The sequence below is a fragment of the Peromyscus eremicus genome, chromosome 10, assembly GCF_949786415.1.
Source record: "Peromyscus eremicus chromosome 10, PerEre_H2_v1, whole genome shotgun sequence".
Lineage (NCBI taxonomy): Eukaryota > Metazoa > Chordata > Mammalia > Rodentia > Cricetidae > Peromyscus > Peromyscus eremicus.
In genome coordinates, this window is record NC_081426.1 from 4,606,365 (window position 1) to 4,678,453 (window position 72,089).

The following is a 72,089-nucleotide window of genomic DNA, read 5'->3' on the forward strand; positions in this document are numbered from 1 at the left end:
TGTTCTTAAATATCAGGACATAATTTTCTCTGTTATTTATTTTCAGCTAGACAAAACATGTTCCATCAACTCCTGTTTTAATAATAGATCAAATTGATGTTGTAACTATATTTTTAGAAAAACTCATTAAGTGATAGAATGTACCTATTTTAGTCAGTGCTCTATTTCTGAGAAGAGACACCATGACCATGGCAGCTCTCATAAAGGAAAGCATTTAATTGGAGTTTGCTTACAGTTTCAGAGGTTTAGTCTACTGTCACCAAGATGGGGAGAATGGTGGCACACAGACAAACAGTGCTGAGAATTCTACATCTGGATTACCAGGCAGAGCAGGAAGAGAGAGAGAGAGACACTGGGCTTGGCTTGAGCATTTGAAACCCCAAAGGCCACCCCCAGTGACACACTTCCTCTATCAAGGCCGTATCCATTCCAACAACGCCATACCTCCTAATCCCTCTAAGTAGTGCTGATCCTTGATGACCAAGCATTTCAATACATGAGATCATTCTCATCTAAACCACCACATACTTGTAGCAGTAATGTTAATCAAGTAAGTAAACAAAGTTTACTGACATACACATTCAGGTATACTTGGTTGTTTAGGGTAACTTAGTTAAGAGACGATTCGTGTGAAAGGATTTTTGGAGAAGAACCAATTTCTGGTACTTTCCTCAAATCTATCATCTGATTCACCACACAGTGGACACGGAATGATACCTTGTGTCATTTAAAGTGTTTAATTGGTCCAATTCAGTTGTAAATATGCTCATATTCCAATACAGAAATAAATTCCAATATCCTAGCTTCAATCTTCATCATATATTTTACAGCACACAGTCATATTTCCAGTACAGTATCTTGCTTTTTCCTTTCACCAATCTCTTTCTGCTTACTATCACATCTTGGGCATAAGTCTTCGGCAACTTGTGTACATTCTTTCAATTTGATGTCCATATTTTTTGTTACATTAGTTGGCATCCTTTAAAAACATAGACTATAGTTTGATAACTAGAAAGTAAATTGATGCTTTACTCTGTATGTTCTTATGCAGGTAGTTTTTATTGCTCAATGTTCTCTTCGAGATGTCTGTAATGATTTGTGGCTGTATTTACATATGTGTGTGTATATTCACTCATACCAGTTGGAAAGACAACCAATTTTAGAGCAGTCAAAATTTATACAGCTGAGTATGGTGTTGTGTAATGATAACCACAGGCTGATAAATTCAGATATAGTCTGTTTAGGTCAAACAGTTGTTTGTTGATGTAACTTTTGTCTCAATTGAGTGGTTGTTGAGACCATTTTGAAAGGTCTAGCATGTTGTTCCATCTTTGTTGCGTAGTAAAAAGTCTGTCAGGATAATGACTTGATATTTAGCTGGAAGTTGTTAGTCGTCCTAGAATCTTCTTACAATGCTCATAGTGTTTTTATTAATATTTATAACATCACTATTTAAAGGATAACACTTCCAGCCCACAAAGGACAGAGACCTTGAGGCTGTGCTGTATCCTACGAAGCAGAGCAGGTGGCAGTGATGCAAGCCATAGTTCCCACAGTGTCAGTGCCAACTGTCCTGCTGTGGGAACCCTTGCCTCTAAGCACCCCACTCTCTGTAAGTTTACACCTTCTAATGACAAGGGTTTCCTTTAAGCAAAAACAGTAAGTCAGCTTTTTTTTTTCATAATGATTATTTTACTTTTAGTCTACAAAATGAAGCCTTCTTTTGTAAGTACTGGTGACATTAAAAAAACATGATACAATTTTTCTAAATAAATAGTAGATTTGTTAATTTAAAAAACAAGTGTGCTAATGATTAATCTTTTTTAATTCCAAGCAAGTCTTTTGTGAGACTTGCGAATAAGAGATTTTTTTTTCTTTTTTTTTAGTGCTTGTTTGTGAGTAGGTACCTTTGTTTTCTTTAGCGAAGAACTTAAACATGGGGTAAAGACTCTGTGTAGGCACCAGCTTGATATCTCATGTTCAATGAGTTGTGTAGGTGTTGTCTTCAGCAATGGGGCCTTGCTGTCAGTTTGTGGAGAGCGATCTATAGTGTTGGCAACAGCCTGGGTTATTTGGGGATTTCCATGGGGCTCCTTTGGCCAATAACTCAATTAAATGTAACCCATTTCCAGTACTGGAAGCTTTGTGTGGTGACAATGGATTGCTAATTAGGTCCTCTGCATATATATTGCAGCTTCCAGTTTAGTGTTTCATGGTATACCTGAGTGTGCCAATAAGTGGGGCTCTCATTTTTTTATATTTATTTTTATTTATTGTGTATACAGTGTTCTGTCTGCATGTGTTTTTGCAGGCCAGAAGAGGGCACCAGATCTCATTATAGATTATTACGAGCCACCATGTGGTTGCTGGGAATTGAACTCAGGACCTCTGGAAGAGCAGTAAGTGCTCTTAACCACTGAGCCATCTCTCCAGCCCCAGGGGCTCTCATTTTTGTGCCTTTTCTTGGGCTCTTTTCTTCTGTTGGTTTATCCTGTCCAACTTTGATATGTTAGTTTTTTTGTTTTATTTTATATTTTATTTTGTTATATTTTAAAAAAAATGAATGAATGGTGAAAACCTAGCCACTAGGGTAAAGGTTAACAACTGAAATGCCATTTATACCTGCTGAGAGATGGAAAAATCAGTTTTCTACAATGGAGTGACACTGAATATATCAATTACTTAGGACAGGAGGACAGGTCTCATGTTCAGGAGTAGTTGACCAGCATATAGTAGACTCCAGGATCATGATGGGGAAACCTGTAGAGATAATCAAACCCAACTAGTAGGAACTCATGAAAGTTGGATCAATGGCTGTGGAGCCTGCATGGAACTGGACTAGACCCTATGCATGGTAAGACAATTGTGTAGCTTGATTTGCTTGGGGGACCCTCTGGCGGTAGGATCAGAATCCATCCCTGGTGCATGAGGGGGTTTTTTGGAGCCCACTACCTATGATAGGACACCTCATGCAGACTTGAGGCAGAGGGAAGGACTTGAACTTGCCTCTACTGGTTGTGCCTCCCCTTGAGAGGCCTTGCCTTCTTGGAGGAGAAATGGGGGTTAGTTTGGGGGGAAGGCTGGCAGGGCAAGAGGAGGAAAGAGGGGGATCTCTAAGGTGGTTAAATGAAAAAAATTTTCTTAATAAATATTGAAAAAAATAAAACAAAAAATAAAAAATAAATGAATCACACAAAAATCCTTTAAAAAAAAAGCTGCAGGATGTCAATGGGAATGGCATCTAGTTCACACATATACTAGGCTCACAATCATAATACAATGTTTATCCATCTTTCTTCTTAAAGATAATCTTCTAAATTTATCCAGTTTTACAGGTATGAGGGGGCATTATAAAAGTTAAAACCAATAACGTACTGTCTGTAAATATCTAATACAAATAGTTAAAATCCAAATAAAATACCTATACTGTTCCTTATACATTTTCAACATGAATCAAAACATTTCTCCAGCTGTAAATTCATTGAGTTTTATAAAAATGGTACCTAGCTGACTTTAAAACTGAGATTTGGAGGTAAAATAATTCTGTGTTTTAGGTTTTAATTATGTTTACATTTTTAAATTTCCATTATACCATTTAGACTGTGGAACTCCTGCATAGCTTTTTGTGTTCTGTATCTACATACTACAAAGGTACTGTTTTATGTTTAAAAATAATTAAAGAATTTGTGATGACTTCTATCAGGTTTCCATATCAAAGTGAATTAAAGAACTAGATATGACCAAAATCCTATAGACTGCAGTTAAAATAAAGCTGTGTGACAAAAGGTTCCAACCTTCAGAACACATAAGCAGTCAGTGCCAAACCAAATACTGCAAAACTTTCTGGAAATCTTTTCCAGTGGAGGATGAAGAGGAAGAAACTAATGAAGTTACCCTTCAGTGAAGATGTAAGTATCACAGCCCAAAATAACTGGGGAGTATTCCTTTGATGCTCAGTGGGCCATCCAGGGAACAGCAGAACGGAGGTTACCTGACCCAAAAGCAAGAGAGTCTAACATCCAGCTTCCAGCTGTGAACATAGAAAGGCATCCTGTGAGCAGTAGAAACCCAGCACACATAGTGTCTTTGTGGGAGTAGGAGAGCAGGAAGCAGGACAGGGCACTGCCTGAGGCCTTGGGTTAGTAAAATTACATTGCATTAGGGGTTTTTATAAGTTAGACTTAGCTGCTTTTGTTATGAAAGCATGTGAGATAATACTTACCTGCATTGTGGCAGCCATTTTATTATCTACACATATGCACAACATCATGCTGTAAACTTCAAATGTGTACTTTTTAAAATGTATTTTTAAAATGAATTGTTTAGATGAAAGCAGAGGGAGGGTGCTGGAGAACTGTTAAGAAGTCTCAGTGAGCATGTGGCCCGTTTTTCAGCACTACACCAGGCAAGGTGGAAGGCTTTTTCCAACCTCATCTGCTCCCAAAGATATGGTTAGATTAATTTCATGTGATATTTATCTTTAATGTCACAAAAGTAAAAGGTGGAAATTATATTTAATAATATTATGAGATTATAAAGAAGGGCCAAAATGGCATTCCTACAAATATTGAAAGCATTCTAGAAAGACACTGAAGCAACAGACTGAACTGTGAAACCAAGTACAAGGAATTCATAAAATATTTAAAGACATAGAAAAATCACATAAACCACAATTAGGAAACAAAAAAAATTGGAGATAGCACTTGGGAAACAATCAGAAACAGTACTTACAGCAGAATAGCTTACTAAACATCAAAAATGCTTTAAGAATAGAAGGTAAAAGGGAAATTATTTTTATTTAAAATATAGGAATAAAAGAGGAAAGCAACTGATATTAAAGACAGAGAACAAAGACTACAGGGGAAAAATTATAATAAAGATGGAATAGATCAATGTGTTTCTCAACCCTCACCTGAGAAGCTTCTATTTGCAAGAGATGGAGATCAACAGAGAGACTCATGACTGGCCAAGTGCAGAGAATAACTAACTGTGGAATGCTCATTCCTAAATGGAACACATATACTACACCTTTGTCCCCAAGGCTCAGGGGCCATTTCAGAGAGAGGGCAAAAAGTGTAAATGCCAGAGGTAATGGATGATTACAAAGATGCATTTTTTGGACACAGCAGGGCAGCTGTATATAAGAACTCACAAAGGTTGTGATGGTGTGAACAAAACCTTTGCAAACCCAAACCAGACCAAATCCCACCACAGAGAGAGGATTTAGGGGTTAAGGGATTTAGGCACCAATTCCCTTAGCCATGAAATTACAAGCAGTTATTAGCTGTTGGAAAAGGGAGACAGTTTTCTTCAAGAGTATAGTGCCTGGTAAGTTGCCACTCTCCAGTGGAAGACCACACAGTGAAGAATATTTGAGCAGTACAAGTTGGTATTGAAAGATTTTATAAATTAAAGGACACAAACTCTATGGAAAGGGGTGAGTAGACCTAGGAAGAGGTAACAGGGTGAATATGACCAAAGCACCTTGTATAAAATGTTCAAAGAACTGATAAATAGTTGTTTTTTTTTTTTTTAAAGAGAAAGCAACCACCATTAGAGACAAAGGAGACTGTGAGAAGATTTCCTAAAGCAGTTATCTGCTTTTCAAGAAAACATCCTTTACATACAGGGTTTTAGGATTGTACTTGAAACTAGATGTGAAAGACTAGTTACAGTGTATCTGTCTCTCAAGTCTATATGCTCAGAGTCAAGACAGCTTGTAGTAAACTTTAAATATATATAATATATAAATATATTATAAAATACTATATATTTTAAATTATATTACATATAATAAAAATTGAGACAAATTAGTGCATTTTAGCAAAAGAAGGAACCTCTTCCCCGGACTTCATATTACTGCTCACAATTTCAGCAGAAGACTTCTGCTTTACCAGAGGCCACACTTGTACTAGAGATTCCAGGTAAGACACTGTCCACTGCCTGCTAACACTCCTTAAAGCCCACCCAATGACCCCCAACTGTACATCATCCCTGGGGCTCTATATCCCAGCCCATAACTTAGGCAGAAGACTTCTGCTTTACCAGAGGCCATGCCATACTAGGAAACAAAGAGACCAAGCAGATATCCAGAACCCCAGAGACAACATTGGCACCCAAAACCCCAGAGAACACACAGGCCTCAAAACCCACTAGATATGAGGACTCACTGGTCACCAGAGGACACACAGGCCTCAGAACCCTACTAGACCTAAAGACTCACTGGTCACCAGAACCACAGGTCACTCAGGCCAGAAAACCAGAGAGGAAACAGAAACCAAGGGCAAAAACATTCAAAAAAACATCCATCTAAGAAAGATAAACTCAGAAATCAACAACTAAACCTATTATAACCCCAAACCCAGATGCCTAGACATTGGTGTAAGAACACAATCAACAACAGCCAGGGCAATATGGCACCACCAGAGCCCAGCCATTCTACTACAGCAAGCCCTGGATATTCCAACACAGTTGAAGCATAAGAAAATGATCTTAAATCCAATCTAATGATGATGATGAAGGCCTTTAAAGAGGAAATGAATAAATCCCTTAAAGAAAGCCAGGAAAACACAAACAAACAGGTGAAGGAAGTGATTAAACTGTTCAAGACCTAGAAATGGAAATAGAAGCAATAAAGAAAACACAAACTGAGGGAATTCTGGAAATGGAGAATCTAGGTAAACAAACAGAACTACAGTCACACAGCATTACCAACATAATACAAGAGATGGAAGAGAGAATCTCAGGCATAGAAGTTACAATGGAAGAAATTAATACATTGGTCAAAGAAAATGCTAAATCTAAAAAGTTCCTAACACAAAATATCCAGGAAATCTAGGACACTATGAAAAGACCAAACCTAAGAATAGTAAGAATAGAAGGAGAAGATTCCCAGCTCAAATGCTCAGAAAGTATTTTTAACATAATCATAGAAGAAAATTTCTAAAACCTAAAGAAAGAGATGCCTATAAACATACAAGGAGCTTACAGAACACCAAATAAATTGGACCAGAAAATAAACTTACCCCTGCCACATAATAATCAAATCTCTAATCATACATAACAACAAATATTAAAAGCTGCAAAGGAAAAAGGCCAAGTAACATATAAAGGCAGACCTACTAGAATTATGCCTTACTTACAAACAGTACTTTAAAAACCAGAAGGGCCTAGACAGATGTGTTACAGACTCTAAGAGACTACAGATGCTACCCAGACTACTATATTTGGGCAAACTTTCAATTACAACAGAAGGAGAAAACAAGATATTCAGTGATAAAGTCAAATTTAAACAATATTTGTCCACAAATATAGCCCTACAGAAGGTAATAGAAGGAAAACTCCAACCCAAGGAGGTTAACTACACCCTAGAAAACACAGGAAACTCAGGAAATAAATGCTTTTACACCAGCAAAATAAAAAGAAGGGAAGTACACACACACACACACACACACACACACACACACACACACGTTACCAACACCACCACCAACAAAACAACAGAAATTAATAATCATTGATCATTTATCTCTCAGTATCAATGGAGTCAATTTCCCAATAAAGGGACACAGGCTAACAGAATGGATACAAAACAGGATCCAACCTTCAGGTGCATACAAAACACACCTCAACATCAAAGATAGATGCTACCTCAGTTTAAAGGGTTAGAAAAGATTTTCCAAGCAAATGGTGCCAAGAAGCAAGATGGTATAACCATTCTAATATCTAACAAAATAGACTTCCAACAAAAATTACTCAAAAAGAAGGGAACGAACACTTCATACCTACTCATCAAAGGAAAATCCACCAAGAAGTTCAATTCTGAGGTCTATGCCCCAAATGCAAGGATGCTCAAATTTGTGAAACTACTAAATCTTAAATCAAACCCTACACATTAATAGTGGGAGATATCAACATTCTCACCAATGGACAGGTCATCCAGACAGAAACTAAGCAGAGAAATAATGGAACTAGCAGACATTATAACTCAAATGGACATAACATATATCTACAGAATGTTTCATCCAGACAGAAAAGAATATACCTTCTTCCCAGCACCTCATGGAACATTCCCCAAAATTGATCATGTACTCAGCCACAAAGCAAATCTCATCAAATGTAAGCATATTGAAATAACCCCCTGAACATTATCAGACTACCAAAGTATTGGCATCTGGGGGACTAGCCTCCAGACAGCCCAGGGATCAAAAGAAATCTATGGCATTGGTGTATACTAAGACTGTTTTATCTGAAGAGGTTAGGGAAAAAGACACTTTGAAGCATGAACCTAATCAGTCTTATCAATAAAAACCAGGAGTCAGATATCAGGGTAATAACCTAAAAGTTCAGAGAAGCAGAGGAGCAGCCACCACTGACTTCTTACTTCTCTGGTTCCTCCAACCAAAAAGACCAAGATCCTGCCTCTTTGACATGAGACCCTGAAGAATGAGACTTCAAAGTGCTGGGATTAAAAGCATGAGCCATGACTGCCCAGACTGCATGGTTAACTAGTGGCTAACTCCACCCTCTGATCACCTGGGAAGTTTTATTTGTCAGAACACAAACAAAATATCACACATTTTCCCCTTTTTGTCTAAATAAAAAGCAAAGGTTTTAACTATCATAGTAAAACTATATACAATGAGTACAATAACTATATACAAATATATACATGTAATAGTTACTTTAAAAATGTCTAGTCCATAGCATTTGACAAATTCAGAGACAATATTCCACTATCTATCCTATCTTGATGAGTCCAAAGTGTTGAACCTAATTCACTTTCTCTCCTAACTTGCATTACCAACCCAAAACTACCTTTTTGTGTCTCTCAACCTTATACACTTTATACCTCTTTGGTGAGTTTCTTTTTTGATTCTTGTAACAAGGAAAACTATAACTATAACTATCTAGTCTTCAACTCTATCAGAGACCTGAGAAAGATATATTACCTGAGTAAACAGGAAGTGCAGAGCTAACAACTTCCAAAATTAAGAAATGACAAAAACAGCTGGGTGCCTGGACAGTCACCCAAGGTACCTCTGCAATGTTGAGGTACCATCTTCAGCCTGCAGGATTATAATATCTGACAGACTTATCTGTGATGCAGGATTTTTGAAGGACTGTCCTGCTTTGTCTTGGCAAAGTTCAGCAGTAACTTACTTTTGTGTCCTGCTTGTCCAATTTGGACAGCATACTGTCAGTAGTTAAGGCAATGGCAGTTTCTTTCCCAGTGGTTAATTTTTGCCACAAAGAAAGTAAATGCTATGTGGAGTTTCTTCGGTGCCCATCATCTTCTCTGAAGTAGATCAGTACGGCCACGAGCAGGCATGACTCATTGTCATAAAAAAAAAAAACAACCTTATATTATTAAAACATCTTAAATGCTATATTCTGTAGAACACTGAAGTTTTCAAAGACCACTTGTCTATCTAAAATATATCTCTGTTTAATCTTGAAAACATACCTAATATGACTACAAGTTGGATTATAATAGGTGACTAATTATTAACTGGCATTTTATAATAATAATTCTTAATTATCCTAAATATGTTGTAATAATAACTTTCAATGACTAGAAATTTACATCACACTGTTAGATGAGTTGTATAGATACAATACCTTGAACAAGAGTAAAAACATATACAATAGTATGTTCTAACAAAAAATAACCTCAACTTTGTATCAATATACAAAAATCCAAGCCAATGTAAAATATTTAAAACTAGTAGTTGCTTTTTTGGTTTAAAAGCAGATTTAATAATGTATCCTCTTATCATATTTCTATATTCTTCCTATTTCTTTTTAGAACAAGATCCCTGAATCTAATCTCCTTTATTCAGATTTTTTCCTGACCCTACCAATAATACCTTGTAACCAATCTCCCTAACCAATGACAAATATCCATAACCCACTAAATAACCAAAAATTGCTCACCCCACCTCTTGGGAATATGAGCATTATGTTCTTAAATTTAATTCCTGCTGTCTGAGGGTAATAGCATCTTTAGGGGACCCTGACAAAAACCTGCAATAATTGTCAAGTCCTGGTAGAGCTAGCTGAATCATTTGTTATCCAGTTTCTGTTTAATGGGAAAGTGCAGGGTTGTCTCAAATCCTGGCTAGAGTAGTCTATGAGGCTGGACCATCTCAGCTAGCCACCTTGAAATTGTCCTGAGCAGTTTGTAGTCCAAACCCAATCTTTGGGTGGTGTTTGTCAGACTAGTGGCATTACCACAATCCAGGTGGAATCATCATTGTGGGGTCCCATCCTCCTTTTGCAGACTTCAAAGGTCACTGTTAGGCATGGTCATAGTTCACTGCAAAAACTTAAACATTTTAAAAGTCATATGCAGCAGATCTCAAAGAGGCTAAAGGAACATAATTTGTTATATACATCCAGAGCACAAAAACGTAATTCCTAGTTACCTGATAGATACTCAAACCCAAAATCATGTATAGGAAGCTAGATAAAGCCTTTTTCTAGAATTAGTCAGTACTCTATATGACCATTAATATCATGACAAAATGTTATATATCTTATAAATTTTGATATAATATTTATACCTCAAGAAAAATTTTAAAGATTCAAAAGTAAACCAATGGATTATGAGATTAGTAATAATAGAATAGTCCCTTAATTTTGATTTTTCTTCTGTCTCATATCAGGTGGCTCTTCTGACATGAGACAGAGATTTTGGATTTTCCTTTAACAAGCATGCTTGGGTTTAGAGAAGGAGAGAGTCATACTCCAACTCCAAAGGCAACTTAAATTTTTAATTAGACTGGGACTATAAAAAGACCATTTGCATTATGTGTCTGTAGAGAACAGCAGAAACAAACATTTGGGAAAATGTATAAAATTTTATTCTGTTGGAAATATGATATACCAATAGGCCAAATTACTCTTTTTCTTGGGACATTTTTTTTTCTGGATGATTTGTCCTGTTTCTTCACATGTCTCATTTGTACAGTAGTCTTCAGATTCCTTCATTATTCTGGAAAGACAAAAAACAAAACCCTGCCCCAACCCTAACTTTGGGGAGTTTCCCTTTTGGCAAGTTATATCTGATCAAATGAAAAGCATTTGCTAGTCTTATCAGTTAGTTTAGATTGAATGGTCATGCTGTTTGATGAACTATCACCTCTTCTAATCAAGAGGTCTCTCTTGTTCAAATCTAATCTTTATTAATTTTGATGGTATCCATAGCTTTTCTTCTCCTGTGGAAACAAAAGCAAAACCTCTTCCCCAGTGTAACAAATATCCTGGTTTCCATTCAGAGGTCAACACATCTTTAAAGTATACAAGCTGGTTTAGTTCAGTAGTTCTTTCTATTATCCAGTTTCTCTTTGTAGTTGTCATTCTCTTCTCATTAGCATTTAGAAAATTTAAAATTAATAAAGCATTGTGCGATCTATCTCTGGAGGTCTTTATTATTCCTTTATGTTTATTAAGCATATCTTTTAGAGTTCAAATAGACCTTTCAATAACTGCTTGCCCTGTAAGATTGTGTAGTATACCTGTAATATGCTTTATATTGTAATAAGCAAAAAACTGTTTCATTTTACAAAAGGCATATGTTGGAGCATTGTCAGTCTTAATTTGTACAGGTATACCCATGATGGCCATAACTTCTAAAAATTTGTGATTACAGAATAAGCCTTTTCAAAACTCAAAGAAGTTGCCTATTGAAATCTATGGATTGGTGTACATATTTTAATTTTCCAAACTCTGCAAAACAAAACACATCTATTTGTCAAATTTCATTTCTTTGAATACACTTTGGGTTACTTTTGAAAGGTAGTGGAGTTGGGTTATACAAGGAACAAGTAGTACATTTTCCTTATAATTTTCTTGGCTTGTTGCCAAGTACTGGAAAACATCTTTTTTTTCCAAACTTTTTATATTGACATGGTTTTTTTTTAATGAGATTCTGAGGTTTCTGGTATATTTCCTACCAAGAGTTGATCAATTGCATCATTAACTTGTGCTAGAGGGCCTTGTAGACCCATGAGGAAATTTTAGCATTTAGTAAAAGGTACTATAATTTCTGCTGGGACTATTCCTGTTAATTAACAGTCTCAATTTTCCTTTTAGTATCAACTTGGAAACATTTTCTACATAGGTCTTTAATTTTTTACTCTGTTTGTGCAGTAAAAAATATCCATTTTAAGATATTATCTTGAATGTGTAGAAGGTAAAATAACCAGAATGCAATCAAGCTCTGGATCCAAATGATCAACATGTGCATCCTGTAATTTCTTTTCTACCAAAGTCAATTCTCTCTCACCTTCAGCTGATAATTTTCCTTGGACTGTTTAAGTCCTTGTCACATTGTTAGGTTTGAAACAAGTTACTCAATTCTTGAATTGTTAATCCAATTGTGGGCCATAGCCATTTAATGTCTCCCAGTAATTTTTGAAATTCATTAAGAGTCTGCAATTGATAATCTCCCAATTTGTACCTTTTGAGGTTAAATATTTTGTAAGCCTATTATATATCCTAGGTAATTAATAGAATCTCCTCTTCATATTTTTTTCAGGGACAATTTATAATCCCCAACAAGGTTAATTTTTCTTTCCTTCTTCAAACATTTCTCTAAAGTATCTACGTTTGAATCAGCTAGTAAGATATCACCCATATAATGGTAAATTATAGATTGAGGAAACTGTGCATAAATCATTTCCACTGGCTGCCATACAAAGTATTAGCACAGGGTGAGGCTGTTTAACATCCCTTGTCAGGGAACCTTCCACTGATATCTTTTAACAGGCTGAAAATTCTTATAAGTAGGCACTGTGAAGGCAAATTTTTCTTTATCTTTTTCTTGTAAACACATACTGAAGAAGCAGTCTTTTCAATCAATAACTGTAATGGACCAGTAATAAAGAAGGCAGGGGAGTTCTAGGCTGTAAAGAGTCAATTGGCTGAATCACCTTACTAATAGCTCTTAGGTCTGTTACCATTCTCTATTTTTCCAGATTTCTTTTTAATAACAAATACAGAATTCCAAGGACTGTTTGATTCCTCAATATGTTGAGCATTTAGCTGCTCCTATACTAGCTGTTCTAAGGCCTATAATTTTTCTGATGTCAAAGGCCATTGTTCCACCCAGACAGGTTTGTCAGTTAACCAACTTAAAGGTAGGGCTGTTGTTACCTTTGAAAGATAAGCAGCTGTTGTGCTGTTTTTCTACAACCTGAATGGTTGGTGACTGTTCTTTATAATAGTTTATAATATTTTTTGCAGAAAAATGGTTTGTTTCTGATATTGGAGGAATGTTAATCTGAGTATTGCATTGCTATAACAAATTATGTCCCCATAAATTCATTGCTATATTAGCCACATATGGCTTAGTTTTCCTCTCTGTCCTTCTGGCCCTATACATTACACCTACCTTACACTTTGTTTTACCTGAGATAAAATTCCAGTCCCTAAATTTGGATGCCAAGATTTGGGCGCAATTATTGTTATATCTGCCCCTGTGTCAACAAAACCTTCAATTATACTGCTATTTATTCATACCTTTAGCTTTGGCCTTTGATCATTTATAGACGTCTGTCAAAATATCTACTTCATGGTTTCTCCTCAAATTTGTTTTATCTTCGAAAGCTGTTGTTTCATCCAGAGCAGTATGGTGTTGTTGTTGTTGTTGTTGTTGTTGTTGTTGTTGTTTGTACAATAGGCGTTATGTCCTTTAATTGCACTGGGGAGGATTTTCAACCTTGGTGAAACAAATTTGACATAAGGGTCTGCAAGAAGCCCCTCAAAGTGTTTCCTTAAGGCAAAGGGTTACCTTGACTGACTCTTGTTGACCTGCATTTGTTGGTCCAATGTCAGTCTTTGCCCCACCTTCTGCATACTGCAGAAGGCAGGGGCCTTATGTTTATGTTTGGATTATTCCTAGAAAAAAAAACACTGTTTCTAAGAATGCCTTGTTTACAGTCCCTTTTAGGTGACCTTGTTTACCACAATTGAGACATTTGACATTTTGATTTTTCTTCAAACCTTGGAAAATTACTTCTCCTATCCAAGCATCATTATGGTTATGTGATTCAATATTGACTGTGTCTTGGATTCATTCCTCCAAGGGTGTTGATTTTGCCTTTAAAGGCCTAACTACCCTTTTGTATTGTGAATCAGCATTTTCAAAAGCCAGAGATGTGATTATTATTTGTCTAGCTTCTGAATTTGGTATCATTCAATTTACAGTTGAAGTCAATCTTTGTAAGAAACCAGTGAGTTTCTTTTGAGCCCTGTATAACTTTAGAAAGTGACTCAGTTCTCTTTTTGACTTCTATAATTCTGTCCCAAGCATTCAAAGCTGCTGCATGGCATAAAGCCAGGGTGTGGTCATTATATAGAAACTGTTTTTATACACCTGAATAATCACCCTCTCCAGTAGCTGGTCTTGGGAGATTTAATTACCTCTAGCCTTACTTCATTGTTCAACAATCCTATCCTCACCTTTCTACCAGGTCCTCACTATAATTGAGGAGCAGGTTCCAATACTGCTGTAACCAATTTTTTTCCAGTCTTATGGGACAAATCTGCTACTAGTTGACCACGAATTTAACATTTGCTTCACAAAAGATGAATGTATACTATATGAGGCTATAGCTTCCTTAAATCTCCTCAAATCTAACATTTCCATAGGAGTCCAGTGATTGCTTCCATAGCTTTGGGGATACCTCTCATTTGGCAGTTGTTCCTATATGGTGACTGGATAAATTAAGATTGGCTGTTTGATAACCTTGGGCTGTAATGGTGAGGTTGGTTCTCCTTTAAATTCCCCTGTCTGTGTCTGAATATCTCTATCATCTGTTTTAATAAGTTTTTCTAAGGCTTGTAACTTTTGAATAGTAAGTTTTTCTAAGGTTTTTGTCTTACCAGTCACATTTTTGCTCTCTTCAGCAGTAAATATTTCTAGATCTTTTATCTTACTGATTAAAATTGTATTAATCTCCTTAGCAATTATTTGTAAGGCTTGCATATTATTACTAGTAACATTTTCTAAGACTTGTATCTTTTGAATAGTAACTTTTTCTAAGGTTTGCATATTATCCGTCACCTTTTTGCTCCTTTTGTCAGTAAATATTTCTAAAACTTACTATTCACCTTAGTAATTATTTGTAAGACTTGCATATTTTCAGAGGTAGCCTTTTTGAAGGCCTGTATCTTGGCACTCATATCAACCAACTATTTTAGAAATAAAACAAGAATTATAAAACCAATAATGTTTATAATTGACATTATGCAAATCCCACCTAAGCTAATTATCCCCTCATTTAATTGTTTCATTTTTAAACTATCCAGTGTGTAATCATGCAGAGACCTAACTCTTCCATTGCAATATTGTTTCCCACTTTTTAGTGTGGGAAAAATCTCTCTTTCTTTTAGTCTAATTCCTTCTTTTAAGAATTCTCAACTGTCTCACCAAATCTGCTGACAATGACAGTGAAATGTGAGGTATAGCACATCTAAGTGGAGAACACAGGGGGTACACAGCCTGGCTGAGGACAGCTGCCACTGAGCACCTGTAAGTAGCCTGAGGAGGGGGTGCAGAGAAAGTCCACAACCCACGGGGCGGGGGGAGCCAAAGAGCCAGCCATCTGCATGGGGGAATGTGTGAAAGTGGCTAACTCTGGCAGCATTTGGAGCCCAAGCACCTGTAGCATTTGCTATGGAGAGGCTGCAACAGAAAAATCCCAGATTCACTCAGAGGGCTTGGGTAAAAAAAGGAAAACCTAGCCAGCATGACTATGACTCTGGCAGTAGCCCCAGAGTGTAGCTCCAGCCTGTGCTGGTGACTACAAAGCCATGACAAGAAGCATTTTCTTGTTTGCACCCCAAAGTTTGATGTGAGATGAAGTGTGAACCTAATTGGTCTTATCAATTAAAAACCAGGAGTCAGATATTGGGGAAATACATTGAAAGATCAGAGAAGCAGAGCAGCAGCCACTAGTGACTTCTTACCTCTCTGGATTATCTGATGAAAAAGGCTGAGATTCCCTCTGCCTCTGAAGTGCTGGGATTAAAGGTATGAGCCTCCTAAGTGCTTAAAGGCACAAGCCACTACCACATGGACTCTGTGGTTGACTAGTGGCTAGCTCTGCCCTCTGATCTCCAGGCAAGCTTTATTTCTCAGAACACAAACAAAATATCACACAACACTCACTTTCTTTTTTATTATTATTGAGATTTTCTATTCATTTTACATACCAATCACAGATTTCCCTCACCTTCCTCCTCCCACCCCCCAGCCTTTCCCCTCAACCCTACCCATTCCCACCTCCTCCAAGGCTAGGTCTCCCATGGGGAGTCAGCAGAGCCTGGCACACTCAGATGAGGCAGGTCCAATCCCCTCTGCCTTGCACCAAGGCTGCACAAAGTGTCCCACCATAGGCACTAGGCTCCAAAAATCTGGCTTATGTACCAGGGATGAGTCCCAATCCCAATGCCTGGGGGAATCTCTAAACAGTTCAAGCTAAATGACTGTCTCATCTATCCAGAGGGTCTAGTCCAGTACTATGGGGGCTCCTCAGCTACTGGTCCACAGTTCATGCATTTCCACTAGTTTGGTTGGCCATCTCTGTATATTTTCCCATCATGATCTCTATATCTCTTGCTCATAGAATCCCTCCTCTCATTAATTGGACTCCTGGAGCTCAGCCTGGTGCCTGGCCATGGATCTCTGCATCTGTTTCCATCAGTAATTGGATGAGGGCTCTATGATGACAGTTAGGTTATTCAGTCATCTGATCACTGGAGTAGGCCAGTTCAGGCACTCTCTCAACTATCGCCAGTAGTCTAAGGTGGAGTCATCCTTGTGGATTCCTGGGAACTTCTCTAGCACCTTGTTTCTCCTTATTCCTATGATGTCTTCATTTATCATAGTATCTCTTTCCTTGCTTTCCCACTCTGTCCCTGTTCCAGCTCAAACCTCCCATTCCTCTATGTTCTCATCCCCCATCCCTTGCCCTCCATTACCCCCCTCACCCCCAGTTTGCTCATGTAGATCTCATCCATTTCTTCTTTGCTGAGTGATCCATGTGAAGGTGGGTCCTTCCTAGGGTCCTCCCTGCTAGTTAGCCACCTTGGAGCTGTAGGTTGAAGTCTGGTTATCTTTTGCTTTACATCTAGTATCTAGACCTAGGAGAGAATCCAACATGATTAGCAAAAAAAGTCAATGAAATGATGCCTAATGGTATCCTGCTATACTCATAGGTCATTGCCTAGCCCAATTATCATCAAAAAAGCTTCTCTCAACAACTGATGGAAACAGATGCAGAGACCCACAGCCAAACATTAGGCAGAGCTTGGAAAATCCTGTGGAAGAAGGGGAGGAAAGATTGTAGGAGCCAGAGGGGTCAAGGACACCACAAGAGAACCCACAGAATCAACTAACTTGGACTCATAGTGGCTGACAGAGACTGAACCAACAACCAGGGAGCCTTCACATATGTTACTGTTGTGTAGCTTGGTCTTTATGTGGGACTCCTAACAGTGGGAATAGGGGATGTCTCTGACTCTCTTGTTGGTTTTTGGGACCACTTTTCTCATATTGGGTTTCCTTGTCTCTCATACTGTGTTTCCTTGTCCAACTTTAATATGAGGGCATATGTATGCTGTAACTTGATATGACATGTTTTGTTGATATCCATGGGAGTCCTGCCCTTTTTAAAGAGAAATGGAGGAGAGGAAGATGGAGAGTAGGTGAGTGTTGGGACTGAACTGAGTCCATTGATACTGAGAGATAAATGAACAATGATTGTTAATTTCTGTTGTTTTGTTGGTGGTGGTGTTGGTAGTGTGTGTGTGTGTGTGTGTGTGTGTGTGTGTGTGTGTATACTTGCCTTCTTTTTATTTTGCTGGTGTAAAAGTATTTATTTCCTGTGTTTCATGTGTTTTCTAGGGTGTAGTTAACCTCCCTGGGTTGGAGTTTTCCTTCTATTACCTTCTGTAGGGCTGTATTTGTGGACAAATATTGTTTAAATTTGACTTTATCACTGAATATCTTGTTTTCTCCTTCTGTTGTGATTGAAAGTTTGCCTGGATATAGTAGTCTGGGTGCCTTCTGTAGTCTCTTAGAGTCTGTAACACATCTGTCTAGGCCCTTCTGGTTTTTAAAGTACTGTTGGTAAGTCAGGCAGGATGTAATACATAAATAACAAATAATTGAAGCAATAAATAGAAGGAGGAGAAGGAAAAAGGGAAGATGGAGAAGGAGGAGAAAGAAGAAGAAGAAGGAGGAGGAGGAGAAGGAAAAGAAGAAACATCTTATCAGGAATGTCACAGACTCATTGGGTTTAACTTTTCAGCCTAGAAATGCAGTTGGATATTTATGGTACTCAGAATCAGATATTTCACATTCAGGAAAGCCTGGTACTATGTGAGGTGGCCATATCTGGAGATTTCATTGCAGCTGGTGGCCATCCTACACTGTCACAATCAGAACCTAACCTTCCCTTGGTGAGACAAGAGCAGAAATGAATCATGCCAAGGAGGCCAATGCTGTGGAAACCATTCCATCCTTCTGGTCACTTTGCCAGGGAAATTGTCACCATGAGCAGAAGGTCAATGCCCCACAGTGATGACTTACTGTAGAAAGTGGCTTGGGGACAGATTTACTGTTGCCTTGCTCACACCACTCTGTTTCTGTCTCCAAAAGACATCTTTCCCATAAAAAGCAATGTTAGGAAAGGACATATGCATCCCAGCATGCTAATAAGGCCTTTTCTCATCCTTTTTGATGAAATGGACACTTAAGAAAGAGAGAGGAACAATGTGTACTGAAAGACTATAACACTGAGTACTTCCAAAATTGTATAAAGCATTCAACAAGCCTTCCCAAACACTTATCATGAGGAACAGTACTTAAATCTCAATTATAATTCTGTGATTATGTCCCAAATTCTTGTGAGATTTTCCAGCAGCCAGATCTGGTGGCATAGAAGGGTGGCATGAATTTGAAACTGGCCTGGGCTACATGGTGAGAGCTTGTCTCAAAAAATACAATCAATCAGGGCTAACAAATTGGCGTACTGGATAATGGCTCTTGTTGCCAAGTCTGACAGGCTAAGTTCAATATCTTTTTTTTTTTTTTTTTTTTTTTTTTGGTTTTTCGAGACAGGGTTTCTCTGTGTAGCTTTGCGCCTCTCTCCTGGAACTCACTTGGTAGCCCAGGCTGGCCTCGAACTCACAGAGATCCACCTGGCTCTGCCTCCCGAGTGCTGGGATTAAAGGCGTGCGCCACCACCGCCCGGCCCTAAGTTCAATATCTTTAACTCACATGTTGTAAGCAGAGAACAAATTCCTATGAATTGTCCTCTGACCACTACACATGCACTTTGGCAACCCTTCCCACAAAAGTAAATACATGTAAAAAAACTTACATTAAAAAAAATCAGTCAATCCATATGCACATTCATAAGCACAAAAAAATGGAGGCTTGGAGACCTAATTCAATGGTACAACTCTTGCCTGGTGTGTATAAGTTCCTAGATTTCACCTCTAATGTGAAAAAGAAAAATATTCATGAAAACAAATCTCCACTGTAGTGACATTAGAAGGTTGAGAGACTTTAGAACATGGAGCTTCTGAAAGCATGGAGGCAGCAAAAAGGGGCCTTCTCTGAAAAAAGGGGTGAGGCCTCACAAGACACAGAGTCTGCTGTTGCCCTGGATCTTGCGCTTCATAGTCTCCAGAGCTTGTAATTCACATTATTTGGTCTAAGTCATTTTATATAGCAATCTGAATGGACTGAGACCTAAGTATTCAAAACATGGATCTTAATCTCTCATACATAGGTATGTGAATGGGTGATTCTTCTGTATAATGCAGGACTTTTATGAGAGGATTCACAATGCTTCCCTTAAGTCTAGTTGAATATCACCTGGAAAGAACTACTAGAGAAGATAGGGTTGTGAGTGAGTGGATTCCTAGAGTAAAATAGGAAGTTACAAAGCCAAAATAGAGATTTATTTCACATTTCCAACTCAATTCTGAGGGAAAAGTACTGAAAAGGAAGAGAGCTCCCATGGAAGCCATGAGGATCCTGGAGTGAGGAACACAGTGAGTTGCTCCAATCTGAAAGGTGCAACCTGTGATACTTTCAGCCCAATAGGGTGCAAAAAAAATCTTTGTAGTAATATATTGTGTACCCTAATAAACTTGCCTGAGGATCAGAGGATAGAGCCAGCCACTGTATTAGACATAGAGGTCAGGCAGTGGTGGCACACACCCTTAATCTTATCACTTGGGAGGCAGAGATCCATCTGGATCTCTATGAGTTCAAGGCCACTGTGGTGATATTGTGTTCCCCAAAATATTGTGCACCCTAATAAACATATCTGTGGTCAGAGAAACAGAACAGCCATAATATTAAATATAGAGGTTAGGCAGTGGTAGCACACGCCTTTAATCCTAATACTTGGGAGGGAGAGATCCATCTGGAACTCTGTGAGTTTAAAGCCACACTGGAAACAGCCAGGCATGGTGACTCACACCTTTAATCCCAGAAAGTGAGCCTTTAATCCCAGGAAGTAATGGCAAAAGCAGAAAGGTATATAAGGCGTGAAAACCAGGAACTAGAGCTGGTTAAGCTTCAGGCTTTTGAGCAGCAGTTCAGCTGAGATCCATTTGGATGAGGACTCAGAAGCTTCCAGTCTGAGGAAACGGGATCAGCTGAGGAATTGGCAAGGTGAGGTGTCTGTGGCTTGTTCTGCTTCTCTGATCTTCCGGCTTTAACCCAATACCTGGCTCTGAGTTTGTTCTTATTAATAAGACCATTTAAGATTCATGCTACAGGCCACACTGGAAACAGAGGCAGGCAGTGGTGGCACACACCCTTAATCCCAGTACTGAGAAGCACACATGCCTTTAACCCCAGGAAGGGATGTCTAGGCAGAGAAAGGTATACAAGGCATGAGGAAACAGGAACTTACTTTCTTTAGGCTGAGGATTTTGTAGAGGTAAGAACTAGTGGCTGGCTGCTCTGCTTCTCTGACCTTTCAGCTTTCACTCTGATATCTGGCTCTGGGTTTTTTAAGATTCAAATAACAAGTCTTTTTTTTTTGTCCCACCAGCCAGCTCCTAAATTAATGACACAAAGACATAATTAATAATCCTTATTAATTATGAAAGCTCAGTGTGTAGCTTAGGCTTGTTTCTAACTAGTTCTTATAATTTAAATTAACTCATTTATATTAATCTATATTCTGCCTCATGACTCATGGCTGTTACCTCTCCTCTTGCACATCCTGCTTGATCATCATCTCCTGGTATGTCTGCCCTTCTTCTTCCCAGAGTCCTCTCTGTCCCCTGAAGTCCTGCCTATACTTCCTGCCTAGCTATTGACCAATCAGCTATTTATTATACCAATCACAGCTATATATCTTCATACAGTGTATAAATATCCCACAACAAAAGAGCATGGCCTGTTTTTGTTCATCTCATCTCACTGGCCCCAAGTGTTTGGAAACCACTATAGTGGAGGAAATACAGGAGCTTAGAAAGAGCAAGAGATAAGCTACTCTTCTGCAGCCATGGAAATATTGCCCATTGTTAGGGGAACACAGGACTAAATGTCAAATTATATATGGGTTTTATATATTACTTATGTTGAACATGTTAATTACTGAACTGAGTATGTTTTCTTTTTTGTGAAAAGGGCTATATGTTATCAACTATAAGATACTTTATAATTTCTGTCCAAGGACAAATGTCCTGGGGCCTGCTGTTAGCAGAATCAAGTTGTTTTATGATCACATATCTGAGCCATTTGCAAGAATCACTTAGCCATTGTGCTCCTGGCCATATGTGGTGTCTATGAGCAGTCACTGGAATAGTCAATTTTGCCGTCTTTAGTTGTCCTGTGTGCCTCATCTACTCACACATTCACGGAAGCTGCTTTGACATCATCATTCACACAACAAAAGAGTCTTAAGGATACTGACTTAGCTCTTACTGTAAGGAAAATAGGTTTATTGTGAAGGACAGTCCACAAAAGTCCCCCTCTCACCATTCAGGTAGCCTCTTACAACTTTGATTACATGAGTATTCTTTTCCTTATCTACATGCCTTTCAGTTTAACTTACATTTTACTGGAGGGCAATTACTTCCACACATTCTTTTCTAAATCAGTCCATAGTGTCTGACAGACTTTTGTCAAGTACTCAAGAAACAGGCAAAGTCTGGAAACAGAAATTATAAGATGGTAAATCATGGTTCATTTTATGATCCCAGACGCTTGCTTCTGCTTCTACATCTGCTTGATTCAGAACCAATCAGGGTTTCCCTCTCTGCTACCCAAAGCTGCACTGTGTACTTTAAACATTTGCCATCAGTAAATTGCATGTATATGTACAAGATGCTGAAATATGCATACATTGTAGACTGACTAAATGAACAAATTTATATATGTGTGTATACATATGCATATATATAATTTGTGTGTTTATATATATTTCCCATACCTTTAGAATATACTCTGTTAAGGACTTTCAATAATTATTACCAATTACATTCATTGTTTACTATAAAACAAAAAAATCTATTGAACTTACTCCTCTTTACTAGCAGAAATTTTGTATGTTTGACCAACCATTTCACACACACTCACCCAGCCTCTGGTAATCATGATTCTATTCTCTATTTGTCTCCATCCAAGATGGCATTGTCAATCTGTTACTCACTTATTTCACTTAACATAATGTCTTCTGGGTTCTTCTACATTATTACAAATGAAAACACTTCTTTAATTAAGGCTGAATAAATGCTGTATTTTCCTTATCCATTCAACAATTGGGAGAGACTTAAATTGATTACATATCTGGCCCCTGTGAGTGATGCTGCTGCAGTGAACATAGGTTTGCAGATTTCTCCCCAGCACAAGGAGCTGTGCTCCGATGATTTTCCATGTGAATGGTTTGGAATATGGAAAGGATGGGGGCAGAACAACACTGGAGAAGAAATCTGGTTCCCACGTGAAAAAATTGTTGGCTAATAGGGCTTTTTCCCCCCTTTAGAGGAAGGCAGATGGTCATATTTATGTATTACGTGTAGGTTTCCATTGTGGAAGAAAAAATACTACTCGCACATTTATTTTTAATTTTGTTCAGTGAACATGCACTTCATACTGTTAGAAGAAGGTGCAAGCTTGCCTTGTTACCAAGTTTTTTGTCCCATCTTCTCTGAGATGCCCAATCCACTGAAAAACAAAACCCCACAAAGTTTATTTATTCATTCCGGTTTTTCCCCCAATTATTTATTCAATAGATACAACTGAGCACACACTAGCTTCCAGGATTGTAACTTTAAAATTCTAGCACTTCATTTGCCAGTACCTTCACACAACATTCTCAGATCAGTCTTAGCTTTTCTAAGAGAATCAGCATCAAGGAATTTGATTTGAATGAGCATAGCGGGCCCTTACACCTCCCCATATGATCTGCTATCTCATTGCTTTTCATGTGGTTTTAGCTCAATAGTCTATCCTAAATTCAGTAAATGCTTCAACAGACAAAGTTGCAGTTCCGGAAATCCCTGGAAGGCCAACTATACCTTGTTATTAGTTGCTCTGGTCAAAAGGCCTTAGAACTGGGGGCAGTATCACCATATATACAACACTGCTGAACGCAGAGGAGGTTAAGGAAGCACACGGGAGATGAGACAGCCAATCCGGAACAGCTGGAAATAATCCTCATCTATTTACAGACACTCCTAGTCAAGGATTTGAAATTTCAATTATTTAATTTTGAAACGTGATTTAATTTCCAGTCTATCTCAGCTAAGTGAATATTATCCTTTAAAAGAAATTTACAGTAAAACGTGTGTATCAAGTAACTAAATATGAAGAAACAAGTGATTTGGGGTGGGTGAAAAGATACAATATAGTGCATCTTAGGTTTTAATGGAAGCAATAAAATATGCAACATTAAATACTATACAATTAATATGATTAAGAAGAGAGAATCATAGTATGATTATGAAATGAAGGTAAAACTAAAGTGGGCATGTCTTGAGTACTAGAAAGGAGAATTTGACAGTTGGTTCTCAAAAGAAGTAATGGGTATGAATTGGAAAAGGTACCCTTGTGATGCCAGTGAGCCTATGACTGACACTGAGTGTGAGCAGCTGCCTGGCAGCTGGCCAGGATGAAACATAGTTTTGCTAGAGGAATCCGGATGTTTCATGGAGCTAGTGAATATTGGATTTCTGCTAAGGCCAACTGAATGTTAACATGCAGGTAGCAAAGGACACATGCTTATTTTAAAAGTTTTACCCATGAGTGTGTGTGTATGTGAGTATGAGTGTGTGTGTGTGTGTGTGTCTATGTGTGCATGCATGCAAGTATGTATGTGTGTGTGTGTGTGTGTGTGTGTGTGTGTGTGTCTGTGTCTGTGTCTGTGTCTGTGTCTGTGTCTATGTCTATGTCTATGCCTCCAGTTGAGGCAGCTGATGATTCACAAGTTCATTCCAATCTTTTCTTTTTCCAAAATCCTCCATAACAGATGTGAAACGAAAAAAGTAAAGGGAAGGTAATTTTTGCTTTGAAAAAATTGAGTCTGTATCCTTATAAAGTAAACTAAAAATTTTATCTCATCTAACATTATCAGTTCATTTCCATAAAGTGACCATATAAAAAAATATCTTTATGTTAAAATATGACACAACAGGCTAGGGAGATAGTACAATGCATAAAACACTTGGTGCCCAAGTATGAGGACCTTGAATTGCCCCCCCCCCCCCCCGCCAAAACAATATGAATACTTCTATGGCAAGACAAGAGGTAGAGATCTGAGAGTCCTAAGAAACTTGGGATCCAGTTTACCTGGCATACCCAGTGGCAAACAAGAAGGAGATGTTGCCATAGACAAAGTATAAAGTGAAGACGGACACGCAAGGTTGACCTCTGATTTCCATACTTGGGCAGTGACTAACACATGTGTACACACAGCCTTAGTTTCTTTCCCAATTTCTGTGGCAAAATGTTCTGACATAAGCAACTGAGTGGGGAGAGGTTTATTCTGCATCACAGTTCAGGTTACTCTATCATAGAAAGGAAATCACCGCTGCAGGCCCTTGGGAGGTGGTCACATTGCATCTACATCAAAAAACAAAACCAATGAATGCACATGCACTAGTGCTCAGCTTGCTTTCTCCATTTTACACATCCAAGGGGATGGTCCTACCCGCAATTAAGATGGCTCTTCCAGTGTCAAGTAACAAGCAAGACACAAACATGCCAGATTCCTACCTCCCAGGTAATCATAGATCCTGTCTAGCTGACAATTAAGATTAAACATCACACACACATGGACACGGAAACACACACACACACACACACACACACACACACACACACACACACACACACACAGCATGGACCAAAGAATAATTGCTACAATAAACAGAAATAGCAATTGTATCACTCCCGGTACTACTGTAGTGATTACCTAAAATTCTCTTGTCCATAGTAGAAACATCCAGGCTTTAAGCTCCACAGTCAGGAAAGGCTTTCTATAGCAGTGTCTGTTTCCACTGCTAATAGCAATCACAGAAAATAGCTACTGATTTAATCCAAGAGAAAACTAGGTTAGAGTCTATAAATTCCCAGCTGTGTTTACTGGTTAAACATGTATAGTGAATTGACTCCTTAGAGATTACTATTGCAATCATTAAACTAGAAAATAAAAGCTATGCACAAAATGCACAAAGCATGTCACTGAGTCATGGCACAGGCTCACCAGCTAGATGTTTCCTGAAAGTTGAAAACAAATGGCACTTTAGGTTTATTTCAGATAACTAACACTGCAGAACCTCACTATGAATAAAAATGAGCACTAACAAAGCAGTGTTCCACCACAAGTGTATTTGTGTCATAAGAGGTTAAGATGTACCCTGGACCAAACTGAGCAGTAAGGGCACATTTTAGAAGTGAAATTCATTGATGATGGATAAATTATTTCTTAGTTTCCTTGTGTTATGGCTTAGGCTAGATTCCTCTGAGAAAAGTCATCCAGGTAGAACTCTGCATACAGGGTTCAGAATATGAAGATGGCCTTCGAACAGCAAGTTGGTGGATGACAATGAAACCATTAGATAAAAATTGTCAGCCAGCTTAATGGGAGTAAATAAGATATTCAAGGCTTAGAAAATTAATTCCACATCTTTTTTGAAAAAAACTTACTGAAAAAATGTTCCAGGATAAAGAAAGGAAGATTCCAGGTCCAAAGGAAATTCACAGAAGACAGATGAGCCACAGAAGGTGCCTACGTACCCATGGTTTCTCCAAGGCTACTGTAACAAAATCATATCACTGTCTATCACCAGGAAAACTAATGAAAACTAATGTAAACCGTGAATAAAATAGTTACTACTTGTAAATACTTTAAAAAAATTTTAATAAGTACCTTATTTGTCAATTAGAAATAGAATAAGTACTGAATTTAATTATGACCTTTTAATACAGATTTCATTATTATTTATCCCCCTTTCCTACTCCTCTTCTCCATTTCACTACATTCCTTCCTGTTACTTTCCTCCTATATCCAGACAACCTTCACCTGTTTTCATATAATATCAAAACAGAGACGTATTCCATTGCATCTCTGTTATTTTCTGAACTCTCCATCTGGTCTGTTAAGATCACTTCTTCACCTTTTGTGGTCCCCTTTCTAATTTCATGGGCTACTCAAGTGTGTGCATGTGCACTTATATACTCAGTAGTTAAATTTAGATTTAAATTTAGTTAAAATTAGATTTTGCATATGAGTAAGAACATGCAATGTCTGTCTTCTGAGCCCAGCTTGTTTCTCTTAACATAATGATGTCCAATTCCATTCATTTTCCTGCAAACATCATCATTCCATTTGTTTAACAGTGTAGTGAAACTCCACTGAATAGATGGACTTTTTCTTTATCTATTCATCGGCCAGAGAACATTTAATCTAATTCCAGAGACAAACACAGATGTGCAAGTATCTTTGTGGTAGGACTAGGGGTCCTTTGGTATATACCTATCATAATAAACTGGATTATACGAAAGTCCTATAAATTCCTATATTCAGTTTTGAGAAATTTCCATACAGACTAGCACAGTGGCTGCATAGACTTACACTCCCATCCGCAGTTATAGAACAGCTTTCTCTGGGTCCCCATAAGCACTTACAGTCATTTGTTTTCTGACTAGGGTGAGATGAAATGTTAAAGCAGCTTTCATTTGTATTTCTCTGGTGGGTAAGGATTTTAAGTACCTTCAAATATTTTTGACCATTGGCATTTCTTCTTTGGAAAATCATCTCTTCAGTTCATAAGCTCATTTACTGATCAGAAGCTCCTTTATTTTTAATTTATTTCTCTGTAGAGTTTAGGTATTAACCAACTATCTGATGGATAGCTGGAAAAGACATTTTTGCCCAGTCTACAGATGCTCTACAAGCTGATGGTTATTCCCTCTGCTGTGCAGAGCCATTGTATTCACATGATCTCATCTGTCAGTTCTCACAATTCTGTCCTGTCCTGTCCCTGTCCTTTTAAGAAAACCTTTGCCTGTCAACATCATTAGCTCTTCCCTTAGTTTTCCTTCCTTAGCTTTACTCTTTCAGATCTTACACTGTCTTGAATTGTTTTTTTGTGCAGGATGAGAGATGGGGATCTAACTCTCTTCCTTTATGTGTGGAAAGCACCACTTGTTGAGCAGATCTTTTTTCCAATGTATATTTTTGACACCTTTGTCAAAGGTAAGTGTCTGTAGATATGTGTGTTTTTCTGATCTATTTATCTGTTTTCATATTAGTATCATGCTGTGTTTGTTGCTATACATGACTCTATAGCATAACTTGAGATCACATATTGTGATGCCTTTAGAACTGTACTTTCTGCACTTGAATATTTTGTCTGTGCCTGTCTTTTGTGTTTCCATATGAATTTTAATGTTGTTTTAGTTCTGAAAGAATATAATTAGAATTATGATGAGCATGGTACTAAAGCCATCTATAGGCTTCCTTCAGCATTGCAGACATTTATACAATATTATTTCTGTCAGACTCTAAATGTAGGAAGTCTTTCTGTATTCTACTGCTTTTTAATTTCTTTCTTTAGCATTTTAAAGTTTTCATTGCAGAGGTTTTTCGTGTTCTTCATTAGGCTATTTTCAAGCTATTGTGAATGAGAATTTTTCCAACTTTTTTTCTCAGCAAGTTGATTATTGATATTCAGAAAAGTTACTGATTTTTCTGTTAATTATGTATCTATAGGATCAAGTAATTTATAAATATGAATAATTTGACTTCTTCCTTTCTTCATTTTTAGTTATTTCACTTGTCTTACTATTCTAGATAACATTCCAACCACTATTGAATAAGAGTAGAAAGAGAAGACACAGTTGTCTTAGTTCAGATTTTTGAGCGATACGTTATTAGTTTTTCCCACTTAATATAATGTAGGCTATGGGTTCATTGTATGTAACCTTTATTGGGTCAGAATATGTTCTTTCTATTCCTTGTTTTTCATTAATTTTATCAGAAGAATGTTGACCTTTATCAAATGCCTTTTCTGTGTCTGTTAAATCAGATGTCTTTGCTGCTTTTCTGTTGCTGTGATAACATGCTTTGACAACGGACACTTACAGGAGAAAGGGTTTGCTTTGGTGACAGTTCCCGAGGAGACACAGTCCATCACTGCAGGGAGGTCAAGGTGGAAGAAACTTGAAGCAGCAGACCACATCATACACACAGTAGAGCAGAAAGGAACAAGTTAATGTGTGCATGTTTTTCCTGGGCTCAGTTTCTCATGGTCTCCCTTATGCTGTCTAGGATCCAAGCCCAAAGAATGGTGTGCCTATTTCAAGGCTTGGTTTTTGTTTTTCATATCAATTAATGTAATCATGATAATTTCCTACAAATGTACTCAGAGCCCAATCTGATATAGACAATCCCCTATTGAGACTCCCATCCAGGTGATCCTAGATTGTGCCAGGCTGATGATCAAAAATAATCATCATAACTCTACCCCTCATTAATTTGACAACAAAATACATTACTTCTAAGACATAACCTTCTATCCCTTGGCCCCCGTGATCTTTATTTTCTAATGTGAAACATTCCTATTTGAAAGTTTCCATAGTCCTTAAGATCTAGCACTTGAAAACTGTAAATTGTGAGCTCTGATAAAATTTAAAAAAAAAAAGTTATGTGCTTCCAATACATAATGGTAAGAATAAGCATTAACATTTCAAAGTGAAAGAACTAGAGTATGAAACAGTCACAAATCTGGCAAAGCCCAAATCTAGCAAGATAATACACCAAATCCGGCAGCTTTGTGCCCAGCATCTAAGATTTGTAATGCCCTTGGTTGAACTCCAGAGAACTTAAACAGCCCTCACCTCCAGTCTGTCACCTACAGTACACACAGCTTCTCTCTCAGGCTGAGGCTGACACCACTACATACCTGCATCTCCCCTTGTCAAATATGCCATGGTCCTGGGTGTAGCAGAAGTTTCTCTGGTCCTACCCGGCCCTGCGATTCCATAGCCACTTATAAAATAATCATTCAGAGGCTTATATTAATTACCAGCTGTATGGCCTATGGCAGGCTTCTTGCTAGCTAGCTCTTTCATCTTAAATCAACCCATTTCTACTTATCTATGTATTGCCACGTGTTCTGTGGCTTTACCTACATTCATTACATGTTGCTCCCTGGATGGCAGTTCGGCGTCTCCCCCACTCTCCTTTCTCCTCTTATTATCTCTCTCGGATTTTCCCGCCTGGCTCCATCCTGCCCTGCCACAGGCCCATGCAGCTTCATTTACTAACCAATGGGAATAGTATATATTCACAATGTACAGAAAGACATCCCATAGCACCTGTGATCTCCAGTATCCTGGATTCTCCTCCTATTCAACTGAGGCTTCACCTTCCCAATATCAGACAATTGCCTTTCAGGGCTTTTCTGCACAGACTCCAACCCTGCCACAAATTGGAAATTTCTCTGGTATAATTTCACTGAAAAAAAAAAAACACTTTATTTTTGCTTTTTCTTAGTTCTTTAGTTTGCTCTAAGGGGACATTTAGGTTTGGTGTTCAGAACATCTCACTGAGTTCTTGGAATTTTGATCACACACACACACACACACACACACACACACACACACACACACATGCAAGCCTGCACACATACATATACACATTTTAGTTGTGTCCTTCTCAGGTGGAATTTGTCCTTCTTTTACGCCTTGGTGATGCTTTCCTCTGTGGTTTTTACCTAATTTGTTGACTAATTCCTTTGCTGATTTTTCCCACTTTTTTTTTATTTCAAGTTACTGTTTCAGTTACTTTGATAACTTTCTTATCTAGGTCCTGGATTGATTTCCTTAATGAATATGTGTATGTCCGCTGTGATATGAGGTCACTGATCCTTTTTAAAGTAGGACTCTAATCTCTAATCCCTTTTATCCCCCCTGGCATATTGACTACTTCATTATCTTTGGTTTCCAGCACTGAGGAAGTGTGAAGTTGTGGAGGTATCACAGTGGTTTAATTTCTGTGGATGTGTTGTGGGGGTAGTCTTTCTCTGTGGGTGAACATTTGTTGTGCCTTTTTTTTTTTGCATCTGTTAGAATGGGTAGGTTCTCCAGTTTTAATTTTTATTTTATTCCTCTATCCCACTTTTTCTTCTTCTTCTTCTTCTTCTTCTTCTTCTTATTATTATTATTATTATTATTATTATTTGGTTTTTCGAGACAGGATTTCTCTGTGTTTGGTGCCTGTCCTGGATCTCGCTCTGAAGACCGGCTGGCCTCGAACTCACAGAGATCATTCTGACTCTGCCTCTAGAATGCTGGGATTAAAGGCGTGCGCCACCACTGCCATTTTTTATGTGAGTCTTCAATTGAAGTCTGTGTTATTCAGCAGTGTGTATGGAGTAAGGAAACTAACTACAGTAACAGGTACAATTATCTGCCAGCCTTCTTGGTGTTAGCCCACAGCAGAAAACACTGTGTTTCAGAACCCTCCATTAAGATTCAAAGAGAGTGGCCCTGGGGTACAGATTGGGGAAAATCTATAATTTATAGATTTTTGCAACTAAAGGTTATTAATAATTAAAAGGGGGTAGGAATGGGAAATAGGAGATAGTAAAGTGTGAATAAGAGGGTGTGCTGTCAGTTTTTGTCAACTTGACCCAAACCTAGACATATGTGGAAAGAGAGACTCTCGATGGAGGAATTGCCTCCATTGGATTGTCTTCTCTTGATTAACAACATATATGAGAGGCCCAGTTCACTGTGGGTGCCACTACCCCTGAGTTGGGCAGTTGGGCCTCGCTGTATAGGAAAGCAAACTGAGCAAGCCATGGAAAGCCAGCCAATAAGCTGCATTCCGCCATGGTTCCAGCCTGTACTGCAAGAGCTCCCTCCCTAACGTACCTCAATAATGGACTACAGTCAGGATGTTTAAGCAAAATAAACCCTTTCCTAACCAAGTTGCTTTTAGTTATGGTGTTTACCACAGCAACAGAACTCAAACCAATAGGGTGTTGGGGGTTGGGGGGGAGTATATAGATTAGAGGAATGATAGGCAAATTATCATAGAATAGACTCAGGAAGAGACAGGACAGTCATAATAGTCTACCTAAGTGAGATACAATTTAAAGTAAAACAACTAAATATTCAAAAGACAAAAATATAAGCCAAAGATTAAAATATAAAAGAAGAAATAAAAGACAGTACAGCCTAGTCAGTCTTTCCTTCTGCTGGGAGTTCTCTTTTATGCCCGGGTGTGCACGTACCCTGGCATACATGGTCATGAAATCACACAATCCCTATAAGAAAGCAGGGCCAGTATTCATCACAGACAGGGGAGGGTGGGTTTTTCATGTCTCCTTGGCACTCAGTCAAATTCTAGATGAAGGAAAGCCGAGCGCAGCCCAAGGAGTTCTATCATGCTGTCGAGTACCTTTGACCTTGATACCGAAGAGGAAGATTGGTCTGCTCTCAATAAATAGAACAAGGCACCTTTCAAAACCTGAGAGTTCTATATCCCACCACAGATACAGCACACCGTATTGATGGGATGACTGACGATGTCCAAGAATCCTCAGGGCTTCCACAAACATAGTATAGAAACAATACTTCCCAGGTTCTTCAGAACCCGATGCCAGGCCCAAAGTCTGAAGTCTTCCCTGCAGTAATTTGTGATCCCACCCGGAAGAGCTAGAAAATGGAGTTCTTATTCATATGAATGCACATTTCTGAAGCACTACTATACAGTCTTATGATTTCCTCTCACCAGCAAAAAAAAAAAAAAAAAAAAAAAAAAAAAAAAAAATCTGCAAAATCTGTCTTAAAAAAAAATGAAAAGACTTCTTTGTATCCATTTTACCTTTGTATGCTTTTTAGCTCCCTGTGTCCTCTTAGCTCTGTTCTGGAAGAAGGGTGGAAGTTTTAGCTTTTCATTTGTAGGAGGAAAACCCCCACAGGCTAAAGCGTTCACTCGATACTTAAATTGATATCCTCATCTCAATTATATTAAGCCATGCAAATCTTTCCATAATGCAACATGAAAATGTATGTAAAAAGCATATGCCAATATATGTAGAGCTGTGGTTTTTACTCATAATGGTCCTAACAGCTGGTCACGTTTAGTTGGAATTTGAACATTCCATTGCCTTGCGTTTATAGTTTTGATAATGGTTCTGGTATTTCAGAAGGCAGGTAAAAGCCTTACCTTTTTCTGCCAAATAATGATATAGAAATCCAAAAGTGATACAGATTCTACTTAAATCACTATGGAAACTTGATAGTTTCTGAGAAAGAAAAACTTACTAAAAGTGAAGAAAGAGGTATTATACCTATAGGAAAAGTTGGTAAATTAGTTTAAAGACTCAATGCTTATTTTTAGCTCCATGAATAATTCTTCTTTGATTCTTAAGCATGTCGACCATACTTTAGTCCATCTTAGTGGTTTCAATAGCTATCAGAATATGTGATTGCTAGGTATTTGATAAGAGATGTAAGTGTGGAAGCAAGGATATGAAAGAGAGGAGGAGGCAGAGTCAGGGGAAAGAAGAGAATGGGGAGAGAGAACAGGCATGGCATGGGGGTTTTGTTGGTTTCTGTTTTGCTTTTTCTGTTTTTTCTTTAGATAGGTTTATAATAAGCAATGGCATATACATGTGAATCCCATGTATCAAAGTTTACAGTATGGGAGACCATTTGTGTTTCTTTCCTCTCCCTCATCCTGTGAAGAAATGTAAAAATACATTTTAAAAAAGGGTTCCAGTTGGGCAACCCACCAGCTTTCTCAAGCCCAGGGATATAAATGAATGTCAAAGTAAGCATTTAACACATGTCTCAGCTAATAAATGAACACCATCCCAAATGCCCCAAGTATGGCAGTGTCTAGTATAAGAACAGATTGAAACACAGCTCATTGGTAGACCATTTGCCAGGTTGTGCAAGGTGCTATTTCCATCCCTAGCAATGTTAAACAAGTGAACATTAGTCAGAAAGTCTAAATCAAGTGCAATTCAGTCAAAGAATAGAGGCAAAGGAAGGTAAGGGAGACGAGAGTCATGGTCCCTTCCGAAACATTTAAAATAGGACCTACCTTTGAATATAACCTTGACAGTCATAAGAAACTATAATTTAAACAGTTCGATATTGTTTGAGACCATGTGTGTTGATTTTGTTGTTGTAGGAAAATACACCAAACGAAATGTTCCTTCTTCATAAGAGAAATTCTGACCTTGAGACTTTATGATGTTTTATAGAAGTCCATGAAAGCTGATGGAGTTGAAATATACTATACATAGATTTTTAGAGCCTCGAGAACGATTGTTCCTTGGGGAACAGTGTCTCCTAAATGAACCACCATTTAATTGGAAACAGAAAATGCCATTGCAGAAGTTCCAGCCGACACTTGCTCAGCATGCATGCTCAGGCGCCGCTGGCATGTTTGCAGCCTGCTCTCTGGTGTGGTCATGTACCTGCCTGCTTCCTCCCCTGCCATGTGCTGGAGCTATAAACTCATCACTGAAAATGAGCAGCCACGAGTATGATGGTCACAACAATAGCTTCTTTGTTTTCAGGCTTACTGGGCCATCGAAAGCAGTGAGACCAAAAGCTGTTACTGTTTACTTAACATGCAAACATGGTTGTTTTCATTTCAAGGAAAATCTACATGTGCTACAAAGAAAGTCCTTCAGAGCTTGGTGACCTCTGGGTCTCCAAAAGATAATTACAGAAAGGGAAAGATTTTTAAGTGACAGCAAACCAAGAGTGGGTGGGGTTTTGTTTGTTTTGTTTTCAGTGAGAAGCTACAGAGAGAAAAGACCCAGTCTTCAACACTAGAGTGAGGCTCTGATCTTTACACACCATGCTTTTTGCTCCAATTCCAGATATTTACAGCAGGATAGCAACCACTCTGAATTCAGTGAGTTACAGTCACTTTATAATGCTCACAACTGGAGGAGGGGTGCAGATTTGAGTAAGGCACAGTGCCCTGGGTTTCAGTTACAGTGACTTAAAAGGGTGAAGAAGGCCAGGTCGTCTCACCTGTGTTGTATGTTGGGGTTGTGGTTCTGTCTCATGAACACTTTCCTTAGTTTCTCTATTCCATATTAGCTGGCAATGGAATACCCAAGATGGCTTCTTCTCTCTCCCATCGGACAGCTAGGTTGTGTTGTTAGAAAAGCTGAGTGCTATCTTTCTCTCCCTCTCTGTCTCGCTCACCTCCTTCCTCTCCCAGTCCCTGGTGGTCTGTCCACATGGCCAGTTTTATCTGCTGCATAGCATGGAAGTCTCAAAGCGAGAGACTTCTTCCACAGAGGTTGGCTTCCTCTAAGTCACCTATGTGTTAGCCGACATAACCTTGAAATGGAAAATTACAGCTGTCAGCCTGTCAGTCATCCAAGTCATTAACCAATTCAAGAGTCTCAACATCTCAAAAGGAAGAGTGACTTATGAAGCCGTTTTATCTAACATACTCCTGGTAGAATATCCCATAGACTTTAGAAAGGTTTATAATGTTCTTTATTGTAATGTTTTTAAAAACTGAAGTTTAAAAAAGTGCAAAAAAAAATCAAACTAAAATCTGTTGTTTTCCTTTTGGGTGCTGTATTGCCCCTGTAGTCTCCACTAAGATGGCTGTCAATAATATGTTTACTTTATGATAATTATAAAACCATACCATTCAAAACTAGAAATATAAATCACATTTTAATCCATAAAAAAGTGAAGACTTTCCCATATGTAGTTGTAACCTTCCAGCGTGGTGTTTTCTCTCATTCTCACTTTGGGCTTAGGCAGGAAAGGCTCAGAAATTCTTCCATTAGGATATCGCTAATCACACTGTGATTGAAGGGGATGACTCAGATGAGTTCAATTCAACTAGAGCTGTGGATTTAGGAATTTGGCTCACATAAATCTTGACAATATGTAAAAGCCTCCACAGAAATTAACTTATTGAGCTTTAGTCATGCCAGGAAACATTTTAAGCACTTAGTGCCCATTAACTCATTTAAGTCTGAAAATGACACTGGGTGGGGGTGAATAGCATTGTCATCATTGAACAGATATGACAACCAACATGAAAATCTCACTGAAACCCACAAGGCCAAGAAAAATAGTGCTGGTATACAAGCTCTATCTGATGTTCCAGCTGCTGCTGCCAAAGGTGTAAGCAGCCTTTCCTCCCAAGGTAACAACTTGAGTCAAGGACCTTTATCTAATCTACCTGTGATATGGTTTGTTTGTATCTGAAAATCCCTGAGGACAAGCTAGATGGCTTACTGAGTAAAAGACCTGAGTAGAACTGTGAAAGTGCTATATAAACCTAATGACCTGTGTTCAGTCCCCCAAACCCATGTGGTAGGAGAGAACCAAACCTATTCCAGCAAGTTGTCCTCTGACTTCTACATGACACTTCCCTTGAGACATGTGTGTGAAACACACATACACATACAAGATGTAATTTTTAAATTAAATATATATATGCACATATGTATACATGTATGTATATTTAAATCTCTGAGAACCAAATATTTTCTTTCAATTCTTTAACCTAAAATCCTATCAAGCACATACAGGATCTATATGCAGGAGAAACAAATGAAATATGTGGTATACTTTTGTATTTTCTAGAGTAGACTAAGGCATATAAGAATACATTTTGGATGCCTATAATTTGAACCAATTGACTCAGACTCTGTCTTAAAATCTTGCTGAGCCTTAGGACCAACAGGACCTAAACACCAAATGTCATTTCCTCAAGATATGGTTTTCTAATAGAGAACATACATTAGTGTCAAGAACTTTAAAAACCTATTTTTTCTGTTGAAACACACCCTCAACTGCATGTTCAGGTCACTGTGTGGCAATAACAATATAAGCTTATGTCTTACACCCCTGTATGAATAACAGTTCTTGTCAATATCCTGCTTATGCAAAGGGCAACTGGTGCATGAGAGACTTTTGTAGACAAGCCAGTAGCATTCAGTCAAGAGTAGCTGTACAGAGTATGGTCGGACGACATGATCTGCAGTCACTCCAGAGCTGAGCAGAAGACAAAGAGAAAAGAAAAAAGTGAAAAATAAGAAATTTCCCCAAGTAGGTACCCTATCAGAGGCAAAACATAAAGCAGGGCCATGTGTCTGCAGGTCATGGAGCTCAGTGAGTGTGAATAACTCAGATGGGAATAGCGAGAGCTCCAGCAGGTGCTTGTCTTAGACTATCTTTTATGGTAGTAACTGGATACTGCAGACTGATAAACCTACAAAAAGATGATTTGTAAATGGCTCCCAGGTCTGGGACTTTAAGAGCACACCATTAGTGCTAGCCTGGCACCTATTAAGGCCATGTTGCTGAGTGGTGGTGTGGAATAGGTGAGAAATGGTGAGACAGAGTATGCTTGCTAGCCTTTGAGTGTCTGACTCCTACTCAAAACACATCAAGGTATCAGAGACTCTATCAGGCTTCCCTGATAACAAAAGGTTGTGCTGTTTTAGAGGCACACTATCTCCTGTTTTGAAGCATGTTTTGTTTTGTTTTAAGATTGGGTCTCACTACATAGCTCAGCGTGGCCTCAAAGCCATAATCCTGTCCTGTGTCAGCTTCCTAAGTGCTGGGGTAGCAGGTCTAAGTCCCACTGTTCCTAGCTAGGAATATGTCTTGGTTTTTTTCCTAGTTTTTGTGATAAATACAGTCAAGAAGTAACTGCAGAGAGAAATGGTGTATTTCAGCTCACAGTTCAAGGTTATAATAAATGGTTAAGGTTACAGTAAATACTGCTGGGAAAGCCACAGCAGTGGGAGCCTAAAGAGGCCACAGGTCACAGTGTATCCAGTGAAGAGCAGAGTAAGATGAGTGAATGCTCAGCTCCATCCGCCTCTTTCCTTCATCCCAGTACCCAGCCAATGAAACGGTGCTGCCCACACCTAGAGCGGGTCTTCCTACCATAACTAACCCAATGAAGACCATCCCAAAAGGCATGCTCACAATCAAATGTACACAACCCTCCCCGACAATCCCTCACCAAGTGACTCTAGCACTAGATCTAGAGAACTGAAATTAGCCATCCCTGAATACTAAGCTGAATCATTCTTAAATTGGGAATTTTCATTCACAGGGATTTGTTTTCCTTAGGCAGAGAAATTAATCTAAATGCATAAGATGGAGAAATTCAGGAAAAAATAACTCTGTCACTCCCTTCTGAAGTGGGGAGTCTCTTCTCTCAAACCTTCCTGGGCTTGAACTTGCTTTCTGTGTAGTTCCCCCTGGCAGCCCTGCACCTTCCCACCCACATCTTAGCCTACTCATGGTCGAAGCCTGAACAAGAGTTTAAATTTTTCCATTACAAATGCAGTGCACACTGGTATCCTAAAAGCTAGTGCCTCCTTTGGGAACAGAAGTGGGCAGATTGCATATATTTTACTGCATGCCTTTTATTTTCTGTGTGGAAAAATATACTTTTTATACTGCCTCACATAGTCTCTCTAAGATAACTTGGACCATTTTCTTTGCCCTTTTATTGAAGTCAATGGGTCACTGCAAATTATCATTGTACCACTGAGTCAGTAACAGCCAGAGTTTTAGGAGGCATTAATAAAGGAGCGTCATGTACTTTTCTCATTTGACTGATACAGCCATGTAATTTTTAAACTGCTTTGAAAACATTAAGTTAAAATTATAGCTCCATTAAATTCCATTCACGAGGTTTTAATGTGTTGCAGGGTTTTGTCTTGTTTTTCCAGCAAGGATTTATTTAGTGATTTTTAAAATGCTTCCAAAACAAATTTCACAAGAAAATGATTAATAAAGAAATTCCTAATAAGGTTTTTATTCTATGTGCTGATTAAATTTCTTAAAATTTGTATATTTCAAAGTATTTTAGTTTCCCATGAAATCCAACAGGCATATAAAGAGAAACGCAAGCAGTCCTCCTGTTACTGCAACACTCCTGACTGCTGGTTGTCAGGGCCTGGCGTTTTATAACTCAGTGTAGGAAGGGACACTGAGGCATTCCTTAAGTTGCTTCACCCAGAAGCTGCACATTCCACCGCTTCCTACTCATCACTGCTATGATATTCCAATCCCCTGGACAGCCCTTAAATGCCAAGATGAAGTTTCAACTCAGTTCTGGAAACACAGTTTGGTAGTGGATAATTTGATATTTGTACTCATCAAATTGGATCTGTCCTTAATGGATACAAGTCTGGTAATCAATATAGCTGCATTTTCAAAGACGACGCTTGCTGCCTGGAATACCATGATGGAGATTAGAAAAGACACAAAGGCCTGTAGTCTTCATCTTATCTGAAAACTGGGGGGTCTGTCTCTGCCACAAAGGGAGTATTTTACAAAAGTCCTAAGTAATGGCAGCTGGGCCAAGACCTGCCAAAAAGCCACATGTACCCTCTTTTATGAACTATGTCAGAAGTCAAAAATATGGTCAGCCCAAATTTTTGTTGCCTATAGATTTATTCTCATGCAAAAAAGATAACTTTGGTAAAGCCAACAGTAGAATGTAGATTGCCGTGGCTTGTTTGGCGTATGCTCTTACTTCTTAGCTATACTATAAATTATGGACCAGGACCAAGCCCACACCATGGTCTTCTCAGCTTCCCTCTTTATAGGAACTTCGTTAATGTTCATTTATGAAAGAAGAAGCAAAGGTCTAGCTTACACTCAAAAATTACATTGAATTCCATTAACATATAGGGTGAAAATAAGTATCAAACAACAGTAGTTCCAGAGCCAAAGCCCTTTGTGACCAGCATAGAGTAACAGTCAGCCTTAAAAAATTAATTCCCTATCTATTTTTATCTCTGCTATGATTGGTATTTTTAAAGTCAGGCTTATTAGCATGCTGGTTTGCAGCTGTGCTCTGAGCTCTGAGCCTTCAAATGTCCTGTTTTCACCTCAGGGGATTTACATCTGATTCTTGTTACATTAGGAAGTGCCCGTGGGACAGAATGACAAAGCTATTTGTATTTTGTCAGCACATGATGGTGATGATATTGTTTCTACAATCAATTTGGTGATGGTTCTTTGAACTTAATCATGTCTAATAGAGGAACAGAGTACAGGAATTAATAGTTGAAAATTCTGTATTATGTTTAGCAATATTGTGTTTAGCTGCTTTTACGGTAAGTGATCTGACATTTAAGTGAGTCCTCATTTACAAGATTACCACCATAATCTCCTCACTTTATAATTGCTTTTGGACACTTATGAGGTTTAATTTCTGATATTGCTACTCAATAACAAAGTAAAAAACACATGTGTGAGATTTAAGGATAATTATCCTGGGGACTTTAGACTGTTGCTCTAATGTTAGATCTTGGACAGCAACAGGACCTGTTGTCAGTTTCTGTAGCCCATACAAGTTATACACGTTTCTTAAGCTCAACAACCATGGGAGCTAAGTAGACTATGGAGACAGCAACTGCTGTCTTTGACTAGAATAAATGAATAATAAAGCATTCAGAAAGATGAGTATATCTGGCTACTCCTATGAGACCCACAGACTTTGGAATAGGTACAACGAGTCTGCCTAGCATGTTTTCCTCTTTCTGAGGCCTGACAGAGAAGTCCAATCAAGTGTGGGATTTTGACTGGCTGGTGTGCTGTCAGTCACCTAGGGAATCCAGCTAAGAGAGTAGCAGAGCACGACACTGATGTCTGACAGCTCTGCTTCCCTGAGATGGACTGGTCAGGGGATGGAGTAGGAGAGATTCCACATGCTCTAGACATTCAGCAGTAGGACTTGGTGTGTAGAAAGTGCGGATGTTTCTTCTGCTTGGCCCATCTTCTGCTTGCCCTGAACTTGGTACAGAGACAGACATCCAATGACAATCTTAAATCAACATAATAATTTTTAAGCAGCTTTGCCAAGTCTACATCATTCTCACCAAAGCTTGTGTGCCAAAGGCAGGGAAGTATTTCCAATCTTCCACAATGCTATAGACAAGAGGACATCACTTCCATCAATCAACATCTGTTTCTCTGTAAGATAAGTATCTCTCACTTGGGAAAAGGTGGGTTTATTTGTGCTTTTCTTTAGGCCATAAAACATGGTGTCTGTAGACCCCAAAAGATGAAGCCTACAAGCAGAATTTTGAATAAGGAGACTTTTGCCTTGTTGTTTTCAGTGAGCTCTGTAGGAGTGTCCTCTCTCTGTATGACAATCTATCTTGCAAATTTCAGGTACATCATTCATGAACTGTACAATGTAACACAAAATCTTCTTTGCTCTAAATATTAAAAAACTCAATGTAACAGAGTATTGGAGAAGGACAAGAATAGGGCACGATTAAGCAAAACATGTCTTAAAGAAAGGATAACCCATTGTTTCTTGTTTAAAAGAGGGCAACCAGTTTGAGACTCACACAATGAAGGGTGTCCACAAAGTCCACAATCATCTACTTCCTCTGAGTATTTGATTGTTGCCATACAAGGGAGAAATGTAACAAGTCAGGGGAAGATATTGCCCACGCTGGCTCTCTCACACTTAGCTAATAACCTGGTGTTCTAAAATCATATTGCTGCTCCTCAGCTAATATCTTAAGGCTCGTAACTCTGAGCTTTTCAATAACCTCTTAATTTGCATGTGGATAATGGTGAAATTTTTCTTCAGCTGTCAGTTGAGATGCGTACTCTTCACACATTGGTGATAATGAAGAAAAACCTGCAGTTTCTAGCTATCAATTTGGAGAAAGTTTCCATTGAGATTCGGAGGCTCTGGGACTACTCTCTCCTGTCTGTTCATTTCTAAAGCAGCTTTGTATTTTGTGATGAAAGTCTTGCCCCTGAGACCAGCCATAGGAAAGGCACAATAGAAGCATTATTTGTAATGTTTTGTGTGGAGCACACGTCAGGAACTGCTATTGCATGGAAGCATCTGCAGCAGGTCCCCGAGGGTAGCTCTTACCAACCTTGCAGGTTCAACCCAAGGCTGAGTGACAATAAGGAATGGCAAAAATTAAAAGCAAAAGTACTTTAATTGAACCTGTACTGGTAGAAATGTGGTACAGACTGAGAAAGCCTTTCTGAGTTCTGGGGATGAGGAAGGGGCTTCTCCAGGGACCTTCTGCATGACAGCCAAATCACTGCTGGCTAACACAAATACCCTGACTAGCTAGAGCCATATTTAAAAGTATTTGGTAGAATACCAGTGGCAGAGACAATAGAATAAGGTAAGGGAAAGCAAATTAGCAACATAAAATAAAATGGGAAAGAACAGACAGGAGACAAATACACCGTCTTGATGAAGCACTTTGCAAGACATCTGGCCTCTGTCACAATGATTCAGTCCTGCAGTGACAACGTAGGGGACATGGTAGCAAATACATAAGCAGTTAGTTTAGCAATGCTTCAATAAGTCTTCGTTGATAAACCTAGACTGGTTTGGGCCCGAGGAGCTGTGGGTTGCTGACCACTACTAAAAGGAGGAAAAGCCTAAAGTCCAACAAGACTAAAGTCCAGATCTTCCGATGCTAAGTTCTCTTTCCTTCCAGTGCCTCTGTGCCCTCATGCCACACATCCATTTCAATGCCTAGATGCTAATAAGGACAGTGAAAGACTAACCTTTCAGAGTTAGTTCCTTCAGGACACACATGGAAAGTTATGCCCCCCCCCCACTTCTCCAAAGCACTAGCAACTTGAATGTGCCAGGACGAGCAGTAGATTTGGAATCAAACACTTCACACCGTTGTGACCTAAGTCACATGCATATGAACTTGGGCTACTCAGGACATTTGCGGCACTCTTTTATTCTTAGCTGTAAGAGTCAGTATTTAACTCAATAGAAGACTGTCAGGATCAGATGAAAAAATGAGCCTAAATGTCCTTTACTAATTACAGAGACCTAAGCAAACATGAACTTTGCAACAATATCAATGAAATATATAGATAAATGGATGCTTGTCTTCCAGTAAACTGTACTCAATGAAGAATGTGATAAATTAAAAAAAAAAAAGCAAACACGTGAGCTCAATGTGTGAATGAGCCAGTTGACTTCTCTTCCAGAGTCTTCAATTCTATACCCTAACCCTGCCAAACATACATATAGATTCATCATAAAAATATAATACATTTTGTGTATTGTACAAATTGATGGACATTCTAGGACAGAATCCCATTTTCAAAATACAAATCTACTAAAACTCCATTAATTTGAAGTGTGAACAGTCTTTTCATATTTGGAAGAATGCTTGCTTTTCTGGCTTGCTTTTGAGTCAGTATACACATCCTAAACTTACGAGTTGTTCAGTGAACTGAAGCTCGCACAAAAACTCCCCAGATTCATTGGGAAAGGAATTCCCAGATGCTTCCAGTTCTGAAAGGGTTTTCTAAAATTATTATTATTAATTAATCAATTAATTTTTCCCAGCCCAATCACAGTTTCCCTTCCCTCCCTCCTCTCCTCCCAGGCCTCCCATATATAATCAGTAAGCCATGGCACATCAAGTTGCAGCAAGACTAAACACCTCCTCTCTTATTAAGGTTAGATAAGGCAACCCAATAGGAGACAAGGTTCCCAAAAGCAGGTAACAGAGTCAGAGACAGCCCCTGTTCCCACCAGAAGATCCCCACCAGAAGATCAAGCCACAAAACTGCAACACATGTAGAGGACCCAAGTCAGTCCCATGCAAGCCCTCTGGTTGGCAGCTCAGTCTCTATGAGGCCCCATGAGCCCAGGTCAGTTGACTCTGTGTGTTTTTCTTGATGTGTTCAGCCCTCCTGGCTCCCATAAACCTTCCTCCCCCTCTTCCACAGGATTTCCTGAGCTCAGCCTAATGTTTGGCTATGAGTCTTTGTATCCGTTTCCATCAGTTGCTAGGTGAAGCCTCTCTGATGATAATTGGACTAGGCAATGACATATGAATATAGCAGAATACCATTAGGAGTCATTTCATTGACTTTTTTCTTTTTTGCCAGTCATGTTTAGCTCTGTCCTAGGTAGCTGTCCATCCTCTGGATCCTGGCCCTCCTGGTATTGTCAGAGGTGGTCTCCTATTCATAGTATGGGTCTCAACATGGACCAGTCATTGGTTGGCCACTCCCATAATTTCTGCACCACCTTTGTCCCAGCATATCTGTAGGTAGGGCAAATTATAGGTCCAAGGTTATGTGGCTAGGTTGGTGTCCCAATCTGTACACCAGAAGTCTTGCCTAGTTACAGGAGATGGCCAGTTCAGGCTCCGAATCTCCCATTGCTAGGAGCCTTAGCTAGGGCCGCCCTCATAAATTCCTGGAAATTTCCATTGCACTAGGTTTCTAGCTCATCCCAGAAATGCCTCTGATTCCAGTTGTCTCTCCCAGTACTCTCTCCCTCCATCCTAAAGCACCATTCTTCTAAAGGCAAGTACAGCACAAGATGTGGCTTTGGCCCCTAAGAGGTATTGAATGGAACACTGCAGAGTAACAGAAGGAGAGTGTTGCTGAGCAATCTGGTTTTTGTTCTTAGTGCTCACCATAGGAACTTCTTGGCAAACAGTCTGCAGTGTGGCAGTTTGCTGTGATTCAACAGCCTTCTTTGACTTTACTTCTATTGGGTACTTTTGGGTTTTTTGTTTGATTGTTTGTTTGTTGGAGAAACTGTTTCACTGCCCATGCCTTCCCTGAGTGTCCTCTGATCTCACTTTTGCTACAAAGGTCTTCTTCCTTGGCACATATTCATTAGAACATCAAATGGGATCTTGAAGTCAGAGAGTCGGTTAGTCACTTAGCCAGACCTGTCTACATCTGTCTAAAGAAAGAGGTACTGCTCAGAAGGAAGGAGCAAATGGGAATGAGAGTCAGGATTGAAGTTAGAGACAGTCAGTACTCTCCACAGAAAAACAAGACTTTGAAAACAAGACAAGCCACAGAACCACATGCAACAACACAGTGAAAGGGCAGCGAAGAGAGAATGCAGAGCTCCACTCCATCCCAGGTAGCTTGAAATACCCAGGGTACCTTTGAGAGACTCCATTTACACACCTATACTTCTGCATGGCTTAGGCTGCATGCCAATCTTCTATCTGTACTCATATAGGCTTGTAATTCCAGGGGTTATAATGATGGATTAGAGAAAGTTAAATGGGAGATTCCTTTCTGAATGTCATGATTTGAGAAAAACTGAAGAATTTAACCTCCTCTCCAGGGTTCTGCTTTACAGTGTGATTTTTAATGTAAACTTTCAGCTATGTAACAGCTCTACTAAGAACACAGGAAAGCTCGGACTGGCTTTATTGAGAGATTTTTTTTTTTCTAGGTTCATTCATTCCGGGTCAAAAACAACCTTTCCTGTCTAAAATGGAATACTCTGGATAAAACTGATACATTTTAGGCCTCCTGAAGGCCTCTCTGCCATTGCAACAAACTGAATCAGACAAAATCAGGAAAAGCCCAGGTTTAATGGGTAAAGCATCCTGGGCAGTTCCGTGGCCCCACAGAGAGGAAAACGGGACACGAGACCCAAAGAACCATGTATCTGTTTTCAGGGATGCCGCTTATATACCCTGTGGGAGTGGTCATGAGCCTCTCTGGGGGAGGAGCTGTGTTTGGTGGGCTTTGAAGGGGCGGGTTTAGGGAGCAGGGAGAGGAGTTGAGGTGGATCTTCCCACTTGACTCTTTCCAAACATTCCAGACTCTTTGGGTATAGAGATGCCAGAGTGCCAGGGATTGAGGTGTAGCTCCCCTGCAAACAAAAATGTCCTGTGTTTCTGATTGTCTTTGCTTTGGGTGTAGCTCACAAAATCTGTTGCAATTTCAAAACACACACTTGGAAAGCAATCCATGAAAAGCACTGTATTTTATATTTAAAATCTGAAATATCTGAAAATCAAGCAATTAAATTAAATAAAATTCTATAACTAAAATAAAGTTCTATAACTAGAACCTCTTATATAAGAAACTAATAGAGGGTGTAAAACAAATTCTATTTATTACATAATCTAGGTACTTAGCAACTACAGCAAAGTCAATGTCACATCACTCTTAATTGGTAGTGATGCAATCATCCTCAACTCTGGCAATACAGTAAAATTACACTTTAATTCCAACTGTGACCAGGGTCCTACCTTTACTCTCTGAGTGGATCCACTAATGGTGCTCGCTCCAGTGCTCACACACAGCATGATGCAGAGGACATTCACGAGGGTGTGCTACTCCACCGCTCTGACAGAATTTTAAACGATGATACAAGGCAATCCTTCCATGGACATTCCATTGTTTCCTTCACCAGCTTTTTGTTGTTGTTGTCGTTGCCAGTGAGATATCAATTTGGTTTCTTTTTTGAAAGCTTTTTCAGATTATACGGAAGATGGGACACAAGGATAAAACCAACCTTCAGTTTCGCAAGGATGAGACTGCCTATCAAATGTCAGCAGTGGAGACTCCTTCCAGGGTTCCTGAGACCTTTGAAGACTTTCCACTTTTCAGGAATTTGAATTTTACCACCTGTAACAGAAAGCAACATTCACCTCTGACCATTTCAGAAAAGGGATCTGAGCAACAGGACAAATGTGCCAGTTGTTAGAAATGAATTTTATAAGAAACGTATGGTGTAACATGAAGATACTATGGTAGTTACTCTGGTAACCACTAAGGTTGTTACTTCCCTGTTGTGTTACTAATACTCCTGTCTTGCTGTTAATACCCTTCATGGGATCAAAAGTGACGGGTGTAAAGTGATGTTTTCCAAGGTCATGTTTGTACTTTTAAAGTCTTTAAGGACCTCAGAGGAAGCAAATACTGCAGTATACCTGTAAGCCAAGCCCCCTATCCCCGGGTCAGACACACACATTCATCACTGCAGTATCCTTTTAGAGGGAACAGAAAGTTCCAGGTGAATTAATCTTATTAGCTATGAAAACTTCCACCAGAGCATTAGGCTGTGGCCATCTTTCCTGAAGCCAACTTCTTGATTATTGCCCCATTTCCATCCTAGAGTTAGAGAACAAAATGCATTTAACTTCCGGCTCTTCCACAGTTATAAAATACAGAGTGGAGAAGCTGTGGAATGTCTCTGAGGTTCCTGTGTTTGGAGTCAGAATTGCTTTTTATGGCCACCATGAAAGAATTAGAAGCAGGCCTATAGATTTTCCAATTCGAAAATAATTATAATTATATAATTACGCCAAGAAGTCTAAAAAAAAAAAGGATTTGTGATGGGCTAGCTGAGGATTGGACCTAGGGTTTCACAGGGCAGGCCAACACTCTGACAGAACAATAGGGTTTTTTTCTAAAGGTTGAACTATGTGGCTCTAAATCTGAAGAGCAACTTTGATGTTCTCAACTACAGGAGCTTTTGCTGCCTGTGGGGCCAGCCTCCAGTAGCACAAGTCTCAAAGAGAATCCCCGGAGTCAGCATACTACAACGTTTATATCTGAAGGGACAGGGGGAAAGATACTCACATTCTCTTTATGGTTTCCTTCAGACCTTCTCTTTTTTCTTCCTTTTTTTTATTCTGATTCTGTATTCTGTCTTTTTTATTTTTCTTCTACAGCTTATATACCCCCAAAAAATCTTTCAGGCAATATAGAAATTATGATATGGTTACATCTATTTTTCAAGTGACTGATTATAATGAATACAAGTAAAAACATGTTTTTCATCTCCCTTACATGATTAAAACAAAGTCATACCAAGAACCCACATACATTTACATCTAAGCAACTTGTTACAGATTAACAGAGTATGAGCAAGGAGGGCATTCTTCTCAGTCAGTTCTTTTGCTGGCAGGCTGTGTTTTACAGTTACAAAGAAAGGACCAATCACTTTATTATTTTTCTTGAAAGTAATCTTACAAGGAATCTTAAAGGAATCACAAACCTAAACTTTTATACATGAAAAACAATCAGTCAGCTCTACTTTAAATCTTTAGGGTGCATACTCACTCATCAATAGATTTTTATATCAGGAGATTGAGGGCAAAAATGAGTACAAGGAATTAATCATGATCTTTGATCACCAAACAATCCTAGCTAGGAAAGCACATTAGCCAGTAATAATTGGGCTGCTTTGTTCTTGTTCCCTGACCTTAACAAGTTCCTCATTCAACTATGTGTCTTTCTAAAACTTTAGATTACCTTCTTGGGTTTTTCGCCTCAAAGATATTTAACAAAAACAACTTAGTCTAACTTTAAGTTATTTTCAAAGCTTTGTTTCAGGCATGATGCACTCCAAAACCTGTGAACACATCTCTCAACATTATGATTAGAAGAATTTAAACTAGCTGGGCTACTGGGACTCAACTGTTTTTTTAATCATTAACCTAAGCCACAATCTATACATCTCCTCAATAGAAACTCATGTGTTCTAGCTGTATGACACTTCCTTGTTTAATTTTTTATCATCAAAACTCTATTTAAACTAACATTATTATTATCAGTTAGACAGTATAGCTTAGGAAGAAATCATCTTCATAATAATCCACATGTAAAAATGGTCAGTAGAACAGGATATTTCCATGAGATAAACACACTACATTACAAGAGGTGGAGATTTCCCCACACCCATTCACACCATGCCAGACACAGAAAGATATCTTTTTTGCCACAGAAAGATGGCAGTGGCAAACATGTGAAGGCACCAGCAGAAGGAAAAGATATTCTGGAGTCTGTGGTGTCTGGGCCTTGCCTATCCAAGACTCACCCATCAGGGATTTTCCTCCTGGTGGGCCAACACCTCGAAATTCAATTGCCACCTGCTGCTCCTCTGACATGGCCACTGGCAAGGAGCAAAGCACCTCTGTATGGTCTAGTCACAGGTGGGGGAGTTTGAGTTTTCTCTGCCAAATAAAAGGTAAGATAAAAGTTATGATAGCTAAAGTACTGCCACTCTGTCTCAAGCATACAGTCATGCAAGAAATAGAATGAGTCCAGGAAGCAACTTATGTTTGTGAAAGAAGCAGATGGAAAATATAATCTATTACTGTGGTTAAACTGTTTATCTGTTTCTGACTCTTGTTCAGGGTCTATGTAAAATATGTTTGTGATCTGTATAGCAACTTAGAGTTGGCAGTGTTCCTTAACTATTTTCCTTTAGTTTTTTAATTGATTATCATTTGGTTTCCAAAGTCAAATTAGTGCTTGCATATGCCATGGTTATTTAGACATAGTGATTAATAATAGTGTTACCTTTAACGTTAGCCAGCATTTGTGTAGATGTGGTTGGCTAATGGCATTCTTCTGATTTAACTACTGAGCGGACATTAGCTGTTGCTAACCATAAAAGAGAAGTCCCCTGTATAAAAATTAAATTTCAATTCATTAATAAATGCTATGTTTATAAATGCCTTTCTACATCTATACATCTATTTCTCATGATCATAAGATGTGGTGAGTCATGATCGGATCACATCCCTAAATGTGGCTAGAGATTGAATTTTATTTGGAGGATAGAGAGATGGTAGATGGCTCAGATGTTTAAGGACACTTGCTACTCTTGCAAAGAACCTGGGTTCCATTCCCAGCACCCACATCAGGAGGGTTATAACCGTATATAACTCCAGCTCCGGGCTATTTAGACTTTATTTGGTACATTTCTCATTCAAATAGTCAGAATTTTCTAATTGTATGCTTCATGGTTTCATATTTGTAATCATAACTAAACTAGTTCCATAGGTTTCTTTTTGTGTGATTCTGGCCAAATTTTAGTTCAAGTGTTAAATAACTTTTTAAACTAAGAACATGTCTATTGCCTAGATGAACAAATAACCTAATAGAACGTGCCACATTGCCTATTTTACTTTACTGTCAAGTTAGAGTTTAAGGGTGAGCCCGACTGAGTGCAGTGTGTAAGTCCATAGTTCAGTCTTCTATATCCAAACAGTAACAGTTTTGTGAACCATTGCTGTGGCAACATTACTTCAAACATGTATGTATCCGCAAAATTAACTCATTCATCTAGTCAGTAATCTATAAAATAATACATGTATGAACATTTTCATTTTCATTGATTACATTTCTGACAATACATCAGATTCAAAAACCTCTAAAACAGGTTAAAAACTGGTATTTTATAAGAATACAGCTTTTGGCTGGGTGTGGTGGCACATGCCTTTAATCCCAACATTCAGGAGGCAGAGGCAGGTGGATCTCCACGAGTTCAAGGCCAGCCTGGTCTGCAAAGAGTTCCAGGACAGCCAGAGCTGTTACTCAGAGAAACCCAGACTCAAAAAAACAAAACAAAAAACCAAAAAAAAAAAAAAAAAAGACAACCCAAAGAATACAGCTTTTGTGTAGTAGACACTAATATTTATTCTGTTCACGAGGATCAGCCTGGAAATGTAGGAAGACCACAGAACATGAGGTTAAATAATTTGGGCAGAAGTGAAAAGCAAAAAATAGTTGTAACACTCAGTTACATTTCTTTACACTAAAAAACAAAAACAAACCACCCAACAGTGTTTATAAAAAATAAAGTGAGCCTAACCAAAAATAGACAAGATTTATACACTGAAAGCATCAATTTATTTTTTTGCCAAACAAAATCAAAGAAGATACTGAGACATCCCACATTCATAAAATAATTATTACTATCAAGATTATACCATCCAAAGAAATCTACAGCTTGAACACACCACTGATAAACTCATGATGAATATTTTTTCAGAAATATAAAGTTATATCCTTAAATTGCTGTGGAATTACAAAAGACTCCAAAACAATCATGAAAATGAATGAAATCAGAGTTCTCACCTTTCTTGACTGCAAATCCAATGTGGCACAAAGGAACAACTACAGAGCAGGGCGGAGCTCGGGGGGCGGAGCTCGGGGGGCGGAGCTCGGGGGGCGGAGCTCGGGGGGCGGAGCTCGGGGGGCGGAGCTCGGGGGGCGGAGCTCGGGGGGGCGGAGCTCGGGGGCGGAGCTCGGGGGCAGAGCTCAGGGGCGGAGCTCGGGGGCGGAGCTCGGGGGCGGAGCTCAGGGGCGGAGCTCGGGGGCGGAGCTCGGGGGCGGAGCTCGGGGGTGGAGCTCAGGGGCGGAGCTCAGGGGCGGAGCTCAGGGGCGGAGCTCGGGGCGGAGCTCGGGGGCGGAGCTCAAAGGGCGGAGCTCAAAGGGCGGAGCTCGGGGGGCGGAGCTCGGAGGGCGGAGCTCGGGGGGCGGAGCTCGGGGGCGGAGCTCGGGGGGCGGAGCTCGGGGGGCGGAGCTCGGGGGGCGGAGCTCGGAGGGCGGCTCTTGCATGCTGAACCAGGTGACTTTTGAGATGTGCGCCAGGGCTGTTCAACAGAGAAGGGACAGTCCTCTCTGAGTGATAGGAAAATTGACAAATAACCACATACAAAAAGACCCCCACATACACATAATTTAAAAATAATGAAAATAAATCTTTAAAAAATGCATGCCTTTAATCCTAGCACCCAGGAGGCAGGTGACTCTCTGTGAGTTCAAGGCCAATCTGGCCTGCAAAGTGAGTTCCAGGACAGCTGGGACTGTTACACAGAGAAACCCTGTCTCAAAAAACAAGAAGAAAAATGAAGAAAAAAAAACCAAAAAACAATCTTTGATGCATAAAGCCTACCAACAACAGAAAAAAAAAATCTACTCATGGAGAAGAAGAATATATCTGCAAATTACATATCTGATGATGAGTTGATAGGCAGAGTATTATGCAACTGAAAAACAATAAACTCGACTAAGAAATAAACGACTGAAATAGGAATCCCAGCAGAGTTATTTGTGTGGACAAAAGGAGATGCTCTTAAGAGATGTTCAGCCTCACTAACAATTAGGGAAATGGAGCCCAAGTTAAGTCACCTCTTCAGGAATAGGAAGATCACAATTGTCACTGAAGCAAATACAGCTCAGTGTTGGGAAGAACATGGACAAGAGTCCTTGTGCATTTCTGGTAGGAATGTCAGTTGCTGCAGGTGCACATTATGGAGGTTATATGTGTTTTAAATTTAAGTGTCTATGTTTTTGAATGGTGAAATGACCACATGGCCGGCCATTTCCCATCTGCATATACGCAGTACTGAAGACAGGGACTCAGATAAATACTTCTGCATCAGTGTTCACTGTGGCAACATTACAACCGTCAGTGAATGAACAAACAAATACACACTGGGCCTTATGAAGGAGTAAAATACCAGAACATGAGCAAGCTGGCAGGACAGTGTGCTAAATGAAATATTCCAAGCAGGAAAGAACAATATTGCATGATTCCATTTAAATGAAATGCCTAGTATAGTTAGATAACAACAACAACAAAAAGATTTAGTAGTAATAAGAACAGAATGTTCGTTTCCAGAGCTAACAGGAAGAACAGCTTGGAGGATCCTATCTTTGGGGACGTGTGTGCATGTGTTTGTGGGGAAGGTGGTCATGTGCAGGTGTGTGTACACGCACGTGGATGCCTTTGTAGTCATCTACTTTGTTTATTTAAGACGGTCTCTCCCTGGGACCTAAGGCTCCCCAGTGAGGCTGAGCTGTCTGTCCAGCAAGACCTAGATGCGCTGGCCTCTGCTTCCCCATTGCCTGGCCTCTTTTGTGCGTGCTGGAGACTGAACATGGACCCTCTCGTTTATGAAGCAAGTACTTCACTGGCTCAGCTGTCTCCCAGCCTTGGCTGATTTTTAGTTGAAATCTCATGATGTTGCTCAGACTGACCTTAAACTAACTCATGGGCTAAAATAATCCTCCTGTCTTAGGCTCGTAAGTAACTGGGACAACAGGTGTACGCCACTGTGCCTGGTTACAAACAGTTTTCACTGGAGCTAGAGAGATGGCTCAGTGGGCACTTGCCACCCAGACAGGAGGACCTGACCTTGGCCCACAAGAGCCTATGTGAAGTCCGAGGCAGTGCAGCATGTGTGGACAACCCCAGTGACGCTTCAGCAGGACTGGAGGTGGCAGAGGAGAATCCCCAGAAGTGCTCATGCTGTCCAGCCTGCTGTACACAGCAGCAAGAAGCAGCACTGTCAAACAGGCTCCATAGTCAAGGCGAGCCTGAGGCTGTCCTCCGACCTGCACTGTGTGCTGTGTCACATGCACACTCACACACATGTGTCCCCACGTAAACAGACACACACAGGACCAAAAAGAGGACAGCTTCCTACTGTGCAATGGGTGGAGTCCCAGTTTGGAAAGAGGATTCTGGAAATATCTTAGTGATGACTGCACAACGTTATAAATATTGTTAAGATTATAAGTTTTCAAATAATGATTCTATAATTTTTATACTGTTTACATTTTACCACAGGTATTTTTTTTAAAAAAATGAAACTACTTAAAGTCAGGGATATTGTCTTCTTTCCACTTTGTAAAGTTTCTGCCAACATCAGGCACAAGTGGATCACATTGAAATCTCAGCCTTTCACTTGCTAGCTATTTAATCAATAATGACTACTGGACTTTTTAAAGATCCTTAGCTCCCCTCTACATAGTGTGACAGTTGTGTAGCTTGGTTTACTTGTGGGACTCCTAGCAGTGGGAGCAGGACCTGTCCCTGATGCATTGGCTGACTGTTGGGAACCTATTCCTCATGCTGGGTTGTCTTACCAAGCCTTAATACGAGGGGAGGAGCTTAGTCCTACCTAAACTTTATGTGCCATGCTTTGTTGACACCATGGGAGACCTGCCCGTTTCTAAACAGAAACAGAGGAAGAGTAGAATCAGGCAGGGGACATGGGAGGAAAAGAGGGAGGGGAAACTGCAGTCGGCATGTAAAATAAATGAATAAAAAGCAAATAAAAAAGAAGAAAGAGAAAAATGACAGATAAAATAACATCTATGGATAAAACCAGTGTTAAGTTCACGGCTGGAAAATAGCAGTTCTAGAGTAAACAGTAACGCCCCCTATGGCTGCTGTCCTACGTCTTCGCAGGGTTGCTGCCATGCTCCTCACCCCTGTGCATGATTTGGGCCTTTGATCTTCTACCATGTGAACTCCATGGCTTATATAACACACATTTCAAAAGAGAATATGCAAGAAACTTCAAATATGGAGTTCCAATAATCTGGTTCCCCAGATATAGAAAGACTGATCACTCAAAAGGGAGAAAATAGAAGAATAGTTCATGAAAGCACTTCCGTTCATGAAAAATAACCCACATACCTATCATTCCAAAGTGATTAATTCCACACTCTTTGCCCAAGTCAAAAGAAAAAAGCTGTATTTTGTATGGGCTCTGGTATTGCATGCTTAGCCTGGATGCGATTTCTTTACAGTCCAGAGCCCCACAGTTGAGTGGAGCCAGATGCTGTGACTCCCCCAGAGGCATCTGATTTTGGAAGGAAGCGTCTTTAGATGTTTCCCTTTTCCTGCTTAAGGCTTTGACAGGAACCCTCTATACATGCACTTCTTATCTTGGACAGCAGAGGGCGCTCCGGCTCCATCACAGACAGGCTGTTCCAACCTCTAGGCTGGTTGACAACTTTGGTTTTGCTGTTAAAAGGTAGGACCCTTCAGACCAGTAGATCCCTTCTGTTCCTGAAACACTTTCTACTAGAAATCTATTCCGATTCTCTGGAAATGACCAGCATGTAACAGAGAGTAAATGGAGACATGATGAAGGGAAACTGTGGGGCCCAGCTCACAGCCTCCCTCACAGCTGACCCATTCCCCCCACACCTCATATTCCAGGAGTTTTGCAAGTTGTACAGACTGTGGAGGATTCGCAGATATTACTCACAGTTCATAATTCCAGTGCAATGTCCACTAAGGAATATAGCTACAGCCAGATAGCACTGAACCCAGGTGCTTGGTTGTGTCTCCCCTACCCACCCTGGTGTCAGTGAAGTCACACAGAAAGGACAGATAGATGGCAGAGCTCCTGCCCATTATGGGCACTGCTTCCAACGGTGTTTCACTACCAGCCTGGCCAAGCAGTTATCTTACTTACCAGTGTACAGAGAGTAAGTGTGCAGAAATCTGTAAGCTAACCCACATAGTACAAACAATAAATGACCCTGCCGTCCCATGTGCTGCTGGAAAAACGCAAAATCATCTATAAACATAATAAATGAAAGAGGGAAAGTTCCTTAAGGTTGCCGCTCTTGTCTCCCTGACCCCATTATTCAGTCAACTACTCAAATGGCTCTAATTTAATTAAGGAAAAAGCCCAGGCCAAATGTTTTTGTCAGACTGTCTTCATTGCATTCATATTTCTTGGGAGCACAGTGGGTTCTCTAGAAGTCACCACCGAAGACGATTTCCTTCCCTTTCACTTTTCTACTCTCCTTGGCCACTGCCTTGTCCTCTGCCCATCCTGTCCTCTAATCCACTTCAGTCATCTTGATACACATCCCTCTCAAATCAGCTGAGCATCACAAATAAGAACAAAGCACCCAGTCATCTTTGCGCCCATGTCCACCACTAACCCATTAAAATTGAATTGCTTTTGTGGATTTGGCAAAAATTTGAAATTTGCAGCAAACTCCCCTTGGGAGAGTTGGCCAGCCTCAGGGGGCAGAGTTAGGGCGACCGTGCTGGACTGTTGGCGGAGTCTGGGAGGTGAGGTTTGGTCCTTCTGTGACTCAGCAGTGGGTGATGGCCCTCCTATTTGCTTTAGAATCGTGAAGGTTCGGGTTCTAGTCCTGAATCTAGCCTTTGTTGTTGTTTGTCTTTTGTTTTGTTTGTAACCTATTTTACCTGGAATACTTCACTTTCCAATGTTTTCTATTTCTCAGATTTAAAAATAAGAAGACAATCCAGGGCTATCAAAGAGACTCATACTTCTTCATACCTCAACAACCCTAGACATAAACATGATGGTCTTCTTTTGATCAAAACAATGATTAAATGATATAAAATTTTGGGCCGGGCGGTGGTGGCGCACGCCTGTAATCCCAGCACTCGGGAGGCAGAGCCAGGCGGATCTCTGTGAGTTCGAGGCCAGCCTGGGCTACCAAGTGAGTTCCAGGAAAGGCGCAAAGCTACACAGAGAAACCCTGTCTCGAAAAACCAAAAAAAAAAAAAAAAAAAAAAAAATGATATAAAAATTTGTAAAGCTTCAAATTGACAAACATTACTTTCAGCCAAAGAATTCGCATGTTTCTGGCCCCCAGGAAGTTTGAATTCTGCATTTTAATCTCTCCTCATTTCAGGACTAGGAAAGAAGAAAGAGCTAGAGGAAGGAACTAGGAAGTGTGGGGGGGGGGGTGCGTGTTTAACTATGAGCCATGGCCCTTCTTCCTGTATAACCCCACAAAAGAACCATTAACTTCAGTGAGAGAAAATGGGGGTCTCCAAAACTGAACGCACAGGCCGAAGCTCACCAACTCAGGAAAACCCTGCTTAACAAGACTTGTGAGGCAGGCTCCATGTGGTGCTCTCAGCATTTCTAAATCAAACTGTGCATCTAGATGGCTTTCAAATAGTGTATTGATTACTTAGAGCCAAACTGTGGTCTTTCAAACAGCATGCTCCTTGGTCATCACGGAATCAGCAGTTGCAGATTCCATAATTAAGACTACATAGTCGGTAGGAATTGGCATTCAGAATCAGACTTTTTAGTTTGATGCTGAATAATGATAGATGTGTGTGCAGCCAGCTTGCTTGCTGGGAAAAAATAGTATATTTCAAGTTGTCACATCTTTGCCAAGGGAAATAGCACTCTCTGTTTGCTTTGAGGACATTTCCATCGACCATACTAGTTTAGGCTAGTTTGGAAGACCTACTTCTGGAAATGTCACACAGTTTCTTCTTTCTGGGGGTGGCAACTGAGAAGAAAGAAACAGTAGTGAATTTACCTCTTTGTTCCAGCCAAAATCACTTGTTTAATTGTGTATATAAAGCACTGTTGCTCTATCTCCGATGCTCAATTCGGGAATTCTGGAAAATGATGACAGAGAAGGTGGATCACCTTGCCTTCCATAATGGGTCTTGACATGCAAACAAGTGCAAATCTAGACTTCTGGGCCATATTTTCTTTTTTTTAAAATAGATCAACTGATCTTTGCTAATTTTATTCTACCCATATTATTTGGTAAATATCATTAATGACATACCTGTACATCAAATTATATTAAAAAGCCATTCTTCTTTTCCTTCCGTCTGTCCTCTCTCTTTCTCTCTCTTTCTCTCTCTTTCTCTCTCTCTCTCTCTCTCTCTCTCACTCTCTCCCTCTCTCTCTCCCTCTCTCTCTCCCCCTCTCTCCCAATAAAGCTCTAAAAAGGTAAAAAAAAGCCATTCTTGAAGTTAATCATTATTTTTCATCCAATCTTTTAGCACATATTTAAAAAATAAATTTCCTAATAGTTGATAGATCACCCTGTATCCTAAACTTCCAATTTTTGCAAAGATTCTCAAATTCAAGGGGGGTTTAAATTGAATGTTTTACTTTATTACATTATTAAATACCAGTTTGCGAGAAAATACCAATGTATTTCGTGTGACCTCAGAGGACATCACAAGAAGCAGCTCCATAGCTCTACAGTACTTGTCTGAACAACTTTCACAGTTTAACACTCCACAGGATGACACATCAGCAGAAAGAGTTCTACAGAAAAAGACCCTCACTTCCAGAAGGAATGGGCCCAAGAACATGTACTGCTCACAACGTGGGCCATAGCGATAGACTGATACACATGGTCGGGCCTGTGTGTGTGATGCTTAAAAGCATCATTTCCACAATTAATTACAGTGTCCTGCCACTATAACTTGGATGTCACTTCCTGTAGTATCTTTGGTCACATTCTAGGCCAGTGTAATTCCTCTCTTCTCTCAAGTTCTGTAATAGAACATATTCTATTACATTCCAACCGGTGTTCTTATTAGTTCATACATTTTAGCTTCTGCTTTACAATTATATATATATATTTGGTTTTTTGAGACAGGGTTTCTCTGTGTAGTTTTGGTGCCTTTCCTGGAACTCACTCTGTAGCCCAGGCTGGCCTCAAACTCACAGAGATCCTCTTGCCTCTGCCTCCCGAGTGCTGGGATTAAAGGCATGCGCCACCACCACCCCCTGGCTGATTATATATATTTTTTGTGGGCACAGAGGCACAGGCATTGGCTTTGTATGAACTGCATTGCTTTAAAATTGACAGATATAACATAAGATCTCCAAAGCTAATTTCTATTTCCTTATAACAAATTTGCTCTAGGGACTTCTGTTGCCCAAAATAATCTTTGAAATCACAGTGACTTTATGATGTTGGTAACATGAAGAAATTATAGCAAGTTGTTGACAAACCAGAGTCTTCTGACTACAATTATTTCTCCACTTTTAACAAACACACGTAGATGAGCCCAAGAATATATTATATTCTCCTAAACATAAGAAGGACATAAAAGGCCATTATCTTCTCTAATAAAATTCTGAAAGGAGAATTCTTATGAGTTCAAAACTTAAAAGTTTGTTAACATTTTAAAATTATTTTCCTTTTATTGAAAATAGATTTTTCATAAAATATATTCTGATTACAACTTCCTCTTTCCAGACTCCTCTCAGTGTCTCTCTTTTCCCTCCTTCAGGATCCATACTCTTTCTGTCTCTTATTAGAAAACAAACAGGCATCTAAGGAACATAACAAAATAAAGTAAAATAAGATAAAACAAAAACAAACAAATTGGAATAGAACAAAACAAACAGAAGAAGAGCCGAAGAAAAAGCATGAGAAATACGTATAGACATAGAGATTCACACATTCACACAGAGAGAAATACCATTAAAAAGACAAAACTAGAAGCCATGATAATATAATATATACATAATATGTATGAAAAAGACCTATAAGATTAAAAAAATAAAGTTATGATACAATATTATGAGACAAAGACTTTCCAAAGATGCTATTGAGTTCATTTTCTGTTGGCCATCTATTGCTGTGCATGGGGCCTACCCTTAAGAGTGGTTTGTTTCCTCAGTGAAACTCCCTTGGAAAAAACTAACTTTTCATTTGCAAGAGAGTAGAGATAGCTTCCCAGTTAGGGATGGGGCATGTGTCCACTTCTCACAGCTCTAGGGTCCTGTCTGGTGCAGACCCATGCAGGCCCTGTGCATGCTGCCCCAGTTTCTGTGAGATCACACATGCCCCCAGCTGTGCTCTGTTTAGAAGGCCTTGCTTCCCAGGCATCCTGCATGCTCTCTGGCTCTTACATGCCTTCTTCCTCCTCTCAGCAGAATTTTGTCAACCTTGTTAAGGACAGCAGCTACCCTAGAGAAGCTGTATGGGATCACATAGTTGATAATCTTGAAAATTAGTTAACAAACTTACATCAAGACACATAAGCAACTTGTAAAATGAACAGAATTCTTTGGTGAAAGTTACCAGATCCCACACATTGTATCAAACAATGACTAGTTCTATGGTGGTTCCATTCATTTAAGGAAGTACATAATATTTATCTACAGTTTTATCTTATTAGGCTTACTTTATCTGTTCTATTATTTTTTTTAAAAAAGATACAATATTCATGAGACAGGTAGTTTTTTTTTTAAATTTTGCAACTAATAACTCTTTGTCTCAAATAAATGATAAAATCTTAAAGATATATGAAAATGACAAAGATTTTTTTACATACATTAAACAATCAATGTGTTAATAGTTCAGGTTCTCAAATTCAGGACACAAGGTAATTTACTTATGCTTCAATAAAAAAAAATCAATATTTATAAACTATATTTAGATAAAAGAAAGCAAAATACAAAGTATATGCAGGGACCAAAGAGTCTCTGTTAACTCCAACATGAACCTGAATCCCTGCTAAGATTTACTTTGAAACAAGGATCATCTTGGAGACTGTAAAAGCGGTCTAGACATGAATAGCGCATGACCATGCAGCCTCTCTTGCTACTGTTGACAAGGGAATCCCAGCCTCCTGCCTGGACAATAATTAGCTTGTGAATGTCGATATGGAAGCAAATTTTATGTTATTAAAGGCCTGTAATCATTTGCTTATTCTGGCTAGAATAAAAGGTGAATTTCATTCTATATATTCAAAAGTTTAGTCAGTCTATTTCCTAATATTCTCTCAGAAAAGAACAAAAGTGGGATTTAAAACACAGCCGTAAGCTTCCTGAACGGAGGGAAAGCTCCCTCTGTCCTCAGTGCATCGAAATAAAAACAATGTCTGCAAAACCATGTTAGGTACCATTTAGGCACCATGAGCGGTGTGCCTGGGTCACCTGTCGCTCGCAAACAAAGAGCATTCAAGGGAAGTTACCTGTTGTTCTTAGACGGGATGGTTCTAGCTACAATAATTCTGTAAGTCAGGTGTCAAAACTGCGCTCCAGGCCCTTTGGTCCCACTATCAAGGCCGAGCAGCAGGTGAGGGGTTATTGGTGGATGCAGATGGCATCGTCGGATTCTGCACTCTACAGCCACAAAGGTGAGAGGTGTGTGAGATGGTGCAATAACGGATTCAAGAATCCGAAACAAAACTTCCCTTCCAGCCACCGCTTTCATGTCAGAGACATAAATACTTGCGCAAGATTTAAAGCTTTGTGTGCCTAACCTCCTGACCCCTTTTACATTACTTATTAATAATAATAACTATGATAATAATGCTTATGCCCAGGACTGCAATGAGGGTTAATTAGTTAATATTTAGAAAGCATTCTGAAAATGAAACGTGCTATTCAAACAGGAAGTATTTTCTTTCCCCCTGCTTTCATTCCCTCCTTTATCACAGATCAATTTACTCCTCCTCATATCTAGTTCATTTCTTCGCGGCAGCCTCTCTGTGTCCTTGCCCTGGCTCACATTGACCCCTGTCACTCTGATCCTTCATCCCCTCCCCTCCAGCGCTGTCCTCACCACTTTGTGTTTTCCTTTCTTCTCTCTCATCTTCTACTCCCCATTCTTTCATTATATGTCTATGGATTTCTAGTTTTCTATATTCCTCACTTTTAAACATCAGTGAAATACTAACACTGAAATAGCTTTTAATTCAATTTTATCTCCCAGTCATTTAGACCAGGAAGCAGGTCAGGCAGCTGTCTGCAGTTCATTCCCACCAGAGGGCAAACTCCTTGAAGCCATAGACTGTGACTATGAATAGCTGCCCTCCTGTGCTCTGACTTGTCACAACAAGATAGTGTTTTTTTGAGTCTCCCCGAGTTAGAGAGAACCCTGATGACCTAGGAGCTTTCAAAAGGTCCTGATGAGATTGCAAATTTTCAAAAAGCTTATCATTGCACATAATTATTGTGTCATGTGTTAACTAGTCCCACATACACACAATCATTTCATTGTATTCCTAACATCCTAAGTCCCATTAGGCAGTATTAAAATGGTAACCTACCAACTTATCTGCTTTCTAAAAGTACAGGTATAGGATTTGGGCAATGGCTCAGTGGGTGAGTGTGGTTGATGAACAACCTGAATGGCCTGATTTTCAGATCCCTGGGTCATACATACATAGAGAGAGAATGGACTCTTCTGAGTTGTCCTCTACCTCTATATATGTGCCCTGGCTCACATACACATACACACACACACACACACACACACACACACACTAATGAATAATTTTTCAAAGAATAAAAGTACTAGTATAAAAACACTACAAAGATGTTCATTGTAATTATAAGAATTCCACAATTTCAAGTCTATATTTTAATGACATATTTCAAGAGAGTCTAATATTTAATGAAGAGAGTATTTTTTAAATAGGTTGTTTAATGTAAGGAACTATTCAACTCACAACTTCTTGTTTCAGTTATTTGCTTCTTAATGACCTTTACTTATGTAAGATCCTGCACCAGTGACGTGTATAGCCCACTCTGACAGTCTAAGAGCACTGTGTAGCTAGAGTTTTCCTGCCTGGCCCACAGTCAGGACAAATCTCTCTCACCTGCCAGTCCCACAGCCGCTCAGACCCAACCAAGTAAACACAGAGACTTATTTTGCTTACAAACTGTATGGCCGTGGCAGGCTTCTTGTTAACTGTTCTTACAGCTTAAATTAATCCATTTCTATAAATCTATACCTTGCCACATGGCTCGTGGCTTACCGGCATCTTCACATGCTGTTTGTCATCGTGGCGGCTGGCAGTGTCTCTCTGACTCAGCCTTCCACTTCCCAGCTTTATTCTCCTCCTTGTCCCGCCTATACTTCCTGCCTGGCCAATGGCCAATCAGTGATTTATTTATTGACCAATCAGCAACACACTGGACATACAGACCGTCCCACAGCAGCTACATTCTTGCTCAAGCCGCCAGCACTTCCAATTTCTTACAAAGTTCATAATTTCAGGTAAGACTCTGAATATCATCCCCTTGGCTTTGCTTTCCACAGTCAGTCAAATATTCAACCAAGAAGGTTGTTGCTCGATAAAATAAAGGTTAGCTACGTTTTCCTTTTTGTATCTGTCTCCTGGATCCAATAGAAAGACCAGCCTACATAGCCTAAACTGAAACACCCAAGGAACTTGGCCTGATCCCTCAGTTCACCTGTACATCCACATAAACTCTTGTCTATCAACCAGTTGTTAACTGGTCCCATGACTTCCTTGTGTTTTCCAGCCTCTGTGTAACTTCTTCCATCCAAAAGGGCCCTGCTACTCTGTGTTCTTTTAAAAGTTTAATTAATCAAGCACAGCGTTTTTTTATTCACTCAGCAATCAAAAATTAATCTCTAACTATGACCAATTCCTAAGTTTTATAAGAACTGTGAAAAGGCATGAGACAGTTGTTACCATTAAAAGTATTTATCTTCCTGAGAACATGAATAAGGAAGAAAGGAGTACACAACATAAAAATCATCAACCACTTATCATAGAAGTAGGGATGAAGAAGGAAACATTTCCACAGCTGAAACAAGTAATCAGCTTTATGGGAATGTAAATTAGTAGAGCATTAAAGAAATTCTATGGAGAGTCTAAAAACCAAAACCAGAACCCCCATATGACCAGTGACTCCACTCCCTGATGTTGACACAAAGCAGGGAAATCGTTCTGTTGAACAGCTGAATATACAGTTGCTCATGCCTCCATGTTTACAGCAACACCATACCCAACAGGCAAAGATATGGAACCAACCAGGATGCCCCTCAGCTTATGGATGAATAAAGAAAATATGCTATATTTATGCATCAAAATAAAAGAAATTCTGGCATTTGTAACAATTTTGGGGTGACTAAAGAACTTTGGTTAGGTGAAACAATCTAGACACAGAAAGATAAATGCTATGTGTTTTCACCCACTTAAGGAAACCCTTTGGTAAACCTTGTGTAAGTAGAAAATAGTGTCATTAGAAACAGAAGGGACTGTTTCTAATGGGGAAAGAAATTAGGAAGGGACTTGGAGGAAACAGGAAGGTTGCTGAAGGGGGAAGATGAAAGCGAGATATGGGAGAGAAAAACAGAAACAATAAACAATAAAGAAAAACATAAACAATACACAAAGCATGCATTGACATAATATAGAGAATGCATGATTTATACAATTAATGCAAGTTAATGATGTGATAGTAAAAAAAGAAGTAGCTAGTGTTAGAACTAGTGTGCTTATAATAGAGTTAAAATGGGTAGGGACGCAGTTGAAGCAATTGCCCTAGGATTCTACTGTTTGTAGTGTTGGGGATCAACCTTGTGATGCTTGGCAAGTACGCTACTCCTGAGCTTCATCCTCTATCCCTTTTTCAACTTCTAAAACATTTTGACCACAGGATCTCACTAAATTTCCCAGGCTAATCTTGAATTTACTCTGTAACTTCGGTAGTGCTTAAATTAATCCCATGTACTTGGGATTACAGTTCTGTGCTACCAAGCTCAACATGAGCTTCCTGTTTAAAGCAGGTTATCCTGTAACTTAATTGAATAAAAGAGCAACAAGCAGTTTGTTTTCTCATAAGCAAAGTCAAGGGACCTTCTTGGAGAAAATGGTACAGTGGAAGGAGAGGGGAAATATTTCCTGGGTACAGACAGTGGTCAGCAATGCTGTGGCCAGATGTGCCACCTAAATAAGGAGTGTTCTTATTTGCTAAAGAGTATGAGTTTTTGAAGCCTCTAGATAACTAACTGTTGCACTGATTTGTAAGAGAATATCATGTTCAGAAAGACACTTTAAAAAGCATTTTCTTGTTTTTTCAAGATAGGTGAATTTTTGTTGTTTTGGTTTTTGGTTTTTGAGTTTTTAGTTTTGTTGGTTTGTTTGTTTGTTTGTTTTTGTATTTTCAAGACAGGGTTTCTCTATGTAGTCCTAGTTGTCCTGGAACTCACTTTGTAAACCAAACCAGGCTGGCCTAGAACTCAGAGATCTGTCTGCCTCTGCCTCCCAAGTATTAAAGGTGTGTAGACTAAAGGTGTGTACTGCCATTTCTAGCTGAAGATACATAAATTTGATATAGAATATTGAATACATTAATATGATATAAGAAGTAATGTACCAGTCAAAATATTAGATCAAAAGATTAGTTCAAAAATTATTTTAAACTGTACAACTATATAATTTTTATGCCTAATATACATTATGTCTACATTGAGCCTACCTTTGAACATAAGAATAAGATATACCTTCATATTATGTCTAGCACAATAAAAGTAAGTGCTTTTTAAAACATCAGGAAGAGGATCTCAAGAAAGTAACTCGAAGAGAAAAGAGCTTCAAGAATGATGTGCTGGATTTCTTCAAAATCAACAAGGTTTCTGCGTCAGGCCTGAGAAGAGATGCACAAATAGAGGGAGCAAGGGGTTTTTCCAAAAGTAGCATCAGCGGAGAGATGGCACAGACTTGCCACAAGCAAGTCTGAGCAGAGGGACCATGAAAACTAAGCAAAGATGTGCAAGGCTGCTGACTGAAAGGAAGGACCTAATGGGAAGACTTTTAGGATGTGTGAGAAAAGGACACAGTGTCAAATCCTAGAAGAGGCAGAAAGGAGTGATGATGGCGTTAATCATGGAATGACACAACAATTTATTTCTTCAAGATATAAGAAAAAATGAGCAATTAATGAGTAAAAATAAATAAATGTTTTTATGTTACCACAGTAGAATTTTGGTATCAAAATTATAACATTTCTGTTACCAACGTCTGTTGTGATGTATTCTAGTTTGTGCATCACAAAAATGTGAGCTAAGGTACACATAGGCATTTGCAAGCTAAACTGAATTCAGAAGAGTATCTACCTGACAAGCCTGCCACTTTCCATGCACTTCCATGTGATGGATGTCATGGATGTCCTTCTCAAGAACAAGTAAAATGGCCAGATTTTTCTCTTTCTAGTAGATCAGGCTGTTGTTGCTGTTTTCAAGGAGATTATTTTTCCATAGATTATAAAGAATTCTATTTAACAACTATCTGAACCACCATAATAAGGAATGTATAAAGTTTTAATATGTAGCAGAAAAAAGACAAGAACAGTGAGTTCGCAGCTAGAGGAATTTATGGCAAAGGAAGGAGACAAGAACTCCATTTCTGTAAGAGAAATGGGCATAGACCGTTTACTGAAGAATCACTGGGGACTCAGGAATGAGGTGACAGTGACCCATGCTGTCATCAGGAAATCCTCATCAGGCAGCTTACAATGACACAAGAGCTTGTCAACACCAGAGGACCAAAGAGAAAGAACACTCTACTGTAGGACAGCGTGGGAAGTCATGGAGGTGAAAAAATTATGAGATATGTCAGAAAAGCCAAACAGGCCGATGAAGCTGAAGGTAGAGGTATGAATGGAGGAAGGGAAACTTGAGGTATCTGGGACTGGAACACATGGTGTTTTAACTAATGAGTTAGAACTTTCAGATCATGCTTCATGAAGCTTAACCAGACAGAAATAAGCTTTGGAATCAGTAGATCTGATACACATGGGTGGTTTAGGAGCATCTTACAGTACAAAGGACAAGTCCTGAGAACTTATTAGACACCAGGTTCTAATGGAAAGCAGCCTGGAGATCTGAGGTGCTGGAGGCTAAAGTCCAACCGATGAAGCGAAGGATATGAGAATGGGAAGGAAAAGCCAGAAACTGTCCTAAATACTTCAAGGGTTTCTTTACTCCACTAAGAATTCTTAAAATTTGGACAGTTTCTAGAAACAGCACTTGTGAGGCCAGTGTGGAGTGATTTGGAAAATCAATGCTCACTTGAGAAAATGCCCTCCTTGAATACAAGGGATGCATATAATAGCCTGGGGGAAGACACAAGCTACAAAAGTTTTCCAAATGTTAAAATTTACAGAAATATCTAAAATGTGATTTCTATCAAAAGACCATAAAAAAAGAAGGAAACATTGGACTCGTAGTACATACTACAGGCATGGTAGCCACTGGGACACTGGAACTAGGAACAAGGGTGTTGTCACCAGCGACTAAGTGTGCTTAACGTATGTAAAGATGTGGACTGAAGGGGACATTTCTGCAACATTCATTCCGTTATGAAATATTCCACAGACTTCTAGCTGCTAATGCTTCAGGATCAATTAACTTCCCAACATATGCCAAAACATTTCTAGCTTATTTCTCATTAAGGAAGACACGAGAATATCATAAAGAAACTTAATAATAATAAGAAAAACAAATGATCAGTGTGAGAGATATATATTATTTATCAGCCTGGAAAAGGAAAAGCCAAATGTACACTGTTTTCTGTCATCTGTTCTTTGAAGGATGAAAAGTAATTTCAGATGAAGCCATACATTTTTCCAATTTTTTTACTGTTTTCTTCTTTCTATTAAATTAGCAAATCTACTATAAAAACACTGATATTAGAGCCGTTCACTTCAATCCAATGGCATATGAATTGTGGCAATAAATGACCTTGAAATGCTTCAAGACAGAAATCCCCACCTCAGTCTCCCAAGAGTAGTCATGACTTTTGTAAATTTGGAAAACACTCCCCAAATGTATATATAATATCTTATCACTGAGTTTTATTAATGTGAAATTATTTCTTTCTCTCTCTGTCTCTGTCTTTCTCCTCCCAACCCTCATCATATTGAAAGCCATTAAAAATGAAAAATCAGCCAGATGATAAAGGAAATATTTGCCTCTATTATAATTAGAAAAACTTATTATTAAGAGAAATCTAAAAATTAGAATTTAAATTTTTTTTCTCGTGGGGAAACAGACAATTATACTAGTCATTTTAGCCATGTTACCAGTAGAATCAAGAGGAGTAGTTCCTTGGTCCTTTTTTTCACTGATATCTTGGAGTGTATCTTTGAGGTTTGCTTGAATGTGATAAATCAACACATTCGATATGCCAAATGACTCAGTAAAATATGACTTTCAGTTATAGGTTCCATGCATATATGCAAAAATTATAATCAGAAGTAAAAAAGTAATGCAGCCATCACTTCTACTGTATCTCCAAATTATAATGAAATACACTTAATTTCACTGAATAATTTCACTGACAGCCACCTTCTACACAACAGGTGACTGTAAATTCTCAAGTTTCCTGTATTTCTGACACTATTTGTCTTGATTGTTTGGTGTGCTTTGAGCTAAGCAAAGCCCTTGGTTGTCAGTGCCAGGAAGCAGCTTTAGTTAACTAAGAACAAAGAGTGAGTTTATTAGGATGCTGCCTGGAGCCGCTGACAGGACAACTGGAAAGGCTACTGGGGACGCACATAGGAGCCACAGGGCAAGTCAGCGGCATCAGCCACAACTAAATTACACCATGGAGGTAGTCTGGTTTTTCCTCCAACTCCTGATCAGCGTCCTGATGGGCCTAGCATCTTTGCATATTTTCTCAGATTCAAAATGTAAAAAGGACTATCAATGATAGAACTTCATGCATGTGCCTGCGTTACCAGCTGAGAATGGAGAAACACTGGACTTTACTGTGTATTTAATGAGAGGGGTTATTAACCTGTCAGGACTTCAACAAACGTCACGAACCCTGAGGAAGCTTCAAATATCAGACAAACAAAAAAGGAGGGTGGTGAATAACTATTATTTATCAGATACAGAGACTGATTCTTCATATGTCATATACTTCTACCATATGCAATTTTATTAGCTAGTATATTTAATTTTGAAGTTTATAAAATGAGATAGGGAACAAAGTTTTGAGCATTGCTCATTTTGAAACTTCATTTATCAAAAGCTATATAAATCCTTTTTGCCAAGATGGCACCAAAAAATCAAAGAAGGGAGCTTCCCCTACCCCAGCCCCCACTCCAAAGCTGAAGCCAAAGCAATGGCCTTAGGAGCCAAGAAGGCAGTGCTGAAGCTACAAAAGCCACACAGAGAAGACCCACCTGTCACCAGCCTTCATGGGGCACAAGTCCCAGGGGCAGCTCATATATCCTGGAAAGAGCATACCCAGGAGAAACAAGCTTGACCACTATGCATCATCAAGTTCCCCTGACCACAGAGTCAGCCATGAAGAAGACAGAAGACAACATATTTGCATTCATTGTGGACATCGAGGCCAACATGCACCAGATCAAACAGGCTGTGAAGAAACTCTGTGACCAATGTGGCCAATGTCAACACCCTGATAAGGCCTGATGGAGAGAAGAAAGTGTATGTTCTGCTGGCTCCTGATTATGATGCCCAGGATGTTACCAACAAAACTGGGACACTTAAACTAAGTTCAGCTAGATATTTCTAAATATACACTTTTTTTTCACCATAAAAAGATGTATAAATCAATTAGTATAAAAACCAGAAGACAATTATTTCCTCTGTCTTTAACTCCTTTAAGAATAATTACTTACTCCATTAATGAAAGCTGCTTTAACTGTCACGCCAACACAACATGCCTGGATTTATTTCATGGCACTACTAAGGTTTCCGAAATTACCTTGAGGAAATAAGTTACTTCTAAGTTTACTAGCAGCACAAAGCCTCGTTGAGTTCTAGAAGAATCTAGAGTTGCCCAGAATCTCAAGCTATAATGTATTCCTTGACAATCTGAAATCTCTCCCGACCTTTGAAATCCCAGTTTTCATTCTGTACAGTCAGGTTTCAAAACTGCTAGAAATAGCATGCATTTATTAATTCTATTAACAACTTCAATCCTAGAAGAAAATACTCCTACCATAAGCCCATAGTCATAATAAAGTAAGAAACAAAGCAATGTGAACATGTTTTCCTGAGTCTTTGTCAAATTCATTTCTGACCAAAAGAAACTAAGGACATACCCACATGAGTGGAAGGAATTACTAAATGAGAGAAACACAGGAAAGATTTAATCTTATGCCTTATGAGAGACCTAAGTATTTCTCACAGAGAATAGTTATTACCCATTATAAATGGGATTTAGTATAAATTATGTATACCACTGTCTAAACTTACAATATTTTATAATTGAATTTTTCACATAAATAAGCTATACCATTTCAAGTGTGAACTGTGTAGTTTTAAAAGAGTCAATTGCTCTTGTTTTAATCTGTTCACTAATATACCACAAATAAACTGTATGATGGGCTGTGTAAAAGAAAAGCAAGGAGCTCACCCGGGGTTCAAACTACAAAGACAAACACATAACCAGAGAGTGAACTTCCATAGGCATTTCTTTCTTACGTAAGTAAAATCAGCATTTTTGAAAATTAATACAGGAATGCTTTATATGTTCACTTAAAAATCAATAAATTCAAAAAATGAAAAATTTTAGATACCAGCAATAACAGGCTGTTTCACTAAATCATAAAAGAAACATAAAAGGTTTTAGTATATTGAACTAGTAAAACTTGGATTTAGATGCAAGAATTGAGTCTTACCCCTACCACCAAGTAACTCTGTAGCCTTGGACAAGCCATGAATTACTGAGGCTTGCTGTTCTCACCTGTCAAATTGAGAATAAGGAGGGTATAAAAAACTCACTTTGAGTAGTCAAGGAAACCATGGCAGGAAGTGGAGTAAGAGATCAACAAACCACCATAATTGTTTTCTGTATACAAAATAGAATTTCCCAAGGTCTTAAAGTCTACTTCTGTGTCTCTTTAAACAGTTTAGTGAAAGACAACCCCAAGTAGCAAAACATAATCAATTTCTCTGCCTATAGTTGGGCACCATTTTTTCATCAAAAATCAATGGGACTTATTTTTACTTTGGAGAATATGTGGGAAAGGAGAAGATTCTTGTAGTTGAAAAATCTGATGAGACAAAAATATACTAAATTCATCTCTCTCTAAATTGTGTATATTGTGAGACAAGAGCAAGTACAGTAGATGAAGTCTCTTTCAAGTCTGTCTTGTTGAAACACCATCTCTTGAAATACAGGAAGACTCATTTTATACAATAAATGCCTTTAATGACAAAACAGAAACAGATCTGAATACTAAAGAAAGAAATTCCAGCTTCTTTCTAAATTGCTTTTAAAGGGTTGGAAAACTCTAGGTTTAAGATAAGCAAAAATAGCAAGTGTTTGCCCATCATTGGCCACCAATTGCTGGCAATACATATGCACTAAGGATGACAGTCACAAAAGAATACACGATTGTGGTGATATATTATTTATCCTAATAAACTTATCTGGGGATCAGAGGACAGAGCCAGCCACCAAATTAGACATAGAGATCAGGCAGTGGCGGCACACAACCTTAATCCTATCTCTCAGGAGGCAGAGATCTGTCTGAATGTTTGTGAGTTCAAGGCCTCACTGGGAACAGAACCAAGAGTGATGGCACATGCCTTTAATTCCAGCACTTGAGACCTCATGTCTTTGCTTGGGAAGAACACATGCCTTTAATCCCAGGAAGTAATATGGCAGGACACAGAAAGGTATATAAGGCGTAAGGAAACAGGAACTCATGCTCTTGAGGCTGAGGATTTTGTAGAGGTAAGAACATGGCTGGCTTGTTCTGTTTCTCTGATCTTTCAGCTTTCACACCAAAATCTGGCTCCGTTTTTTTTTTTTTTTTTTTGTTTTGTTTTTATTAATAAGACCTTTTAAGATTCATGTTACACTGGATGGCATATAAATGTTGGATTTTCATAAGAGTGTGGTGGTGTTAGGGCCATTCAGATGCCTCAGTTATTTGATAGGTACATTATAGACCCTGTCCAAATACAATCACCTCTTACATTATCCATTTCTTGAATCCTGTTCAAAGTTTGGTACATTGTAGTCTCTATCCAAATACAATCACTTCTTACATTATTCCTGAATCCTGCTCAAAGTTTTCCACTAGAAGTCTCCACTCCTCAATGCCTAAAATGCAATAAAGAAAACTTGCATGCTACATTTCAGCCACTGGGTTTGAACCATGGTATGTAAACAAGATTAAAATAAAAAAATTAAAAACTCATTAATTTAGAATACACTCTTGCTGAGTATGAAGTATTTTTAACATAACCAAAGTCAATCCATTAAAGAAAAAAGCTACTATAGAAACTAATATTGCAAGTAGGAGGCCAGGGGATTGTTTACTTATGAGAATATTTCATACTGCTGTTTTAATTCAGAAGAATTAAAAACAGTGAACCACATGTATTTTAAGCCATAATACAATAAAAGTTACTCTTCAATCTACAAAATTTATGAGATTGCAGATTTTTTAAATAAATAAAAATAAATTTTATAAAGATTGGTCAAACATTAAATTTTATACATTTGGAAATATTTATTGCATCCTTTGAAAAATATGCATGGGAAAATACATGCCCAAACATGAATTGCATGTATGTAGACAAAAGCCCATACAAATACTATTATTTTACCTACTAGATGAGTTAAAAAACATATCAGAGTTGTAGAATTATTTAAAAGAAAAACATCTACAAATATCAATGAATTTTTCTGGCAAAACAAACACAAAAATTTCAGCTTGAATAAATAAATGTTATGGTCAATAAAATTTTATAAAAATTTTGGCAGTCATCTGTAAAATGTGTGCTGAGAAGCTAGGTGCACCCATCTTCTCAGAAAAAAACACAATGCAAATACTGTCTTGGAATCCAGAACTCAATCGGAAGAGAAGGAAAGGATCACAAAATTCCAGAGACCCCTTTCACACGTATTCTGATGTTTTCCTTTTGTGTACTGTATTGATGAGTGTGGCGTGTGCTCATTGAGAAGCCAGCCCTCGGTAATTGTCAGGGATCTTCATTCTGAGTGCAGACTCTACTGGAAATTAATTGCTTCGGTGCAATCTGAACCGCATCATAAATGTCATGTAGAAGTTGCAGGGAGTGAGGCGGCAGTGACAGCTCAATCCGCACTGTTTCATTTAAAGGTGGGTAAAACACACTGCGACAGAAGTGCTCTTCATCAATAATTTAGTCCGCAGTGTAAAGCCAAGCCGTGCCAAAGATGCCAGGGGAGCCGCTGCCTCCCTGGTTTTAATGACACCAGCAGGGAGGGGTTGAGGGGCCAGCTCAAATCAACATTCACTGCACATCTGGGCATGTCGGCAGATGAAGATATCAAGGACTGAGCTGACAGGACAAAGGGTTGAAAAAGGAAGTGTAACCTAGAAAACCTTTGCTTTGAATTCTTGGTATAAATTCAAAGGAGATGACAGTTCCTAAGGTCATCTTATATAATAAAACTTCAGTGATCTACATAGAGAATTTTAACCCTTTCGAACACGTAATCAGAGACGAAAGTTTCACTTCTAACATTTACTTTATGACTCTAAAATACTCTCATCTGGCTCCCTCCCCTGCACTGAAACTTCAGCAACAAGCCAAACATCAGCAGGGGTTGCTTGACTTCCTCTCTTGAGCACTAATGGCAGCTCCTCAGAAGAGCCAGACTTGGAGGTCAGTGCTTCCACTCACCAGCATCAGACAGTGCAGGAGCTTGGTCATTTCATGTTTGCTT